This window comes from Lepidochelys kempii, chromosome 7, assembly GCF_965140285.1.
Source record: "Lepidochelys kempii isolate rLepKem1 chromosome 7, rLepKem1.hap1, whole genome shotgun sequence".
Taxonomy (NCBI): Eukaryota; Metazoa; Chordata; order Testudines; family Cheloniidae; genus Lepidochelys; species Lepidochelys kempii.
The window spans coordinates 84,291,398-84,352,345 of NC_136386.1; the positions used below are offsets into that span (position 1 = coordinate 84,291,398).

At 43.0% G+C, this 60,948-nt stretch overlaps 2 protein-coding genes across 4 annotated transcripts; one reads left to right on the top strand and one right to left on the bottom strand.

The window, feature by feature from the left end:
• The first annotated feature begins 6,950 nt into the window (after positions 1-6,950).
• On the top strand, positions 6,951-13,500 carry PCBD1 (pterin-4 alpha-carbinolamine dehydratase 1). Its single transcript, XM_073354925.2, has 4 exons — positions 6,951-7,028; positions 11,622-11,753; positions 12,235-12,315; positions 12,836-13,500. Exons 1-4 carry the CDS (start codon positions 7,026-7,028, stop codon positions 12,932-12,934), a joined length of 315 nt encoding a protein of 104 aa, XP_073211026.1. The 5' UTR covers positions 6,951-7,025; the 3' UTR covers positions 12,935-13,500.
• A 1,684-nt stretch (positions 13,501-15,184) lies between these two features.
• SGPL1 (sphingosine-1-phosphate lyase 1) lies at positions 15,185-60,551 on the bottom strand. 3 transcript variants are annotated; one of them, XM_073353573.2, is made up of 14 exons: positions 60,384-60,551; positions 45,099-45,264; positions 41,555-41,622; positions 39,487-39,634; positions 36,566-36,645; positions 34,769-34,897; positions 27,852-27,940; positions 25,882-25,987; positions 24,818-24,916; positions 23,526-23,675; positions 21,974-22,212; positions 20,503-20,649; positions 18,595-18,715; positions 15,185-18,442 (listed from the first exon to the last, which is right to left on the bottom strand). In XM_073353573.2, the coding sequence occupies exons 1-14, from the start codon at positions 60,384-60,386 to the stop codon at positions 18,302-18,304; spliced, it is 1,686 nt and encodes a 561-aa protein (XP_073209674.1). In that variant the 5' UTR covers positions 60,387-60,551; the 3' UTR covers positions 15,185-18,301. The 3 variants fall into 3 exon arrangements, with proteins under 3 accessions (XP_073209674.1, XP_073209675.1, XP_073209677.1); XM_073353574.2 differs by lacking the exon at positions 60,384-60,551 and adding an exon at positions 60,297-60,378; XM_073353576.2 differs by lacking the exon at positions 60,384-60,551 and adding an exon at positions 60,134-60,196.
• Positions 60,552-60,948: the final 397 nt, after the last annotated feature.

Sequence of the window (60,948 nt, forward strand, 5' to 3'; positions counted from 1 at the left end):
CTGTGTCCAGTTCTGGTGTTCGCAATTTGAGAAGGATGTTGATAAATTGGAGAGGGTTCCGATTCAAGCCCCCAGAAAGATTAAAGAACTGGAAAATATGCCTTATAGTGGTAGACTCCAGGAGCTCAATTTTTTTAGCTTACAAAGAGAAGGTTAAGAGATGACTTGCTCACAGTCTAAAAATACCTATATGGGGACCAGACATTTTGACAGAGGGCTAGCAGACAAAGGTACAATGAGATCCACTAGCTGAAAGTCAAAGCTAGACAAATTCAGAATAGAAATAAGGTACACTTTTTTTGGGGGGGGTAAACAATTAGGGTAATTAACCATTAGAACAACTTCCCAGGGATTGTAGTGGATTCTCCATCACTGGTACTTTTTAAATTAAGACTGACTTTTTCAAAAAGATGTGCTCTGGTTCAAACTAGAATTAATGTAGGGAAATCCTATGGCCTGTGTTATACAGGAGGTTAGACTAGATGATCACAAAGGACCCTTCTGGCTTTAAAATCTATAACAAATCCTCTACTGTGCCTAAGCAGTCATTCACATTGTGGTTTTATATACATACTGCTCCCCTTGAGACATGCTTATCTTCCATGTATCTACCGCTGGTTAAGGGTTAAATTATAACAAAGCGGTGACAAAGAGAAAATGGCATTAGAAGGGAACCATATGCAACTGAAAGCACTAGACACAACAATGAATTGCTTTGTTCATATTGCACCACTTTGGAATATCTGCTCAGCCCACAAAAACCTCACCTTAATGAGCTGAGATGGATGTGAATTGGGTTTCCCTGTTTCTGAATAGCTCCCACAAGGTAAGCAGGGTCATCCGTAGTCAGTGCTGGCCAAGAAACCCTCAAGGAAAGCCTAGAGTAGTGCAGGAAACAGTAATTTGATTAAGTAAATTTCTTTGTCCCCCCCATCTGAATCAATGGGGTCAGTAGAGTGCTATTGTAGTAGAAATGCTGTCATCTGGATGAGATGTCGCACAGGACATATCCACACTGTAATGTAAACCTGAGCTCAGGCTCAAGACCAACCCCCATTCCATCTACACACACTTCTGTCTGGCTTGGGCCTGCAAGCCTTCTTGGCCTGTGCTGCAGGGGGTAGGGGTTGAAGCCAAGTCTTGCAGGACTCAGGCCCAAACGTCATCATTTTGCATTGTGGACTCAGCTCGGGCCAGGGCCCCCTAGGCTTGAGTCCTGAGAGTCCATCAACACTGTCCCACAATCCCATGGGATGGTGTCCTTTCTATCCCAAGACTGGCCAACTGACTCCCAAGAAAAGGAAGTAGCCACCCGATTCAAGTGCAGCTGCTCTGCCTTTAACTCTTCCATTTTATTCTGACCCCTGAGCTACAAGCAGTGTGAACCTTCTCCTGTGTTTGTAAATTTCATGATCCACATTTGTAATTAATATAGGAGGGATTTCCGGTTTATGACCCACTGCAAAATTTATTACAACCCACAGATAGCAGTGTGAATCTGCTAATATCAGATTGCACTCCAGTGTCTCAGCATCACCTCACCACCCCCAGGAATTCAAAATGGAGACCAGGAAGCACAAACAACAGTGAAACAAACATTAAAAAAAAAAAACACAACAACCTTGCTCAATCTTACAAAGATGTACCAAGGTGTTAAAAGTAAGACCCTTATATTGCCTCCTCTTTTAGTACACTATGCAGTACAAATCGACAAATTAATGAGCCTCCTCTAAACAGTACATTGTTCAAGAGGGGTGGGGGAGGGTTGGAAAGAAGGAAGAAGGTTAAATGTAGTCCAGGGTGACTAAATCAGTGTCTGAAGAATGGCTGGAGAGTTGTATGTAGTCCAGAAATGTGCTGGGGGTGGGGGATGACTGTGTGTTCCTTGAGAGTCTGTATTACCATGTGTTTGTTTGTAGATGCATTCTACATAGATGCATTCAGAGCAGTCTGGGTCAGGAGCTGTAGGGAGACTAATCCACGTGGACACTAACTCAGCATCCCATTGATTTCCCCATAAATTTTTTCCCACTCCCAGGTGCTAGCAGCCACAAACTTTTCACATAGAAAAACTCCAGCTAGATAGTTACACTTCAGGTAAGGGTGTATTTTCCAAGCCCATCTCATAGACTCAGACTTTAAGGACAGAAGGGACCATCATGATCATCTAGTCTGACCTCCTGCACACTGCAGGCCACAGAACTTCACCCACCCACTCCTGTAATAGACCCACAACCTCTGGCTGACTTACAGAAGTCTTCAAATCATGATTTAAAAACTTCAAGTTACACAGAATCTACCATTTACATTAGTTTAAACCTGCATGTGGTCTGTGCCTCATGCTGCAGACAAAGACTAAAAACCTCTATGGGGCACCAGCCCGCTCCACTCACGGTAAGTTTGAAAACCTCTGTGGCACATGTGGGTGGTTTGCCACTGGAAGCCTGGAGTAAAATGTGCCATAACAATTTTAAGGTTCCTGAATGGCCATGTCCTCCAGAAGGTGGAATGCCTGAAAATATGGACAGGTTTCAGAGTAGCAGCCGTGTTAGTCTGTATTCGCAAAAAGAAAAGGAGTACTTGTGGCACCTTCGAGACAAACAAATAAATTTGAGCATAAGCTTTCATGAGCTACAGCTCACAAGTACTCCTTTTCTTTTTGAAAATATGGAGAAGGCTTTGGTAATAAGTTCGCCCCTGCCAAGAGATTCCCTCCCCCACAGCAAAGCTCTGCAATTTTAAAACAAAAAGCAACAATAAATTTTAAACTTAATATTTTTTGAGCATTCTTTTCACCGTGATTAACTCTGGTTCATCCACAGAGCAGCTGGGAACTGAAGCATCCTCTCAGAATACACTGAAGCTCAGTTTTATGGTATAATATTTTGGCCCTGAGATTCCCCAAGGCACTTTTGTCTGCAGATGCACAGACCTGTTTTGAAGTAATTGAGACACTAATGCACCGTTGGACGTCTGCATTTAGGCCCTTTGACCTCAGCAGCATCGGCACACTCCAGCAGTTCCATTCAGAACTGTTATGAACCGGTCCAAGTAGAATTGTTTCCATGCTGAATTTCGGAAGGACATTCTGGACAGGGCCAACGAGCAGCTGCAATACCAGAGGGAGAAGGATTCACGGCATGTGGAAAGGCACAAAACAGGCTGCAGAGGAAGAAGATGGAATTGCAGCACACGAGGGGAGGCTTGTAGTGCAATTTCTGGAGCAGGAACATCAGGTGAGAGAGGAAGATAAAGTGCAGCAGAAAGACCTGTTTGAGAAGCTGCTTCTGGTGCCAGCGTTCTGGCTCCTACTGCTCCCACACCGTGGCCTGACTCCCAACCACGGCACCATGGGCTGCAGCCCAGGAACACACTGAACAATACCATGGTTGGGTGCCCTAAGCAACGGAGACTTAGCAGCTGGACAGGACAAATATACCCCATACCTCAAGCCCAGGGCAGGCCCTCACGCCTGTGGAGTGGCACTATTCACAACCAACTTGCAAGGAAGAAAAAGGAGAACAGGGGCACGCAAACATTAGGGGGATGTATTCGTGGGCACTTTTCAATGTTTGATTTATGCACTTTGTTTTATTAATGGTTTTGATGTTGGTTTCTTACAGATGTTTTGGTGTGGGAATGGTAGCTGGCCTACCTGGCAATGGTTTAATATTGGGGGTTTTGTTTGTAATACATCCATGTTCACAAATAAAGACTTATTTTATAAAGGATGTTTGTTTATCATCACATCACAATGTGTATTTCAAATAATAAAGAAACATATGGTAAGGGACAACTGGAAAGAAATAGCCAAACAAGTTCTGAGTACTTTTATCTACAATCAATAGTGTAAATCCACAGTTTTTGCCACATGTCCTCCTCCCCACTGCATAAGTGATCATGTTATCCATAACTAGAATGGATGGCAATGTTATCCATAACTACAATGGATGCCAAGACACATACACTCAGGTTTATAAGTAGTCATGTCATCCATAGGTATAATGCATGGCAATCAACTCTCCCCACCTATTTTATTGCATGATGTGGCCCCATTTACTGTAAACATTGCAGTAACAATCATGAACATAGTATTCTCCCTCTACTATTGGCCCATGCAACTCCATAGTGTGGGAGTACAGAGCATCCCCAATTTATGTTGCTCTGGTGCATCCTGTCCCAGCTATGATAGGTAGGGTGACCAGATGTCCCATTTTTAAAGGGAAAGTCCCATTTTTGGGGACTTATTCTTATACAGGTGCCTATTGCCCCCCACCCCCATCCCATTTTTTCACAGGTGCTATCTGGTCACCCTAATGATAGGTGTGCTTTCTGGCTGAGCATACTGGTTCAGCAATCCTTTGCTGTCATAGCTCCATTCAGGGGCAAATTGCTCACTTTTGGATTCACAAAGACTGCAAAGAGCACAGCAAGCCACAATAATACAGACGGCATTGATGACACCAATCTAAATGAGTCCATAAACAGCGCCATTTTGAACCTACAGAGAGTGTAATTGCACCTCTGAGATCAGGATATGGTTTCATAAGCCAACGTGAAAGGAGGTACATGGGTCCCTCAGAATAGCTATGGGGACAGTAACTCTGTTTATGACAAGGTCCTATGGTGGGAAGTGTCCCCGCCTATGAATGTAGACTCCCAATCATCAGAAAGTCCCTAGCATCATGAAATTTTCCAGTGCAGCCCACATGGGTGTCCATAAATGAGCCTGTGTATAACAATGGAGTCGTGGCATGTGTGGTTTATGTACTTGTGCTCTGGTGCAGTTTGGAAACCCCATTCTCTCAAAACCAGCAGTTACTTCAAGGATATTGTTTGTGCCCACCATCTTTGGTGGAATCACACCCCTGATTGCCTGAGAAACCTCCCCCACAGCTGACTTTCCAATGCCAAACTTGTTAGCAAGATGCCATTCACAGTCCAGGGAAGACAACTTCTAGACAACGATAGCACCCCACTTCTGGACCGATACGGCTGCCCTCATGTGTGTCCTGATGCTGGAAAGTCAGGGCAAGCTGGTCAGAAAGGTCCAGGAATGTGGCTTTCTTCATGTAAAAGTTTTGGAGCCACTGCTGGTCGCCCCAGGTCCACATGATGATGTGATCCCACCAGTCTGTGCGTATGGCTCTGCTACAGAAGCACCAGTCTACATCGGGGGCATCAGCAGTTATACCAAGAGTTACAAACAGCATCAGCCAGTCAGAGTCTTCTATGCTTGTATTATCCTCCTCCTCTGTCAGGTACCTTTGGTAGATCAGAGAAGGCCACTGGAACATCCACCAGCATCTCATGGATGATCTGTCCATTTCCTGAAACAGAAGTGGAAAGGCCAAGCAAGAGAAGGTCTCCAAGTTGTGACTTCTCCACATTACTGGCTCTGGTAGCCACAAACATGCAGACTCAAGAGGGTTCAGCAGGATGTCTTGGCAGCTTGCAACAATTTCCTGTAACATCCGGGATGGAGAGTCAAGTTTTCCTACACTGAACCACGAGCCAAAGACTACTGCGGCCAGAGCTGGAGAAGATGCTAGGAAGCCTGGGATATGGTAATTTGACTTGGATCTGCATGGGGATGCTGGAGCCCAGGTTTGGGAGGCCAAGTCCAGAAACTGTAAACCTTTGGTCACCAATGAATGTAGATGCTCCAGCCCTGGGCTTACAAACTCAGAGTCTGCAGACTTGAGTCTCACTAACCCTGACATACCCACAGATGCCCCAAATGATCTTTGTCAGAAGTTCCTTTGCATTTTTCACAAGAGTCAGATTTTAGCGTTGGTCAAATCTAAGTGTGAACAATTCCATTTTGTTTCAATAAATTCTATCTACCATATAATAGGATATTGTATTCTTTACTTCCTGCCTACATCATCATATAACATTACTTTGTCCAGTATAATGCTGCAAATGTTAGACACTGGAAATGCCTGCATTTCAGGAGTGGGTGATGTAATGATTAACTCAAGCTCTGCTTTTTCCAACACACACAGTTTACTTGGCGGGTAGGGAAGTGTTTTAAGTTGTCCAAGCACGTTGTTTTAGAGAAACTGCGCAGTAAGTATACACAGAGCTGTATGTAATACTCCAAGACTTATTTTTATTTGCATTTCATTAGAGCCTCAGTGGCTTCAGCAACATTGAGTTAGAATAACTTTCCAAATGAACAGCCCATGAGACTTTTGTGTGTGGATCTGCCGAAACAAGAGCATTTGAGGTTGCCATGAAGGATCTGGTCAGATCACTAGTTGGATGAAGCTGAGTGCATATAATTTCAGTCTCTGTTGGTGATGAAAGTGAATGCCTTATGGATATGTGCCATTGACCCTGCAGACTCTTCCCTTAACTTATTTGCGTGTTTTTAAAGAGGTTGGATAGGCTGGCCCCTATTGCCATCTGACCTGTCCCCCCTGAAGTTTTCATTTGTGCTAATTTTCAGAAACTGCATTATGCAATCCCAGGAGGGAAGGGTAAATAAGATGTTATCACACCATCTCGTGATTAGTCATACCACCTTCTTATGTAATCAAATGTATCCCCGCCAGCAACTGTACATGTAAGCTTTCTGTTTTAATCATTATCCTGTTCTTGCTTCAGCAAGGCGCCTGTGACAGCAGAAACAGTTAGTCTCTGTCTGAGAAAGGAAAGGTGGACACAGACCATTGATGCTTCTACATAAAATGGATGAAAACACAGGGCAATTTTAGCATACCTCAATAGACAGCCAATAGGTCCTGCTGTGTCCATGATAGAGTGCAGCAGAAAACAGGCAATCTTTGCCCTTTGATTCTGCTATTGATAAATCATTAGGACCTGGGCAGCAGTTGCAGCTGTTTGTAGTGGGTGGATTTAAAACACTTGCCACGCCTCCTCTTCCCCCTCCCCATCTGCAAGAAGAGCTCAGACAAACTGTGCCTCTGCCTGTTGCTCATCTGGTCTTTCATATATACACACACATGCATTTGCTGCATCTGAATACCAGTTACTGAGTCCACAGGCAATCTACAGCCATGGTAAGTCACGGCTTTGAAGGCCAGACTTTGCTTTGCAAGTAACAGCTATGCTATTTGGAAAGGCAGAAAGGTTTAAGCCGGCTGCTCTATTGTACAAGAGGAGGGAGAAAAGAACAAAGCTTTATTCTTCGGTAATGACTAACCCTGGCAAACCTATAGGCAGCTACTCCAGTACTAAGTGGGTTTTCACCAATGGGAATCTCTCTGGGGGGTGTTGCTGGGCTTCCCTTTCTGCAAAGGGAGTTACAAATATGACTAGTCCCCGTTAACACTCCATCAAAGATGCAACATCCACTGCAATCACTTTCTCTTGTGAACCACATTAGTACAGATTTATAGCACCGCTTACTGAACTTATATACAGTCCCACTGACTCTTGCATAGAAAACCTTTGTATTTTTTTTCCAGCTGCATAGGGCCAGGGCTCTGGTACAGCTAAAGCAGGGATGCTGCAGGTTGGACTTGTATCTTATTAACAGAGCTCCATGGGATCCCAGCCTTAGAATAACAGAAATTGCAGACCAGGGCCAAGGGGAACGGGAGGAGCACTACAAGAGCAGAGGATGCTACATGTCAGGTTTGAGATGCACTGCTTTGGTCACGTTGGTCATTTGCAGCCCTGCTCGCAAAATATCTATCTCTAATCAGTAATAGTGGCTTCTCACTTTCATAAGCAACAAGCAAACAAGCAAAAGGGAATTGCTGGATTTGTGTACAGCGATTTTGGTACTTTTTTTTTTTTTTTTTTTTAAGGTTCACGTGAAATTACAAAGACAAATCAAGTTGGTTTCTGTGCACCATTGTGTGGCAAGTCTGCTGTTTCGGACAAGAACAAACAACAAGATGGCTGCTGGAAAAATCCAGCAAAACATTTTAAGATTTATTAAATTAGTTGTAATGGGAAACATGTTTTAACCAGTGAGAGCATGTGGAAGGCATTAGCTGGCAGTACTGACAAAGAAGCAGCCTTGTAGGGCCAGACTTCAGGACAGAAAACTAGGACACTTTTAATACCGTCCAAGGGGGAGAGGAGGCTGTATAGGAGCATTTGGGTTTAGAGAACTCAGGCAGCTTTGGTAACTAGGAGGAGGGCAAGTTTGTGTACTTGTCATGAGGGGAGGCAGCAAGAGGATTCAGAAGCTAAAGATTATTGAGACCAATACAAGGCTATGCCTTATCCTATAGCAAGTTCAAGCCTTGATGAGGGAGACTAGCTTTACTGTTTTGCCTCTTTGCCCAAACTGTCATGGCCCCTCACCCTGGCTTTGAGTTACTCGGACATGCGATTGTGTCTGAGGTACTCCCACTAGTGAAGCTAGGATTTAGAAAATCCCATAGCTTCATTACACCCTTAATTCAATAGGAAAGTAAAGCTCAGTGCAAAAGCAGCTGGATCTAGAGTCACAGGTGAAGGGGGGAGGGAATACTCATTAAGAACTGGAATAGGAACACGGTTGATTTCAGTATAGTGGGCAAGGACATACCTGCAGAACTGAGGACCTGTCATCCTACAGCCACCACAGTGCAGTTTATGGTGATCCAGTGTCTGTTACAACAGCTGCTGTTTTGTAAGAGACCGTTGCAAATGGGGGGTGGGGGGAAGCATGGGTGAGGAGACCATAAGGGTCATGTTCCCATAATAAAGGGGAAAGTACACCTGTACCCTGCTTAGTCAGCACTAGCTTATCTTGCTTTCATCACAGTCCCTCCCCACTGTAATTCTTGCCTAGAAGCCTGACACACCTCCATAGTGACAGAGTGGCTCGACTATTATTAACCTGTTCGCATCTGTTCAGGCATTCAGGTGGGTCTAGCTAGTTTATAGCAAACAAAGAGGAAAGCAATAACCCAATCAGAGCCACACTCTGGCCAGACTGTTCTTCCTCAGATATTGCAGGTCAGACTGGAGGAATCGTACTTGAACTCCTAGAGGTTAGTACTCCAGGCTGTCATGCAGTTTTCTGGCTGCCCGGTAATCATTTCAAAAAGTGTTGAAATAAGCGAAGTGATTCTCCCCCTGCCTCACTCACAAACATACAGCATATGGGGTACGTTAACAGCTTTTCCCTTCTAGCTAGTGTCTGTGCAGCACAGGAGAAAGTGTCTGGTTCTGATGGCGTTCTCGTAAGTCAGCTTCCACCCTGCTTTATCCTGGTTGCTAAGATACCTAGAATAAGCTTATCTAGGATCACACAAAGGGCATTGACTGAGGTTTTACCGTGCTGATCAGTGTTTACACTGCATCTTCAATAAAAAAAAAAAAAAAAATCTGACTCAGATCACACAACAAAGCAGCCAGATGGGGTATAGGGCTGAAGTCGGCAACAGGGATACCATTAAAAAGTAATGCTTCTGTGAGCAGGGAGGGTGCTTATAATTAGCTTGTTGGTAGACAGGTACAATGAATGCTTTCACAAAATACATTTTGAATGAATCGTACACCTTAAAGGATACCTGACATTGTTCTGTATCTCAAGAGAAGTTACAAAATAAATTCAGTAGCATCACATTTAACGTAGTGTTTCATCTTGCATTTTCTCTGATACAGTTTATCCACAGCCCAGCCACTGGTTTGAACTTAAGTTTGGGTGTCACTATAGGGCACATACCTGTACCTCATCATTACTGGTTAGTAGGTAGATTTATCATAAATCCGATCTAGCAGAGGAGTATAGTGTGCCTTTGCCTACATGTGTAGTTATAGTCCAGTGTGCTTAAACATCGGCATTCAAAGAGTATCGATACTGAATGGCTTGTGGAGCACAAAAAACCCCCAAACACACACACAAGAAGAGAAACCCACAACACTAGAGAAATAGTATCTGCTCAGTCACCAGCCTTTTGGGCTCTGCATCCTCAGACTACCTGAATCAGAGAAAACCAGGGTTCTATTTCTTTGTGCAGATGATTCATAAAATAAGTACAAGTGTAACTGACCAAAGACTAAGATGACAGAGGGGAGTTTAGTTTGAATAATATGCTCAAAAGTAGCACACACAACATGCTCCATTTTAAGCAGCTATCAAACGTTTGAGATTCTCCCAAGGCATCCTGGCTATTCACCATTTAAGATTCCACATCTTACATAAATACGTGTATGCAATTCCAAAAAATGCATCAAACTTCAGCCCCAGTGAAGCTAGGATTTTTAAAAGGCCCATTATAAAACAGAGCATCATCTAATCTGCAAGGATTTGGGTTGCTGAAATAAAGCATAATCCTCTACCTATGACTGTTGGCTCTGACACCAGCTCACATATTGCACCTTCCCTCTTCAATAAGCCCAGGATAGGTGCTATTGGCCAACCCCCATTTATGCTCACATTAAACTGGAGCATGCCCCAATTTATCTGGGCTGAATTACTCCACCCAAGCGCGTATTATTTGAAAAAAAAAAAAAACACAACAGCAACAGCTCTAGCCAACAATAATGAAAGACAATGCAAAATAACCACTCTTCCCTTCCAATTGTTGGTCACAAATAGCCTCCCTTTATTTAGTGGTTAGATGGAAGAGGCATTCTGAAATTTCTGCTGTAATGTACGAGCATAATATGGAAAAGTTTAAGCACTGGTTTAATCTGACCAATCACAAAATATTCCTCCCAGGATCCAAAGTCATCCAGGGAGAGCAGAGTGGAGAAAGCAATTGCTTAAACATTAACAGAGCAATAAATCTGTTACGATGAAATGGTTTTTCCATTCATGCAACTTTCCCTATACCCTCCTGGAAGGAAAATACTGCAGTTTGGGTAGGCTAGCATATTGCAGCCAGCTTTCAAAGTAAATAAATCTTGGTTAATTTGAGGATTCCCTCCCCTAACTTTGAAAGGGGCATTCCATACCAAAGCTGCAGTCTGGATAGATCCTTTTGTGAAGAGTGCTGGACTGCCTTTTCTTCCCTTCTGAAAACTGTTCAGTTACACAGAACTCAAATATCTATCCCTCTGGATAATTTAGTTCTAGCATTAGTTGAAGTTTAAAGTATACTTGTTTGGGAGCCTCTCAGTAGTGCATAACAGAGATGGTTCACATCATACAGCCATCACTCATTTTAGCCCAGTTTGTAGTACAGGGGTTCCCAAACTTGTTCCGCCGCTTGTGCAGGGAAAGCGACTGGCAGGCCGGGCCGGTTTGTTTACCTGCTGTGTCCGCAGGTTCAGCCGATCGCGGCTCCTAGTGGCCGCAGTTCGCAGCTCCAGGCCAGTGGGAGCTGCTGGAAGCAGCGGCCATAAACAAACCGGCCCAGCCCGCCCGGGGCTTTCCCCGCACAAATGGCGGAACAAGTTTGGGAACCACTCTTGTAGTGCATGGTGAAGGCAGGCTTAGCCCTGAAATGACAGGAGTGCTGCAGGTCGTGACCAATATGCATTGATAACTTAAGCCTCTTAGGCTATTTTACAGTTTCTAGGTGGGTGCTGCAGCTCATGACAGAAGTAAGGAAAGCCTCATTGCATGTATACTTTATCTGTGCCTCACTGATTTGAGCACCTACTTTATTTACTCTAGGAAAGGAAGTCTTACCTCTGCTCAAGCAAATGTCAATAGCTGGTGTCTTCTTGGTCCATTCTTCTACTTTTTATTTCTCTCCTAGGCAGGAAAAGCCCACAGGTTGAGCACTGATGAGAGGGAGCAACTGTTGCCAAACCTGAAAGCTGTAGGGTGGAATGAGGTGGAAGGGAGAGATGCCATCTTCAAAGAGTTCCATTTCAAGGACTTCAGTCGGGTACAGAAACTGACACCTACGTCCATACTGCAAGTGGTCTGCATTTCAGTTTAGGGATCCCACCCCGAAAGTTAATGCTTATTTTATTTAAACTGTTTCCCTCTGTTCATAGATGTTTAAACCAGAAAGGACCATTCTCATCTGTTCTGAACACTTGCATAAGACAGGCCATAGAATCTAACCCAGTAATTCCTGCATCCAGTTCATAAGCTTCTGGCTGAGCTACAGCATCGATTATTGAAGACATCCAACTACTCAACCAGTCAGCCAGTGTTTTTCGCAGAACTTTTCCCACACAAACAGGTGGACATCGTGGAAATCTTAGGCAAAGGCAATGTAGCGTTAGGGAAGTTTTGTGTTTACCTGGATTCCCAAAAAGGAAAGGAAGTTAATTCCATCAAGGACATGCCAACCATAAATAAGTGTGAGCCACCACTAGAGTTGGCTTACAACTAACTTATCTTTTGTTCCTTCTGGGCAGGCCTTTGGGTTCATGACCAGAGTAGCTTTGCAAGCAGAAAAACTGGACCACCACCCTGAATGGTTCAACGTTTACAGCAAGGTAAAGGATAGCAGTGAGCGATTAGATCTCTTAACATGGAAGGTGTTCCAGGTTTAGCAACGGATAAACAGTATAACGTTTTCTGTTTGTAGGGCACTTAGGACAATGGGATGCTGGGGGGCTATGACTCAGGCCCCTAGTGCTATGATAATACAAATAAATAACACTTAGCAGTTCCTTCTGTTAAGAGGGAGGAGGTTGTTTACATGTAGTGCAAAAATATCTTGCCTCACTATGTCAGACCATTGTATAAATCGTGCCTAGCCTCAGTAATAGTATTGTAGCATCACAATGAAGCTCTAGTAGTTCATCCAACTCACAAAAGTTGGAGTGCCATGAAATTTGCACCCATCTCTTGTTTCTGCGGTCCCACTATTAGAGATTTTATGGGTACTGCTGGGGAAAAAGTAATGAAAGTACTTAACACTGCTTCAGACAGACAACCATTTACAATGTTGTAACAAGTTTAGAATATGACTGCTCTTTCCACCAACTGCAAGTTTTTTTTGTTTTGTTTTAGGTTCACATTATCCTGAGCACACACGAATGTGCAGGCTTATCCGAGCGGGATATCAATTTGGCCAGTTTCATAGAGCAAGTTGCAGCTTCTCTGTCTTGAACGAGGCTGGGCATACATAAGCCTGAATTGGCTGAGCAGCTACCGTCTCCTCTCTCATTCTTAAAACTGTAGTTAGAACCATTTGCCGGTTCCACGCAGTTCCTGATCCAAGCAGAAGACAATGCTATGCTCAGCTCAGCTCCTCTTCCACCACAGCTCAAAGTTTCAGAGGGAATAAGCTGCCCTAGCGTAAAAATACTTCCTACTTCTCAGTTACCAGGAGGAAAGTTGCCTTCTTTTTTAGTCCAGTGAGTACCAGTGTAAGATTGCTTGACCTCTGGCACTTTTGGCATATCTGGCCTTTAGTGGAAGAAAGTAATATTATACAGTGCAAGCAGTTTGAGTTTATTGTTACCCAGTCAGTTGTGTGCTTGCTTCTTAATTTACAATTATACTGTTTTGTCTACAGTGAAGCCTATGTCCCCTGGTCTCTTCTGTTAGCAGACCAGTATCTGTGATGTGCAGTTTGGTTACATTTGTAAGCTTTGTTCAAATAGTATTATAGCAGGTATGTGGGGTTACCTGTGTTGCAACTGGCCATATTACAGAGATGGGAGCCAGGAACGTCAGCTGAAAATATCTAAGTGTTTGCAATAAAAGTTCTTATAACATACCAGTTGTCAGTTTGAAGGGACCATTCACTGCATAGTTTTGACTGAAGAAACTAAGTTGAAAAAACTAAGCAAGTTATTCATATTTACTCTCTCCTCCCATTCCCCATATAATTCACTCCACACGTCTCCAGGTCATTGCATGGGGAAGCCTTCCTGAGGCATAAATAACTTCTGGAGCAGTTGCATGTGCCTCAAAGTGAAGTGGTCAAAAAACTACAAAAAACAGGCTCCAGAGGGGGACATCCATGAAATGGAGCTGGTAAAGCTAGTAGTAATAAATATCTAACAATTCTAAGTAGGGAAAGGTAGCTTTGGCTCACAGGGTTTGAAGAGTCAGTATTCAAGATTGTACTGTAGGTGGGGTAGGACTTTGAAAAACAGGAGAACATGTAAAAGAGCATAGTGCAGACTTAAGTATAAAGGCACTCTGCCTTTAAGCCAAAGTGGGATGAAAGCAGTTGGACTCTACGGGTATGTCTACACAGCAATTAAATCCCATGGCTGGCCCAGCTCAGCTGACTCAGGCTGGTGAGGCTCAGGCTGCAGGGCTGCAAAACTGCTGTGTAGACATTTGTGTTCAGGTGCTGCTGCCCGAGCTCTGGGACCCTGTGAGTGGGGGAGAGTCTTTTATTCCAGCATAGACTTCCCCTAAAACAGAGATGGGCAAACTACGGCTCACGGGACTGTCCTGCCTGGCCCCTGAGCTCCTGGCCTGGGAGCTAGCCCCCGGCCCCCACCCCACTGTCCCTCCCTCCCCCGCAGTCTTGCCACCGCATGGGCAGCGCGGCTTACGCCCGTCCACCTCTCATGCTTTCCAGTAAGCCTGTCCTGCTGCTCTGAGTGGCATGGTAAGGGGGCAGGGAGAAGGGAGGGTTGGATAAGGGGGCAGACGTGGTCAGGAGACAGGGAGTGGAGGGGGTGGGGGTCAGGTCCCAGGGGAGGGCAGTTAGGAACAGGTGTCTGGGGAGTGTGGTCAGGGGACAAGGAGTGGGGGTGGTTGGATGGGTCGGGAGTTCTGAGGTGGGCAGTCACGGGGTGGGAAGTGGGATGGGGCAGACGCCAGGCTGTTTGTGGAGGCGCAGCCTGCCCTATCTGGCCCTCCATACCGTTTTGCAACCCCACTGGTGACCCTTGGGCCAAAAAGTTTGCCCACCTCTGCCCTAAAAGGTATTTTGGCACTGTAGTACTGTCACCTCTCATGGATGCAATAATATGGGTATTTGATGTTGCCAAACCACAAGACCAAAATTCTAAGAGGAGCTCTACAAGTGGCTGACTCAGGTCTAACCCTTATATTTGTCTAACGCCAGAATTCACTATAGAAAATCCATCGCTCCTTCATATAGCCTTCCTTTAATATCCTTAAACACCACACGTGAAGAGCAGTCAGAGTCAATGCCCTTATCTGGGCAGCAGGAAGAAAAGCAGTTGCAAAGCTGTAATTCACCATTAATGAACAGGAAACCACACCGAATGCACAAGCCAGGGAGCAGTGGCCTAGGCTATGTATCAGCGCTGGAAAAAAAAAAAAAAAAAAGACACCACCTCCCTGCAAAATCATGGCGGGATCACCAAGGATTCAGGCTAGTGGTTTAGAAAACCCTTCTTCAATAAGAACGGATACAGTGGACCTGGATAATTAAGTGAACCATTTTAATACAAAAAGGGCTCTCCACTACAGCATTTTACGATCTCTTCAATAATTTCAGCCTACAAAGTTTTAACCAGTAATAAGCGAGAGTGAATGTTACAGAATATTACCATCGGAGCAAATCCTGCCCTGGAAGCCCCTTAAAAACAATGGGTGCATATTTAATGTGCGTCATATTCTCATTGTATGTATTTTAATCTTTTTGAAAGCAACAAGAAAGCACAAATGGAATCAATGGCTCAGCAGTATCGACTGCACCCTGACACTTTACATAGGATATAGTGTTCCATTTGGCAAATAAAGTTCAAACATCTGCAAGCAGCTACCTTCCTTTGAGCCCTTCACAGGCACAGTAATTCCTCTCCACCCTGAAACATTGCCAGTGTTTATATACCTTGTTTGAAAAACTCTCTTACAGGAAGATAGAATTTGATATTTTGGGAACCTCCTGCCCCTAGAAAGTACCATCAAGTTTCAGATTACAATCCACACTGTAGAGTTTAAAAGCCAGTAAATAATGTATTATTGTCGCCATTTTTCTAAAAACAGTATGCATGATAAAGCAGATACAGATTCTATATTAAATGACAAAGGCAAATAAAGACTGCATAATAGTAAAATACAGTGTACAGAACAGATTACATTTACAGTATAGATCAAATGTACATAAAACATAATCAAAGAGTCACAACCATTAACAGTACATGAAGCCCAGAATGGAGTACACAGAGACAAATACCTCTTCAAGTACATCAAAAAAAACAAACATGTGAATTGAAACACTGATTTGTTAGCCCCATGTAATTCCTGGGGAAGAAGATGAGGAGGGTTTTTTAGAACGGTTTTTCCCTTTTTTTAGGTCTGGGTTGGAAGTCAACTATCAAAATAGCTGGGTATTTATATAGAAGATCCCTTTCCAAAGCACAGTATACTGTGAGAGATGTAGTGATCCTCATATGGCAGGATGCTAATTATTAGGTCCAATACATGTTGACCAAGTCAGCAAGACACAAATTAAGTATCTGGCAATTTGAATTCAATGTTTCAAGAAGAGGGCTGAAAAGAATTCTCGGAGTAAGTAGACATGTGCCCGCCTTATCTTACTGAAGTCTATAAAATGGCTAAGCTGTATTGACTCAGAGTACAGAATACTAGATATATTTTAAAAAGAATATCCTTGTCCACAGACTTTGAACCCAGCACTAAGGTTGCTTTAGCAATGGCTCATAATTCACTCTCACTTTGCATAGCTACTGTGCAAATGTGCGTTTCAGACATGTTGGGTCACTCAGAAGCAGTTTGGATGCAAGCAAATACAGTACTGTGGCTGAGGGGGAGCCCACCTTTAAGATTTACAGCACTCCCCCCCCAGAAAGCACTGCATAATGCAACGACCTCCTGTGAGAGTTGTTTGCATTTGAAGTGTCTAGTAGTATGCAGAAATGGATCAAAAAAACGAGTATTGGAAAATGCACTCCACCCTAATTATAAAGCTCTACCGGGCTAACCACACCAATGATTAGCATCAAAAGCTTTTCTAGTTTGTTTAGGGGGCTGCAACCATTTTACAAGGCTACTCAATGCAGTCTGCATAAAGGACAAAGTGATGCAAAAAAGTAGGGAAGGTGGGGATAATTCTTGATAGAGACCCCCTCCTTAGAACCCAAGGCCTTCATACTTTCAATATTAATTAGATCCCACCTTAACACTTCACGCTCAGCACTATATCAACACCTTTGTAACACTGAAAACAGTTGGCCCAATAAGACTATTACATTGAGGGTGGAGTGTACTGTACCTGAGTCCAATTTGCTACAGATTATTTTCAATATAGTACCATAAGGAGATGACCATGGTAACATCACAGTCAGCAGCTGATCCATCATACTCTTCCTGAAGTCTCAGGAAAAGCTGGAGCAGTGTTAAGGCACACTGGTGAATGCCCTTTGAAAATGTGCCTTAAAAGAGTCAGTGCAAAGAGCAGACAGAAACCACTACTTTCTTTTACAAAACTCACCACTTCATATTAAAAGATGGTGTAAAAAAAAGTTAACTTTGGTGCCATGTTTGCACATAAATCCCCAGCCATTACAAAGAGCAAGGCTCAACTGACTTCACTGCAGCATTTTAGGATAGTGCAAAACCTTCAAGTTACATACAATAAAATAATCATTTTGCTCTCCTCTGGAGTTGTGCAAGATACAACAGCATGATGGGTGGTAATGTAAAAGTTCTAGAACAAGAGGCAGGAAAGCAATGATACTGTATTAAGAGTGGTTCTTGAGGAGTACCTTCAGACTCTTTCCCCTATCCTACCCATTTGGTTTAAAATTAATTTTCTACTTCTACTGCAATTTATACAAGACTCAGGAAGAGTTGCTTACATTAAGGAAGTCATCCAAAGAAATTACTATCTATAAATTGACAACTGTGTCTAACTGGATCTCCATATGTAAAGAATTCAAAGACTGGATTGGGGAATCAATAAAGAAAAGACGATCATGTTCAGAGTTAGCAAGATATAAACCCCCATCACGCAATTTGTTAAACACGGTTTCCTACAGTAGGTAGCAGTACAGTTGGAAGAATCACTGAATACTTGTGTTCAATTCACTTTCTACCTCCAACTTCTGGGGAGGTTGCTTCAGTGTCTCTATGTTTCAGACAATTACAGAAAACCCAAATCCTAGTGGGGCATTCACTAAGTAAAAGATCCACAGCTTTTCTTCCAGGAAAAGAAACGGTACAGAATAAACAAAAACAGAATACCTGAGGAGTTAGGGGGTTGTGGAATGGACATTCAACTGCCATAATAATGCCATTCCATCCAAGACTTTTAAGACTAGTCTTGGTAGCTAACCAAGGTGATACAATAGAAAAATTAAAACTAAACCAACTATTGAGAAGTGACAAAGACAGTGGAAATTACTCAAAAGTTGATTTCAGAAAGTAGAGGGATGAGACAAAGAGAAAGGGGAGGAAAGTTCTGTAGATAAAGCTGCTGCCTGATCTGATCAAAGACAGTAGCTTAGTATGATCATCTTCCTCCAGGAATTCAGAATACCACCTCAGAGCTGGCTGGCAAAGTACCAGTTACTGCATTCAGGAGTGTCCAGGAGAACCGTTCATGTGTTTGTCACTAGAAGGGACGTCTGTGCTATAGAGGCAGTCCAAGTATGCATGAGAAATCTCTGATACCATCTTCCTGTCCGGGATGGACTGCGCCATTCCATAGATGGCACCCTATGGTTTAAAAAAATAATAATAATAACAACAACCACCAAACAACAACAACACAGGAAAACTCTATCCCAAAAGGGATGTGTGAATTTAGAGATCATTTCATTTCAATCATTTCAATCCAACTTCACCCTTGTTGTACACTGTCTCCTTACCATGCCAGTGGTCTTGGCTTTAGGGTCCTTCATGATCTCTAAGACACAGTCTTGGACATCCTCCAAGAATTGTTCTGCAATGCCAGGTTTTGTGTGCAACAGCGTAATGCAGAGATGGATGCTACAAGCAAAGGGGAGAGGAAAGATAAGCCATTTCACAATGGAATGGGCAGAAAACTATTCCCTACATTTTCAGAGTAACTACGAGGGTTTAAGTCATGCCGCTCCCCTTGACTGATGAGGCCCCTTTGAAAGCTTAAGGTATAACCTGTTAGGCCTGCCAGCACCCGCACTTAGGTATTCTAAAGAACAAAATCGGGTTTACTGATTTTCAGAAAGGAAAAGCAGGTCACTCACTGCTATTGCCCCCTTCAAATACAATAAATCCAGGGAGAACACACATTAAACAGGGTTTCCCAAACTTTTGAAAGCTGAGCCCTTCGTTACAGAAATGGCAGTCACACCTCCCTCTGCAACCTCACCACATGTTGAAGACCACGCATCTTAACAGATAACTACTCCATCCCACCTTTCCCCAGCTAATCTTTCATCCTTTTCCTCAACACACACACTTTAGGAAATGCTTGTGTGGATCTTCATAATATCCTTCCCTTCACTTTGTTACATGCTTTGAAATATTTTAAAATGTCAACTATTATTAGTATCTGAGCTAGCACCCATTCAAATTAATGGGGCCGCTCACACCTCAGAACTACTGTTTCAGCTTCTCTACATACTCACCTCTACCATAGCTTCATGTTTTGAAGGGTTTCTTTGCAATCACAGTGAATTTTTTTTTTTTAATTGCAAACTGAGAATCTGGAGAACAAGGAAGCTCTGTCCTTGCCTCCCCCTCAGTTACTGCTTCACATCCTCAAGGGGCATGAGTCCCACCCTTTGGGAAATACTCACCAAGTTCTAGCAGATTGTTGTACGTGGTCAACTTTTAACACAAGCTCCCTCAAAGGCTCTGTAATTAGTGGGCATTTTCACAAGGAAGTGTGTACTTACCTTGTGTTAGCCAACACGTTAACTAACATGAGATACAATACTAGTAAGGACAAGGCAGTCTGTAGTCTTCCACACATTAGCAGGTTGAGGTAGAGACTATGAGTGGGAAGCCCAGCATTTGCCTTGACCTAACTCATGTTCAAGCTATGAACTGCCTTGTCTTCTTAGGATTTTAATGTCCATACTTTGATGAGCAGTGAGGACAAGGCCTAAATGTAAGTTGTTAGCAGATGTGCATAACCAACTCTTGACAAAGCAAGGGGGGCCACTTCATACAAAGAACATTAAACAAAATGGTTGCTTTTTGTTGGGCTATGCAGACAGCGCAAACGGGAACATTTACATATTGTAGAAACCCCACAAAATTTTACAACTTTCTAGGCTTCCAGAAAACTCTTAGGACCTAGCATAATTTAGGCTCCCCTACAACTTTGCACCTCAGTGGGTTTTTTTCTCAGTGTTGTGCAGTTTGTTTGGTTGTGCTTGTTTTTTTATGAACACATTTTAGAAGTCTGCTTTCAGAGACACTTGGCTAAGGACTGCAGACAACTACAAACTCCTGAAAACCAAAGATCTATCTCAACAGATAGTCAACATGGTGCAGAGACACATACATGTGACTGGGTTTCAGGAACTCTGAAATTCTAATCCAGACTGCCATTGACTAACTGTGTGGCCTTGGGTAGCCACATAACCTCTCTGACTTGATTCCTCTCCATGTGAGGGTGCTACTTAACTACCTCCTGCACAGGGATGTTGGGAGAACTGGCTGTAAGAAGTGCTGTAAAGTTGCTCTTCCTGGATCTAAAGGCATTTCTTGACCACAGTTGTATTTGTCCCATCTTCTAGGCTACAATTGGCCTAAATTAACAGTTCCCATTTTGGCAGTCAACTCACCTTGACGGGAACTGCAGGACATTTAAGTTCCATCCTCTAGTGCTTAACAAATTTGACAACCGATAGATGTCAAAAACATCTGATCCGACAGAGATGACAGACACCTCAGGTTTCCCAAAGATTTGGATGTTGTCAATTTTCCGCAACCTTGAAATAGTTAAAAGTGATTTATTTTCTCAATCGTAATAGAAGATAGCTATTTTGTGGGCCTTCTCAGACCCAGAGGGAGGGAATTCCATAGCACTGGAGCCAGAGAGTGAAAGACAGACTGCATCCATGGCATCAAAATCCCTCGGCGATGAGTAACGGTTCAGGGAGTCAGTATGTATCTAGGACACAGCCGGTTAGCCTAAACTTTACCTTGTGTGGGCATGGATTGATTTAGTGATTTACATTATCATGTGCTGCTAATAAATCCATTAGAATAGAACCAAGATTATCCAAACCCCACCTTATTCAAAACAATCATGTCTCCCAAGAGTCTCAAGTACATAAGGATGACGACTCACTATCTCCCTGCCACTTCTTGTGGGGGAAATGAACTTGTGTATTTACGATGTTTACTGAAGGGCAGGCATTTCCCCCCCCTCAAGCTTTCTTATCAGGGGAGCCAATTCACTATGGAAGTTACATGTTAGGGTGAGTCAGGAACAACTTGGTCACCACTAGAGGCCCAGGGGATGCTTTATTGGTACAAGACATTAATTTCTAGAAAATTTAAACCTTTCATTTAAAAAAAGTTTAGCTCAAATGCTTAACAGCAACCTGATGAACAAAGGTGCCATGTTACTTTCCTGTTGTAAGTCTACAGACAGCTTTAATGCCTGTTCTCGTTGTTCATCACTCTGCCAAAATCATCAGAACAAATCCTATGGGAGCAGCAACACTGTCCAGAATCACACTGCTGCAGCTGCTAACCACTCAGGAAAGCTATGAGACCAACGACCAAGAGCGCTCAAACAAATAGAGGCTGTGAAGAGAGTGGGAAAGCAAAGAGCACTAGCCCTTTGAGGCCACAAAGCACCAAGGTTGGTCTTGGAGAGAACAGTTGCTCCTTCTTTCAGTCAGTGGAGTGGAAAGTTTCACATTTCATAACCCATTAGCTAGTGGCTGATACAAAAGACGACACCCCCCAAAGCAAGGTTCAGGGACAACAGTTTGGGATGGGAAGAGGGGAAAAGGTGTAGGAATTTCTACCAAACTGTAAGTTGCAGGGAAGGGTTGGGTTTGAACCACGGCATTATTGCTAACTTTGCTGTCAGAGATCCAGTCCCCTCCTCACCCTCATCCTTTGCACGAACTTATGGCTAGTCTGCATTTGAATAAGCCCACAGCATATTGAGTAACACTGGACTTTGGGCTCTAGCTTCCTCAGTCTGAAGGGTAAGAGCTAAGGTTTTGGGAGCGGTTCTATGTTCAAGCTCCAGAAAGGGTCAAGAGGGATGACAAAAATAAAGCCAAAAAAACATACCCTGATTCAATGAACCGTGTAGTACTAATGACCTTCTTAGTAGCCTCAACATAACCGTCTTCTCCCATGTACATCATGGTTGCCCAGCAAGCTGCAATGATGCCACCAGGCCTGGAGCCAGCAATGGTTGGGGAGGCATAAATGCCCCCTTGCCAGTCAGGTGCAACAAAGAACTGATAGTGCCTGTATTTCTTGTCACTGTACAATACCACTGAAGAGCCTTTCGGGGCATAGCCGTACTGCAAGACACACACACAACGACAGGTAATGGGTATGTTTGAGCACGTACACAGGTAAAAGACTACAGATAAATTCAAGCTCACATTAGATAAGCACTGCTGGCATCCACATTCCCACCCTCTCTCATGTTTTGAGGTATAGAAATAGTCCATTTTAACACCTCCCCTTCCCCTGCCTTTCCTGGATATCAGCGCTACTTTATGGTACAGTGGTGGCACCAGAAAAAATCTGACAAACTCTGGCAGAGATCCAATCACTCGGTCTGCCTGGGGAGTAATGCCAAAGCATAGCAGGAAGGAATCAACTTATTCTCTGAACCACGATGTTGTACACCGCCCTTATTTAGTACACAGCTATAGTATTACATAGTCATAAAATTGTCCATTCTCATCCTACCTGTTGAACTCACAAGATATGAAAAGAAAAATATATACTAATTATCAGTACTAGATATATGTTTTTTAGACAAAGAAGAGTGCAAATCCAACTTCAACACAAAGTACACTGAATGATGAAATACTGCATCAAGCAGTATGGTGTCCCTAGCCTCTGTTTGCCAGAGGCTGGGATTGGGTGACAGGGCATGAATCACCTGATGATAACCTGTCTCTTCGTTCCCTTTAGGGCACCTGCCATTGGCCACTGTCGATAGACAGGATACTTGGCTTGACGGACCTTTGGTCTGACCCAGTATGGCCGTTCTTATGTTCTAAATGGACTGCCCTTTATTTTCACTGATGGTTTCTTTGTGTGTTAAAGAACAGGGCTGAAAAGGGGGCTAAACAATACTTACTGTACCCATCATGAAGCACATCTTTTCTGAACTGCAGCAGTGAATCTGAGATGTTCTTACCTGCTTTGGAACTTGGGTCCATAAGAAAAAGGGGACATTTAAATACATACTGTTGCAATACAGTACGACTGGACCATACCCAAGCAGAAAAATGTTACTCCAGACTCCTAAGATCAACCCCTAATGCCAGCAAGAATATAGAGCACTAAGGTGCTCATTCATGTGCATTGGTTCCCTAGCAGTTCCCACAGCCACATGCAATTTTATTCCTGTTGTACTTCTGCCACATCCTCCTCTTAGCTCAATTCTAGTGGAATGCAATAGAAGTAACACAAAGTGCTTTAGGAATGCTACAGACAGGGTTGACATTAGAACTCTTGCTTGAATGTCCATTATGGCAGGCCTGGCTACTCCACTTTTAAACAGTAACCGTCTCTTATAACTGCCTAGAGAAAGTGGATCTGGTGCAAGCAGTACCATTTAATTAGATGGATGCCCCCAACCATTTCCCCTTCTCACCTTGTGGGTGTCTGCAGAAATGCTAGTCACGCCTTCCACACGGAAGTCAAATGGACGCTGTAGTGGAAACCCTGCCTTCTCCATGAAAGCAATGAGGAAGCCACCCAGACAGGCATCCACATGGAAGGGGATTCTATACTTCAGTGCCAGCTGAACACAGACAAGAGGTTCTAGTTACTCACTCAAGCAAAACCAAAGAGGTGAATTTAATAGAGTTCTTGGGACAGCGGAGTTAATTTTGCATTTCACATTTGAGACAGTGTTCGGAATCTCCAGAAGGGTTCAGAAAGCATCAATTCTCAAGCAGTGGAGTACTTGGTGGGGTGGGGACGGGGGGAGGGAGAGGGTGCAGAAGATCTGGCTGATCATATGATGTTGTTCCTTCTTGCTTCTAGATTTAAAAAATCCATTATGAGAGACTGCTAAAAATGTATTACGTGTCCTTTTATTGACACAGAATGTAACGTGACTTGAAATGGGAGGAGGTGTCCATGATACACTATTAAGGCGTCTTCCACATTAAGAAAAAAAAAGGTAGAGTTCCCCTGATTTGTAACATAAAAAATGAAGTGAAATATAAATAAAAAATATATCTCATTATTCTCTCCTCCCACCACTCCAGCTATGAGCCCACTTAAAGGTATTTCTAAACCCTTTGATTTTCCCCAAGTAGCTTTCTAACCATATTTGTTTAAATGAAACTGTTTCTCCTCTACCTCCCCACCCCAGCTCATCCTCCTGCTGCTCTCCCCAGACTTGGTCCTGCAGTGAAGAAGTCAAACAATTATGAAATAGCCTATGACAAAGCATCTTCAGCACCAGAAGAAGGAAGATACAAAAGTGTATTCCACTTTTGAAGGCAGAAGCATGCATTTAAAATTTGCCATTTTGCAAGAATCCTCATCAGCATGACATATCACTGTATGAAACAGCTCAAATTTTAAAGAACACCGAATAGCCAGTTTTATAACAATGTCCAGTTGTCATTTCAAATACTTAAATCCTGCACTCTTGGGCAAGTTTTAAATGCCTAAATAATAAATTATACCAAAACTTAACAATCCTATACTCCCCACCCCTTCCCAGCCTCATCACTGTTCATTAGCAGCTGATCTGCTTGAAAACAGTTGCTATATTTCCCACTAGCTTGTTCCTCCTTCTACCAGATTCATTCAGCAGTGTCACAATTCTGTATTTACATTCTTTTCTACAAAGAAAACACTTGCCCAGGATAGTCAAGTCTTATTTAACCCCTCTTCCCTTCCAACCTCATATTTCAAGGGGCACTCTACCTTTGCCACCTCCTCAATTGGGTCCATAACTCCATGGGGGAACTGGGGAGCGGAACAGACCAGCATTGCAGTATTCTTCGAAATAGCCCTTCTCATTGCCTGAAGATTTAAAGAGAGAAGATAATCACATGCCATTGTCCACCCTGCCAAAAAATGAAGCTACTAGATTTAAGATAAACCAAAACACAAGAGCCTATGAGCAGTGTATATAGGAGGACCTTTGTGCACAGGCTGTAGATGGGTGTTCATTTCTGCTTTCTGTAAAAACTTTAAATTACTGTAACTAACTACAGTAGTCTGTATCCTGTCACTTCAATTTCATAGCAGTTGTAATGAAGTAACACACTCAGCGCTTCCATTAAAGACATAAGAGACCAATTAAGTCAATTAACCCAGCCCCTGCAAGTTCAAGATTTTATCCCAGGTTTTTTAATATTTTGTCTGAAACCCAATTGAAAGTGCTTTTGCAATGCCTAGACACAAGGATACATTCAATTCTAAATTAGTGTGCTAGGTCAAAGGAAAGGTTTAAATCTAAATTGTTTACAGCAGTGTTTCCCAAACTTGGGACACCGCTTGTTCAGGGAAAGCCCCTGGCGGGCTGGGCCCGTTTGTTTACCTCCCACATCCGCAGGTTTGGCAGATCGCGGCTCCTACTGACCGCGGTTCACGGCTGCAGGCCAATGGGGGCTGCGGGAAGCGGCAGCCGGTACGTCCCTCAGCCCGCGCCGCTTCCCAGCAAACAGCAAACCGCGGCCAGTGGGAGCCGCGATCGGCTGAACCTGTGGACGCGGCAGGTAAACAAACCGGCTGGGCCCGCCAGGGGCTTTCCCTGCACAAGCGGCGTCCCAAGTTTGGGAAACACTGGTTTACAGCATGGCCCAGTGTAGAATGCAACAACAATTATTTTTGCTGCAGTTTTATTTGTTGTTTCTGATAAGCACTGTTCATCACCACCATCTCTACCTATCAACCCATCCCTAATAGGCAGAAGACTGCTATTTCAGGAACATTATTGAAAGTTTTCCACAGAAGAGGTGTCTAGGGCTGTCTAAGAGCAATACCTGAACATCCACTTGCATGGTCTTGGTCAACGGTATGTGCACAATCTTCAGTCCAAAATAATGAGCTGCTTTATCGAATGCTGCATGAACACTTACTGGAACCAGTCTGAAAAGAAGGAAAGGCAATACTTCAACCAAGGTATGTTTAGGTTGAATTTGAATACCTGTCCAGGTATAAGCCAAAATTCATACAGCAGGCATTTTTATACCTGACCCCTTGCAGGCAGGATAGTCAGCCTATTGGCATGATTTAAAAAAACCAGGAAATGTGGGCCAAAGATTATTTTGGGCACACAGGCCCTGTGCTTTTCTGAACTAAAATACACAATGTTCCACCATTCACTTCAAACTTTAAAGGGATAGTTAGAGGAAACTGCTTCAAAAAGGACTCTCTCTCTCTTCATGGACTTATATGAAGTAAATACACAACTCATAATTCTCCAGTTCTTTAAAATAAAGTTCTCACATCTCTTCCAAAATGAAGTCCTGCTTATAAGAAGTGTTGAAAATTGTGCAATGTCACTGAGGTTTGCTCTGCAGGAGCACATCAAAATACAAATGTGGGGATGCAAGTACACTAAAGGAAAGTAACATGCAATCTATAGAAATTGGTGTGGATTCTGACTAAACTCTCATACATTTGGTCACAGTTTGCAGGGTCAGCAATCTGGGTGCTCTTCCCCTCCCAGAAGGCCTGGGCCACCCGCTGCCGCAGGAAGGTGCCCAGGTCCTGGCCCTACTTGGTCTCCTCCACTAGCCACTCCTCACAGAGCTTCAGAACCCGCTGGTATGGGGCCAGGACCTGGGCACCTTCCTGTGGCGGCGGGTGGCCCAGGCCTTCCGGGAGGGGGAGAGCACCCAGATTGTTGACCCTGCAAACTGTGACCAAATGCAATCTATAGTAAGTCCAATAGATGGCAGTGACTGAAGGCTCAAAAAGATTAACCAAAAATGGATTAACTTGGATTCATGATACTTCGCAGTTGGTTAGCGGTCTGAAACAATGTCAGGAAGAGAGCTCCTTCCTTCAGGATTACAAATTTGGAAGACGACAAAAGAACACTGTTCTTATCTCTATTGTAATATTTCCTCCATAAGCAATTTACCAAAGGAACGCTTACTGTTGCTTCATAAGCTTTAAAAGATTATGCACTGTATGAAGAAGAAATCACTGGGGCTTGATGATGTAGTGCTCAATACAATAGCCTTTCAAATTCAAGCTCAAAATCATATGCAAGAAGTATTTTGGTAGTCTTAGTCTAGCCCCTCTATTTGAGCAAATCAAAACTCCAACACACTTTAAAGTGGTGACAAACTCTGCTCCAGGGAGGTCCAAAGCTGAAACGGTCTGGGTTTTGTAGGTGAGTAACGCCAACAGACCCTGGTTGTCCGCGGGCGGGATCAAACCAGGGACCTCTGGAGCTTAGTGCATGAGCCTCTACCGCATGAGCTAAAAGCGAACTGGCTCTTAGTTAAGGCTGTAGAGCAGACTCATTTATCTCTCTCTTTAAGTGGTCTTGGTGCCACTAGACAGAACATCACACCCATAAGGTGTGTGGGTTACATGAGCATTTAGGTACTGACAAAGCTTTTGGGGGTTGGAAGTGTAGATGCTTCTCACCTATCTCTAATTTTAGATTCAAGTGTACCTATGCCCTGAACATATACACTCAAATTAGGAGTGATGAATCACAAGCAATGCTGTTCGTGTTAACGTCAACATCATCTCATACTGTTGAAAGCTTGCTGTTCTATTTTGCATTATTTCTTTCAGTTTGGGTTTTTGTCCTAGGTTTGGCCCTCAAAGTTGACAGATGAATGGGGGGAGTGGGGGTGGATTAAGAGAAATGAGAGAAAAAAGTGCAGCATACCACCTGCCCCAAGCCAGGGCTGTGAGCAATCATTTTTCAGGAACAATAAAATCAGACCAATCTTTGAAAGAAAAAACAAGCCATGGAGGTACTACATACATTTCTGGGTGCTTGATTCCTCTCTCATAGGCTAGATCCCTGTAGGCTTTACAGGCCATTAAAATGCTCTCAGTCCCACCAGAGGTCATCTATTGTGAATAGAAGAAACAAATGAAACACTAAGTGCATTTGCAGAAATGGGGGTAGGAGGGGAAAGGAGGAGTTGAGAGGTTATGAACATGCTGATGCTCTGAGTGAGGTTTCAGGCCAGAGCATCATAAGAAAGGCTCAGTTCTACAAGTGAACTAGAAACCAAAGAAAAAAGATTACAGTAGCTTGGGGACCATCATAACACAAAATGTGTATCTAAAAACACAAGTGATCTTCATTCGGAAGACAGGTAGCAGAATAGTTGCTCATTCACAAATTGTTAGAGTTGGTTTTACCACAAATGAAACTACAAAGGGCAATAGAGCACCTGAATGGTGCTTTTTCGATCACAATACAGAAAAATAAAATTAAAAAAAAAATCTACAGACTTCTGATCTTCATATCACCGCACACCAGTGCCACAAAGAGCTTTAACTGAAGCACTCTAAAAAGGAGAAAGAGCTAATCGTATGGGAAAACTGTTTAATACAGACCAGTAATCGTTGTGTAACTACAGCTACCTATATAGTTGATTCTGCCTCCGTTAACTTTGGAGCATAGAGGAATAGGTATAAGGGAGAAAAAGCATAGACAAAGCTTTAAAGAGAACGTTCCAGGGTGCTCTTGTGGGAAAAACGGATCATTTAATTTTCATATTAGTCATCTCAGACTATAAGCTGTTATTTGCTGACCACCTGCTGCATATAAAAGTTACTGCCACCCTGGGTCGGGGTGGCCTAAAGGTTCCAATTAACTGAGCTAGATGTTCATAATTAAAGGTGAAGGGGTATCCAATGCCTTTGGAAATCTTTACTTTTTGATCACCAGCCCTGCTTGCTGATCCAAGCAACACTAATGGAAGGTAAATCAGAAAAAAGGTAACAGTCAATGTTTTCATGCCTTAAGATGTATTGCTGGTCTGCTACAAAATCCCAAAAGTAACATCTGCAAAACTAAATGGAAATGCAACAGTGAGTAAATACATACTGATATCAGGAACAAAGGTCACAGAAACAAAAAATCCCCCTGTATTTATTCCTGCTGCTCTCCGTGCCAACCAGCAACAGCTGCTTCAGGCAGTATCCACACCAGGGGTCTGAAAACAAACTGTGCTCTTCATAGTTTGCAAAAGCAGCAACTGAAAGGCTTGAGGTAACAAAGCTACAAACTGGGAGGGGGAAACCACTGTGTTTCTTGTTAACCAAGCAGGTGGTGGCAGGAATATTATAAACATGCTGTTTTATAAGCCACATCAGTCATTCCCAAATTCTTCTGCAAGCTCCCTAATTTTTTTTTTTTGGGGGGGGGGGTAGGGGGGCACGACTGCTGACACATTTGGAGACCTCCCTACTTAAATGTAGTATAATACTAACAAAATTGTTCCTCTTTATTAATTAGTGGTATTTAAATGAACATGACTTATTTATTGAAACAACTATATTCTGCTACTTATTTACCACTATCTTCCATTTATACTATTAGATGCAAGGTGGTTTACCCTATCAGGTCCTTAGGGGGGGCTTCTGCCCACTTAAACAAACAATCCCCTTACCCTTCAAACTGAGCTTACAACCCTAGTCTTCCATATCTGTCCTCTCAGACTTCGCTGAGAACTCCCAAACTTGCTTCCGTCTCTCCTTCACCTTCGGGAGGACACCCCCATAGACAAATTGAGTAGATACTTATTTGCTGTGAAGTTTAGCTTGTTGCACTGGACAGTTGCCTGCATGTACAGTTTGTGCCACATACCAAAGTATATGCCAGGCCGCAGAGTCCCTAAGATTTCTGTCAGCATAGCTATAGTCAGATATGGGTGTTAAAGGTTTCCTATGATTCTAACGGACCAGCAAAAGCCCTAGGGTAGATGCAGATATACCAGTGAGAATGTCCTTTTGCCACTAAAGCTTATTTTGTTTGCCATTAAGGTTTATAAACTACATCAGCAAAAGCACTTTTGCGCTGGTATAAGCTGTGGCTCGATTAGGAGGATTTGCCAGTATATAGCTATACTGGCAGACTGTTTCTCGTGTACACAAGACCTGAATCACGTCATAGGATCTCTCTTCCTCTAGTGTCTGTGGTGAGCTAGACAATTGGCCAATGCAAGGTGATTCAGCACCAGCTCACAGCCTTCTTAGATATTTCTCTCTGCTCCCTTCAAAGGAAAGTCTTCTACAGTAACAGAAGTTGTCCAGTATGAAAGGATTAAAATCAGACACTGCTTTTGTGTTTTTCCTACCTGAGTACTCTAGTTTCAGAAGTCAGTGCAGAAAAGCACACGCAAAAATCAAGAACAGGAGTGTGTTTTGGGAAATGGAGGATAAGAAAGAATAGAATCCCTCCACCCTTTCTAAAATGTGTCATTTGTTCCCTTGCTTTTGAAGTTCTGAGGCAATGGGTAAGTACCTCTTTATACATGTGAAGTTAGCGTTTAAAAGTGAAACTGTGATGTTTAACCAGAGAGTTAGACTCTATCCTTGTCCCATTTTCAAGGGAAGGAAAGCTTATGGGTCCTTACAAGTTACCATGAACCACCACCCTAAAACATATCCCTCTTCATTTATCTCTGCATTAAAAAGAAACCGGCCATCTGACCCCTATTTTAAGGCCTTTCACAGAATTGTGGGTTCCAGAGTTTAACTGTTGATCAGGAAATAAAACTTTTGGAAATGGGAGACAAAGCTGGCAAAAAATCCTCAAGACTTTCCAGGTTGTACTAGCCCTATGAACGATATCAACAAATTGTAGTTTGTTGCTGGGGAAGCATGTACACCAAGGTCCAGTGCAGCTATTCCATGTGGGCAGCATCACACAAGGCTGCTAAAAGCCAACCTCCTGTCAATCCCACTACTTACACCTCACAAGGTGATCCAGCCTCATCCTTGGTAGATCAAACCTCACAGATTTGCAGATGGGCAAGCCTTAGATAAGTCCACAAGAACAGTGCTCACTTTACACTTTTAAAAGCCAATTTTCAACAGGAAGCTAACTACCTGACAAAAGTTCAAAGCACTGGAATTTGGAGAGAATGGCAGAAGGAACAAACATGCCAAGTTTTAGAGAAGATACAGGGGTGACTCATTTTCCTTCCTCTTTCTGCCTCATGTATACACTTTAAGCAAATAACTTAAGACACAGGCAAAGCTTTAAAAAGAGAAAAACAACACCAGGACTTTATGGTAGCAAAAACACATGCACACAGAAGTCAGCAAAAGAGCTCTAAGTTGACTGCTGGTCTCCAGCTGAGGACAGGGCGGGCGTGAGGGAGACAGGAACGGAGACAGTTTTGTTTTGTTTTTTTTAAAGTGGTCAATTCTCCTCAATGACACGGCACTCAAACCAAGTGTTAGCAAAATCCATGACATTTTAAAGACTAACAGGAGGGGAAAAAAAAAAAAAAAAAAAAAAGGAAATTCATTAACAGAGGTTACATGGAAAAAACCCCTCTTCACTGGAATTACAGGGGAAATCCATACACATGCTCAAAAGGACCTCTACAAAAAGAGAAAGCTTGCCATTGAGAATCCAACCCCGCATCATAGGAGAAAGAAATCCCCAGACTATGAAGTGAACATTAAATGATTCAGAACTGATTGTAAGCCTCCATCTGGAGTCTTCTTGTTAATTTTAGGGTGCAGTGCCGCAAAAAAAGAACTGATTAAGAAAAAACTGGAAACATTTTCCTGTTGGAAAAGACTAGCTTGAAATATTTCCAGAAAGATGAGCATCATCTTAAAAAGTAATTCAGGGGAAAAAAGGTGAGTTGAAAACTCCTACAAGGGATTAGCAATAGTAGTATTTAAAACATAAGGGGAACAGTTTTAGGAACGTGTCCAGAATGAAGAAAACTCCTATAAATAATGAAAGTTGTGCGTCTACTTTAACATTCACTACACTGATAATTTATTCTATTTTGTTTTTATACTCATCCAATGCATCAGCATCATTCAAAGTAATGCAAGCAGTCATACATGATTAGAACTGGATTTCTCTCAGGAGTTCTTATTTCTTAGAGTAACAAGGAAACAGATTTGACCTCAATGGAAAGCAGTTACAGAAACAGTTTCCTATATTTTCAAAGGCACCCTGGCCACTGAATTTTTACTATGTTTATCCAACATCCTCCACCTGCTTTAATAGACCACTGAGGGGGCATCACTGAATTTGTATTAGCAGTCCCAATTCCCTGCTTCAGATTAGTAACAACTGTGGTCACCTCCTCCAGAATGGAAGAAACCAGACAGTAATATCTCCAGACATGGCCAGACTATATGTCTCAGAAACAGCAGTTATGGCCAACAATTTCAGGAGCAAATGTATATTTTAAACTACAAGACTGTAGGTGGAATAAAGGTAAATCAGACTTTATACATTAAAAAAGGACAACAACTTTCAGACTGCTCAAGTTTGTTTAAAAAAAACAGAAGTAGATTCAAGCACTACATCTGTCCATGGTCTGCCTCATTTTGTTGCCTCACACCCCGCCTCAAATGTGTGTCTTTTAAAGTTTGAAAGAGCCACACAGAGGGAAAGCAGACTGCCCCATACAAGCTCAACAGTGTCAAATACATGAAGAAACAAAGTGAAAGCACAGATAAAAATGCTTTTTCTCTGGCCCTTCAGAGACCATGATCGTAGGTGTGAAATTTGAACCACAGAAGGTTGGGGGGAAACATGCAAGTCTGAAAAGTCTCAGAAGAAATATTCCGTTAACTGTTTGGCACAACTCTCTGGAATGACTGAGCCATCAGAAACTTTGATGAAATATTTTAGGTACAAAACCTTACCTAGACGTTACTGTTTTGAAATCATGGCCCACTTCTGACCCTTTTGAGCAGTGAGTGTGACAGACTGTCCCAAACAACAACATCTGGCCTCCACATCACTTCTCCAGGGCCTTCCTTTAGCTCTGAGACACTTCCCCAGGACTGTGAGGATCCAAGAAGTCCCTTGGTCACAAACTGCTAGTTCCATTTTTGAAATCTGGTGTTTCAAAGCATCTATCTTGTACACTGTGAGAATTCAATACCTGCAAGACTAGTTTCAGGAAGTTAATTACAGGGTTAGGTCAATTTTAGTAGTTTCTGGATAGCCACTTTAACTCTCCCACTGGCCTTGCGTATTGGGTAACTGTTCAACAAGGTAGTAGGCAACTTCCACACCAAGTTTTTACACTTCCTGCTGAGATTCAAGCAGAAGCCTAAGCGAAGCAGTCAGGGACTAATGCCTTATACCGCAATTTGCAGAGCTTCAGGGCATGCTGCAAGGCCCGTTTAACTACTCAGGCTTTAGGGAAGGGGGAAGGACGAGTGCTGGTATTTTTGTTAGGGGGCATTTGGAGGGTTTAATGTCATTTTTATAATTTTCTAGTTATGAAGAGAAGCAGCTGGCGAATCTTTTATTTATCTTATATGTGGCTTGTATTTACATTTAGGTAATAGCACTTAGACCAAAAGCTAGACACTTTTTAAAGCTATCATGAACAATAAAAAAAATTTAAAAAACCAACCATTTTAAGTGTTGAAAGTTTGTGAGTGAAGTTCTCCAAACGTGAGAAAAGTGCTGCAAAATTCTGCTAAGTACATGGACAACTATTAGAGACCAATTAACACCACAATTGTAGAGAGAGATCTCTGTGATCCAAGCTACCTTCCTCAGATAATTTAGTCAATGTTCTATGCAACTGCAAGTCAGTATGAATAAGAGGTGGGGTTAAGTAAGTGTCTGAGACACAGAATTTTTTTTTTTTTTTAAACCTTCAACTGGCCATACAGTACACCAGCACATGGGTTGCAGAGTCACCAGCAGCAATTGCATGGCAGGTGCTGACAACTTAATTCATAATTTGCCACCAATACCTTGCCCATGATATATTTAGTTCTCTACAACTTACAAACACAGCCTACTTCTTTCTTGTACTGCAGTAGCGCCAAGAGACATCAATTACTGACTGGATGCCACTGTGCTCGGCACTGCACAAACACAACTACAAAACAAAATTAAAAAAAAAAAAATAGTCCCTGCCCTGAGAAATTTACAATCTAACTTTGAGACACGAAAATAAGTGCTGTCTTTTTATGGGAAGGATGCATTTGTTAGTACAACAAAAAGTGTGACTGTTTAGAAAGTATGAAATGAGGGAAATGGACTAAAACTCGTTTTGCAAGTAACTAATTCAGTCAATGCTTTCAAATTGTTAATTTCAGTGCCTGTGAGCTTTAAAACCATGCAAGCTAACTTGTTCAGACAGCTTACAAGTTGGACAAGGACAATATGTACCACACCCTGTTGATCAAAGCCATTTAATACCCTCAACTGCTTCTTCGTGGTCTCCAAGCCAACCAGCCGGAATTGTTTGCAGTCCTAGTTTTGGCATGCTGATGGATTTCTAGATTAGAGCAAAATTAAAGAAAAAAGGCTACCTGCTCTCAAACACCCCACCCCAAGCCAGTTACATTTTAGAGTTGGTTATGTCCTTCCCCATCTAAGGCCTGGTCTACGCTTACAATATTTTGCCAGTATAGCCTTGTCAGAAGACACATGCCTATTAAGACATAGCTATGTGGCTATGCCAGAGTAATTTCTTTCTTTCAGGGAACTGGTATAAAACTATATTGATAAAACAATTCTGCTGGTATAAACTGAGTCTCCATTAGGAGGCTTTACTAGTGTAGCTATGCAAGCAAATTCTTTCTAGTGTAGAAAAAGCCTAACGCGACATACAGGAATAATCTTAGCACAGCTAGTAGAAAAGGAAGTGTGCAGCGTCCAATTAGGAAAGTTCATATGTTTAAGGGGGGCTCTGATTTAGCTTCTAGATTACTTACTACTCCACAGGAATTAGGTCCCCCATTGAAGAGTGTGCAGGCCATCCTCACCACCTCCGCTTCCATCTTCCTCAGGCCTGGAAACACATCTGGATGAAGGGGATTACTCCATGCAAACTCCTCATAAACCTATAAATGATATATTGCAGAACAAGATCTAGGTTACTGTTTAACAAGTTCTGCAATGGGAATCAAAGGTGGCAATACAAACCGCCTTAGAAGTGAGCTAATTCAATTAGCTATTTTTAGCCACAGTAGCAAGGAGCAGCAGGTCTTAGGCAGCCCAAAGCAGTGTTTTGCAGCCTTTAGATGTAGTAGTAACTGAAGCTATAGATGTGATGGAGACACTTACGTAGTCTACCCACTGTGGCTAACTCCAGAATTACCCTAGGGCACATCTGGCCTGTGGTACAATTATGCAACAACAACCAAGACGTGAGGAATGGCCTATTTTAGTAACAAATGTTGTTTAAATAAGTTATAAGGTGCAAACACACCTGTTCTCATTTTACCTCTATTAAAAGAAAACAAATGGCTGCTTTACAAGATCAACTTTTACAAGTACCAGCTTTTATTCTTAAAAAAAAAAAAAAAGCAACTAAAACTCTCGTTAGTACAAGAAGCAGCTGATATGTTTCTTTGAATAATTAACTTTAGAACAAGATCTATAACAGTAACAGACAAGTTTGTGGCCAGAGGAGAATTCTGGAATAACTACAGGCAGATAGTTCAGCTGGGAAAACAAACTCTTTGAAGCAGTAAGACTGTCCACCTGATATGCATCAAAATTGTTCTCAAAAGCTACCATTTCACACCAAAGTATTTTGCAACCATGGCTTTACATGACAAGCAAAAGCTAGTGTGGGCCTGATTCTGTTCTCCACTCGCCAGAACCAGAAGCAATTCTACTGAAGTCAGTGACAGCGTAATCAGCAAAAATACAGAACAAGTGTCCACATATCTAGAACCAAAGAATTTAGCAAGATTTCCCGAAGAAAAGCTGTGATGGGGTTTATACACTCAAGCACCTGAAAGCAAGGAAAATTAACAGGCAATAGGAATCAAACACCGAGTTAAGTACCCAAATGGAGCTCATTACAATTACTATAAAAGATACCCCCAGAAGACAGGGCTGACTAAGGGAAAGACGTTCTTTCTTCCTGGGGGAAGAATTTCTGATCTAGGCAACTAAACAGGTCTTTGGGCTGTTTAGAATTCTTTCAACCTTCCCAAGGAGAGAAGTTTCTGGCTATGACACAACAGGGACTTGGCTGAAGCAAGCCAGCCTTCCGATTCTACCACCGTCTGAATATTGGCTGCACTATACAGTTTGTTACAAGTTTTCATTTGCCTTGGCTGCAGGGCCCAGCTTAACAGGCTGTCCCAGCCAGAACTTCCACAGAAGCCTAATCCTGGAATAGGTAGCTGCAGGCAAGATTCAAGGTGTAGTCAGTCAATGTCAGTTTATCCATTCCCTCGTAACTTGTTACTTGCTTCATCATTCCAAATGTTTTACCCATTCTGTCTTGAATATCTACAGTGACGGTGCTTTGACAGCCATAGCCTTTGGTCATCTATTCCATGGCACAAATGTTTTGCTAGGACTCTCCCTCCTTCAGCCATATCTATCTCAATTTTTTCCCTTGGCTTCAGACCAATGTTTTTTGTTCTACCATCTTCCAAGACAAGATAAATAGGAATTATAAATAGGGAATTAAGGTGTTTATGGATATTCATCCCACAAAAAGGTATTTGTGTGACTCACACATAAATTATACCTCTTGAACACTTATTTACCTTCACTAGCAAGTGAGTGAGTTTCTCTTCCCCGCTGTATACTGTCCCAGAGACTTTCCCATCCTCCCAATGTACTTTACCTGAAAAATAAAAAGCATAAACAGCATACGTTTGCATAAGCAAACATCCTAATATGAAAGCTACCCAAAAGTGCCAAAAACAGCATCTATCCTAGTAGCAATGCATACCACAAGTGTGATCCTCTCAGTTACTGATTAGCACTAACAATTCCCTCCATACTACCATTAAAATAGCTCAGAATAACATGAGGAAACTCTACTTTTTAAAATCATGGCAAAGAAAGTAACTTAACTGGAGTGCCTGACTGACTAGCAGCTGCTAAGAATTGGCAAGTCCTATGTAGGTTTGTCCAAATTTTGCAGATGTTTAAGTCAAGTTTTTTTTTTCCTCCTGTTGATTGTCTACAACTGGCTCATAATATAAAAGAGCTTTGAAAAAAAGAGCTGTGGTTAGTATGTTACTTCCAGACTATACTTGGATGGAAGTATTCAGAATGTAAAATGCTAAACCCTTCCTATAGCATATTTCCTATTTCCCTAGTATTAGCACGAAACATTTAGCACTATTAGATTAGCACAAAACAAATTTCATAGTAATAAATTAGAAGCCATAAGTGTTCCATCACTTTTTACTGAATCCAATGGCTATAAAAGATGCAATAGTTGAGCAATGTGTAACTACAAGAGAATATATGTAAACAACTTTGCAATAATTCCCATTCAAGTTCCAAAAACCTGTCCACACTGCTGGATTCTATTTGCTGAAGGTGATAACTATACAAACAGAACATTCAACCATGTTACAAGATATTTGAAAAACAATTCAAACCAATCTGTACTGGCAAAATATGCAATGCAAACTCCAGTTCCTGTTTTCACCTAAAAGTACATGCAAATTACTGCAACTTCAGAACATAGCAGGTATGTCTGGCAGAGCAAGGGCTGCGCCCTTACCAATAAGCACCTCCACACGTTGTCCATCATCCAAGTGTTTTACCTGGGTAACCTTTTAGCTCTAAAATAAAGCTGTACCATAAATGCACCATTTCAGGGAACATTTTCAATAGGATTCAGTTCACCGCTTTACCCAATACCATCTTCCTCCTTTTAAAACCCTTAAAAAAAAAAAAAACTTCCTCTTCCACTTGGAAGGGGAAACTTTCATAACTCAGGGAGTGTCAACTTCACCTGCATACATATAACTCAGGTCCCAAATAGCTGTTGGAGAACGTAGAAGTGAACGATAAGGGTAAAAACAGACTGGGAGGAGGGTGGGGCACCTTTGAGGGAGTCAGAGGAAAAAAGCATTTTGAAAATAGATAGAAAATTGAGGGCATAGAAAACAGACATGGAAAAAGAGGACACAGCAAGCTCTAGAAGAAGTGTGGAGAATAGGAAAATTGTAAGATTGGTTTTACTGAAATTTTCCTACATACAATATTGTTTATTTCAGGTTTAGCGGTGTCAAACTGTTTCATGAAGAAAGTCCCGAAGCCAGGAAAGGTACAATATTAGCTAGCCCTCCCAATCAGACTCTTTAGGAAGTTGTAAATTCCCCTAAGTTTTCTGATTAGAACGTGGCAGGTACATTAACTGGAGTAGAGATTTCTTACGACAGAAGCGACTCAACAGTGAAGTTTCAGGTGCTGTCTACGTGGAACCAAGCCAAGGAAACACTATGGCATAAAACAAACTACAAGTCACAGTGACGGAGAGAAGTGAAAAATTCTATGTAAGCAATGTTTTGTACTTTGCTTTACAAAACAAAAAACCATGCTTCTGGCAAGAGCCTAGCATTGGGTTGCTCTGAAGCATGTTCAAACCTGACTCCAAAATATTTTCCTAGTTACGAGTGCCAGTCAAGAAGAAATTGTCCTGCTTTTCTGGGCCAAAGATTTAGTGTCAGGACACTGCACCAGTTTAAAGAGAGAGACCTCACTCTTTCAATAAGGGCAGTTACAGTGTCCCGTTCTCCCCCACACCAACCCCCCATCACTGATTTATTTCCGTGGGGTTGCCCATTAGAGCTGAACTGCTGCAGCCGATTTATTTCCCTTAGGATTGGAGGTGGAGGAGAAGGGAGGAAAGTGCATTGATGTATCTGTTTTGGAAAAAAGATCCCAAGAAGAGTAATGGTCAAATTGGCCCATCCCCACCTCAGACAACCAGGAGACTATCCTTTCCTCCTTACTGTGACAGACTGGTCAGTGAAACAGAATAAAAACTTTCCGATTTCCTTTGTAACCATTACCCTCAAACCCAGATTGTCTGCATTATATTTCACTACCATGATGGAACAGAATTACTTTTACATTACCTTCAGCATTAGAACACCGGGCACACGAGTTTTTTTTTATGGGATGCCTGAGTATTAGTTAATAATTGTAGTTAATTAGAAACATGAAGATTGGTATTAGTCATTTACAGGACAGCATCAACCAACATTTGACGAACACCAAGAAAAATATTTAAGCTGAAACTATTTGTAGCAGTCACCAGGGTCCATTTTACCTTTATAGGTGCGTAAACATATAGCATAATTCTAATATTAGGCCTACGAAGTAGACCTGCATACACAGGTGCCAACTCAGTGGATGCTCAGGGGCTGGAGCACTCCTGGACAGAACAGTGGGTGCTCAGCCCCCACAATCAGCTCCTCCCCCTCCCTCCCAGTGCCTCCCACGGATCAGCTGTTCAACAGCAGGCAGGAGGTGCTGGGGAGGAGGGAAGGGAAAGAGGAGGAGCAAGGGATCGGGAAAATCGGGAAGAGGCGGGGGGGTGCTTGTGGGAAGGGATGGAGTAGGGGCATGGCCGGGGGGGGGGGGTCAAGCACCCCCCAGGAATTCAGAAAGGCAGCGTCTCTGCCTGCATATATACACCAGTATATGCTCACTGTCATACCCATAGAGCTGTACTCCTTCATCTTCTCTAGTAGTACAGGTTGGCTCATGCCTTGAGCTGGCAATGCTTTGATATAACCCTTTCCATCATTCAGGAAGTGCAAACCAGAGGCTACATCATCCAAGGCCTTGTTAAACTGCTTCTGTATCTAAAAAGAAAATTAAATACCTTCAACAACAGGGTGCATACATTTTATTGTACCCAGAACATTCAGTGCTACTGACTGGAACAATAAGCTCAACACTGAACTGTGTTAACCTCTTAAACGGATACTGTCAAATATTGTGCATGTTAATTTCATCCTTTAATGCCTATTTAGGGTCTTGAAAATAATTTTGTTTGTCAAATGTAGCAAAGCAAGATATTGGGCTTCCCTCCACCTCAGCCTTTTTATGGTGTTGAAGCCCATGATAATATAAACAGCTGATTTTATACCAGTTACAGTTTCAAGATGGATTACTTTAGGACCATCTCACTTCAGAAATCAGATATACGTTTAGAAACTCTAAAAAAAAAAAAAAATCTATATTGCACAACATAACACAATGAAAGAACATACAGATAAGACTGAGACACTAACTTCTCCCCCAGTCTACAGTTTGAAGGCCCAGACTTGCCCTCACAGCAGCACAGATCTCTCTCCCAGAAGCATTATCTAATATAGCTGTTGAGATATCAACAGTAACAGAGACTTTTGAACATTGGAATGCCTGGACATCAAGGTCTCTTGTAAGCAACATGATAGGTTTATGTGTCAGACTCTACTGATCAGTGGACGTGCTTGGCAAATGAAACACTAACACATTTCTTTGCAATAGGCCAACAACTCACTAGCACTATCCTGAAAGTTTGGGTCATATACAAATAAGGAACAGTTGTAGGGAGCCCAGAACTACTTTGTGTCTCCTTTGCCAGTAAGCAAGGGACAGATATAAATGGAATATAATATGGAGTTATGAATTCATCTGACCCAGCTCATTGGCTACGACAACCAGGTACAATGATGGCAGAATGTGTTGGTCAGGACTTCAGCATAAGCACATCAACCCCTTTAAAAAGGGAGATACTTGTAGCTTATAAGAGCTGGATAAAAGTTTTTAAAACTAGTTCCATGCATCAGTAATAATGCCAAGGGAAGATCTGGAAGAGAAAACATTCTTTATCATGCTAAGCCAGTGGTTTTCAATCTGTGGTCCCCAGTCCCTTGGGGGTTCGCAGACTATGTTTAAGATTTCCAAAGGGGTCTGCACCTCCATTCAAAAAAAATTTGTAGGGGTCTGCAAATGAAAAAAAAAAAAGGTTGAAAACCATAGTGCTAAACCATACATCTGTTACATCAAAAGACAAACTTAAGACAAACCTAGCCCCTGAATCCTTTGTTTTATTTAGTCTTTCTATTGTGACCGATGTCCTCAGGGCAGGGACTGTACCTTGTATGCCACCAAATGCAGTATTGTCATTTACTAAATGCATTTTAAAAGTTATACCTTTCTTGATGCTAAGAATTCAAGACAATTGCTGAATCTTGTAGTAAATAGGTTTCAATAAAAGAAACTCCATTGTATTTCTTGTTGTAATGATTACATAGCATCTGCTCTCTTAAGAGTAGAGTCCAAGCCATTCCTAACACAGATAGGAGTTCTAAGCCAATCAAAGACAAGGAAAATAACCTCTTCCTCTTGCATAACACAAGGTTCAGTTATCACATTCGTTCAGTTAACTACATAGTGATGACACAAACAGAATGATAAATTAGGTAGAGAAATAACCCAGAGTAAACTCTGTGGCCTTCATCCACCAGCTGAGGCTATTTTCAGAAAGTCTGATAATATACAGAAAGGAGTTGGGGAAACTCAGCCACTTGGTATTACTGGTAATGAAAATGTCGTCTCCCTTTTCTGAAGCCAATACTGCTACAGAAAGATTACCTGGACCGTCAGCTCTTTGGGGCAGGGACTTCATGTTTGTCCAGCGCCTCGCACAAAGGTCTCCTGGGCGTTATTGCAATACAAATAGGACAGAAAGACAGAGCTGGCTGAATGTTGAGGAAAGCTCGTCAGATACTTACTATGGCGCCAAGAAAAGGCAGTTTTCTTAGAGTTTTAAAGAACCATTTTTTACTTCGTGATGTTAAACCTGAGATAAACAAGAAACAAAAATCAAAATTGAGCAACCTGCTCTGAGCTAATAAACCAAAAAAAACTCCTCAAGTTTAGTACTGCTGATATATGGCAGGAATTCTTGGCTAAATGAAACAATGAAGAAGGGATTGAGGTGCAGAGATGTAATACACTGGAGAAGGAAATTCAAATCTGACTCGGATTACATGCAAAGGTGATTTAAGAGCCTTGTTTAGTCATTAGTAGGCATTTGTCTAACTCACCATATACATATATTCTCACATTATTTGGCATTCTGGACAGGAAAGCTGTAACAGGAATACCAGAGGTGAAATTCTGGCTCTATTAAAATCAATGGCAGTTTCTCTCTTGACTTCAGTGGAGTCATAATTTCACCTCAGGTGTCCAGCATGTTTTAGGTGAGACAGGAGGAGAACAAACATGAATAGCACCGGCCTGCATCACCTGTCTGTAGAGTTCTAAATACTGTGGGGGACCTCACTTCTATGAGGAGGACCACTATTCAGTAGAGAAAGAAGCAGATGCTTATTGAGAGCATTTTTCCATCTCATTGCAGAATATCACTGGCCAGTGATTGCACTCTGCAACAAAAAGAAGAGATTGTGTTGTCAAATGGTCAGAGCAAGTGGCCAGGTACCAGGAGAATACTGGACACGTGTTCTGGCTAAACTACTGTCTCCTTTTTGGTGTGGGCAGTCACCTGATTTGTGCCACACATATCCAATTTTCCATCCGGGTTATGTAGAAATCTCATTGAAATCCAGATTCTGTTTCTGACCTTTGCTGGAGAAGCAATGATAGGGTTAGCTATTCTCAATACCATCTTTGGAAGACAATCTCTTGACAGCTATTGGGATTTAATCCAGCAGAGGGATGCCATGGATCCTTTAGCCACAGAAAAGTGATTTAAGGTTAGATCAGATCAGAGGAATTAAAGACATTGTACTTTATACACACTTTTAGGTAAACATTGGCAGCTACAGGTAACACTTTCATGAAGAAACATCTGAAACTATCTTAAAATCTCACTCTAAAGACCTCACAATCTTTATCTTTGATAGTAATATGACTTCTTTGCTTTGCTTCTTTTTTCATCTTGAGACACCAACAGGAGAATACAAACTCAGCTAACTTTAGCACTAATGTTCTGCAGTAAATACTTAATAGCTTAGATTTTGGAAAGAATTTGTATTACACACTTCGTTGATAATCTGCTTTTTGTTTGTTGTTTTTTCCTAGGTGTGCAAGTTTCTTCAAATTTTTACTATATACTTACATAAAATTCAAGATGTTTAATCTAAGATTTCCCAATACTATGCTAGTATTTAAAAAACAATTAAAAATAAACTCAGGTACTAGTACTGTGTGAGCTTAAAACTCAGAGCCAAGAAATCTTCTGTTTATTCTTGCTAAAAAGAGTGCTTTTAGCAATTCAAATGTACTTTTCCCTCCCCTGGGAAACTGTGGGAAAGCACAAAATTAAACATCAAATTAATATGCTGTTACTCCTAACAACAGCCACTAGAAATTACTACATACATCCTATGGGACTCACAAGGAACTACAGCCTCCTCTCTCGGATAGGTCCAGTGATTTTTAGTACCATCTTGCCACAATAAAGAAGAATGCACAGCAATAGACCAAGAGATCCAATTTAATTTTTTACACTTCAAAACAAGGAAAAAGGCTCAGAACAGATGAAAACATGTGGGTATGTACCTTAAATAACGGACTCTCAGACAGTAAATGTGTATGATTAACAGAAAGGAAAGGAAGCCCCCTTCTTCCGCCCAATGTGTGTTCCGGACAATCCTCCAGTCCTGGTGTTTTGCTATTGTGTCATGATTCCCCATAATGAACCTCACCAGAGCACAGAACTCAAAGGTGACTGTTTCTGACTTTTGATCAACAGGAATGACCAGCAAATGAGTGTTTAACCAAAAGTCCAATGGGAGGGGAAGAGCAGAGCAACTTTTCTGCATCACACAGGCACACTCTAGACTGTCTTCCACCACTCCCTAATATGGAATGGTTTAGCTACTGAAACGTCGCCACGTCTTGTCCTTAATAGGATAACCAGAGATTTTACTGGTACATTCCGGGTTACGGCAGAAGCCTGTTTAGAATGTTGTGATGCATGGCCAGAAAGGGTTAAACATCCTGCAGGATGAAGGACTTAAATTCAACCCTTAAAGACATATGGGGAGATAATGTTTGTGTTTTAGTGTATTTATATAAATATGGGTAGTGGTCAACAATGTAGACAGGGACTGTTGATTATGCTGTATTCTGATAATTCAGAGATCAAAAGAACATCCTAACATTTAAATTAATTGTAAACATGGGATATCACTGTATTCATCTCTTTGTAATGTATAGCAAATCATCTGTCAATGGTGGAGAAACCAGACATTGTCGTATGCTAATCTGTGAGAATAATTAACAACTATGCTTAGGAAATGAGGCCCTATTGTTCCCCAAGGGACTCCAACTCTGTAAAAGAAAGCCTGAAATTGTACAAAAGATCCTTGGGTCCCAATCCTTTTTATCTCAGATCTGCTTAAGCTTCATCAGAGGAAGTTTGCTTTTCAAGATTGAGGTCCCAGTTCAGCTGGAAACACCCTGAATATAATATTGGACAGCAGGCAGTCAGTCCGTGACTTGATGTTCAACTTACGATAAACAGCACTTACGACGTTTCTGAATTGACACCCTGATTTGACTTTGGACAATTGGTTTTGACTTTACAACGCTCGGTCCCGCAGTGGAGTGCGTTGTGGTTCTGAGTTATGACATTTTGACTTACAACGCAATTTTGAGGAACCATTTGTGTCGTAAGTCCGAGGACTGCCTGTATAACCTATGGACTAAATTCTAAAAGAACTCTTTGAAACTACAAAGCTCACCATCTCTGCTATGTATCCGAACCTCAAGAACTGAACTCTTGTCTGTATGTATATTGATCTTTTAACCATACTCACTCTCCTTCCCTTTTTAATAAATTTTAGTTTAGTTAATAATAATTGGCTGTAAGCACGTATTTGGGTAAGATCTGGAATATTCATTAACCTGGGAGGCAATGTGTCTGATCCTTTGGGACTGGTAGAACCTTTTCTTTTATACGATGAAATAAGATTTTCTGAAAATCTTCATTAGATTTTACTTGGGTACCTAGATGGAGGCCTGAGGCCGAGTCACTTTAAGGGAACCGTGTTAGTTTCTGGGCAACCAGTGAGGTAGTAAAGAAGCTGTTTTGTGCTGGCTTGGTAAATCTAAGTATTGAAATATCCACCAGCTTTGGGATTGTCTGCCCCATTCTTTGCAGTACATCCTAATTGAGTGACCTCAGCTGGCCCCCACTGAGATCCCAGTCACAAATGTATAAACAGAAAAATATTTACATGAGAAATAACCCTGCCCCCACAGCACATTAGGAAACTCAACTCCAGAGAGACAAGCCAAGGTACTCACTCTCTGGTTGGAAGAGGATACTGTGCAGCCACACCACCACCAGAGTAGAAGCAAATGTCGAGCCAATCAGTTGCCAGGGTTCAATCCCAGCACACTGTCCATTCACAAAGCTCCTTGCTTTTTCTAAATACATGAGGATGATTTCCTTATAGGGAACAAAGGTGTCCTGGGAAAAAACAAAAAACACACATATTACAGAAGGTAAACCCGCCCCACACCTTTTCAAATCACTATGAATAAGGGCATTGAAGAAGAGTTATTCCTAAAATAGATATTGAACTGCCTCCCAGGTAGGTAGAGCTCCTACTAAAAAGGAAGGTATTCAGTATTTACAGTGTTGTCAACGGTCAGAATTTCATCATGAGTCTCTTGATAATTGTTTTCCTTAAAGCCCCAGCTCCTGGAATCAAGGGGTTACATGATGATTTCAGCCTTCATTCTTAAAGTAGTAAGTTTCTAGCCCTGCAGCTTTGTACTGCCAATGTGAGGGCTGGTCTACACTACATCGTTAGATTGACATTCCCCATATTGGGTCGAATTTATAACGTGCTTGTCTACACTACACTGCCCTTCCTGATGACCCTACAGGGCTTTTAAAATTGACGGCTGTACTCCACCTCAACGAGGCAGGTGGAGACCAGGATGGGGAGGGACTGGATATGGAGTAAGTAATTCAAGCATTATTCATTAATTCTGAGCTTCTTGGATGGTAAAGCGTTGAGCATTTTTAACATGTCAACTGATAATATATTGGGCTTCCCTGCCCAAAAGTAATCAGCAAATTAGAATGCATCACTAATTTTAGAGTTTAATAGGATAAGACCAAAACCCGGTATAAAAAAAAAGAAAGGAGTCCACACTAATTCATTCCAATTGGCACAAGATTGTAAATTGGTGTAGCAATGCTGTTTTCAACTTTAACATAGTTCTACACCATTTTCCTAACAGCTATTTAGCTAGCTTTGCTTGAGCCACACAGCCCATTTAACTCTTTGCACTCTGCAACACTCGGTGAGTCCCACACTTTTCTCACTTTCCTCTGAGCAGAGCACGCAAGGAGGCAGGTTTGCACAAGTCCTGGACAATGATTCTGGGCGTCTTCCATTCTGTCTTTTATGCAGTAACTAAGGTTAAGATTGCGTCATGGTTATTTTTAGTAAAAGTCACAGACAGGTCGCAGGCAATAGACAAAAATTCACTGGAACCCCATACCTGCCTGTGACTTTACTAAAAATAACCGGGGGGGGGGGGGAGGGGAGGAGGAGCAGAAGGAATGACTTCTGGAGTCCCACTGCCGTAGGGTGGGGCCACAACCCTCGCTCAGCAGCCTCAGCCACAGGGGGAGAGGGAGAGCATGCACTGGCACCCACGGGGCAGGAGCACATGGCCCCGACCCCAGCCCCAGAGGGGAAAGGAGGTGCACAGCTCCAGCCTCAAGTCCAGTTGCTGACAGCCAAAGAAGTCATAAAGGTCTGGTAAAGTAACAGAATCCATGACTGCCATGACCTCCATGACTAAACTGTATCCTTAGCAATAAGTCAAGTTCTACTTTTACTGAGGGTCAAAGTTCAGATACAACTGTACCATTTGCTATTTTTAGGACATTGGCACAGAGATGCACTGATTAAATCCTGCAATCCACAGTCCTCTGCCTGAATACAAGAGATAACAATCCCCTCCCTTGTAATCTTGTTCACAGACAGGTTGCATTTAGTTTCTTGCTGCTTCTTCCTCCAGCAACACTGGAGCTACTGACCATCTGTGCTTAAAGGGAATATATTTCTAGCTTTACAGAAGTCAGCCGACCCTCTTCAGTGCTCCTCTTCCATCAACCATTCTCCAGGCTGGATAAGCTCAGTGGCCTGGACAGAATTTTAATCAACCTTTATATAACTACAGAACTTTGTGGAAAAAAACAAAAACCTGTTCTAACTGGATGTGCGCGTTGTGGGAGCAACACAAGAGGCCCTATATTTGAGGGTGTGAGTCAGTCAACTTCTGTGATGATTTTATGCCTTAAGAACTCCAAGTCACACAAAACTCATGAGCACACGGATAAGTTCTTATGTTTCTAATTGACTAAAACAGTCCCCTAAAGGAGAAATTCACCATGAGATCATTTATTCCCTGCCTTCCAGAAAGAAGGATCCAAATATTTGATAAAGCATTCAATTGTTTACATCATTAGTACTTGCAATATTCACATTTTTTTCCCCAATGTAAATGCATTCAGAAGCCTGCGCCATTGAAGCGCTTTTATCAATAAAGCTTGGGAAGACATCCTGATGACCCCACTTTTAAGTCCATTAGTTGGTTGGGTTGGTTCCAGATGTAGCAGTCATGCCATCACAAACATATTAACGTTAACAACTGTTACCATCTTCCACCTCAAAAGGAATTACATTCAGACAGCACAGTAAAAATCCATCAAAAGGAAAATCATACATCTGAGCTAAAGCTAACCAGACTGGACATCTTAGTTGTGCCAGAAAAGTATTTTCCTGGCAATTAAGTTTAAAACTTCAGTAGGTCCCTGCGCACCAGATTAACAGACTGCGCAAGTGATCATGTGGAGAACCTTGCTCTGTGCTGCAACAGTGAACAACTAAAATGTAGGTCTCCATGGGTATCCAAATGACAGCATTTACTGACATTAAATTCACTTATAGGAAGAGCTAAAAATAAGGTCTCTTAAGGAAACAGGATTCCCCCAGTAGGGTCACATAAAATTGTTTGAGGACTAAGACTAGCTGTTTAAGGAAGTATAGGGTTATTTTAAGTACCAAGAGAAAATCTGTGCTCATTACATCATTAAATGTTTAGAACCATTTCTAGAGTCCAAATTGTATCTTTTACAGATACCCGCATCCCAAAGTACGTGACAGCAAAAGGAGATACAATTAGAATGACAATTTCAGCATTCAGGAAGGACATTTTCTGGCTTGGCATACACAGAATACTTAAATCATCTCATTTTAGCACCCATTTATAATTCCTACAATCTCCTCAAAATATTGAATAATATTTCTTCAAAACATTGAAAAAACAGGAACTGAATACTATTTTCTGATGTTTCAATAGACATTATGGCTAACACAAATGTTACTTAGCTTGCATTCATTTTTATCTAATGAATGTTGTATGAAGCAGTGTTTGTTGAACATTGCGCCCTAACTTGATTACACCTGTGTAATACCTAGGACTTTGGTGTGATACTATCTTTCAGTTCAATGTCACTGGGCTCCTCAGGGTTAAATTAAAGACAGCAAGAGTAGAAATAAATAGTTTTGGTCATGACAGTTTTTTAAACTGTGTTTACAAACTAGCCTGTTTTGAACTATGATGTATTCTTCACACTTGACAGGCATGAAAATGCTACTCACCTGTCAACTTGTAAACTCCAATTTAAATGCTCTGAGTATGGAGAGTGAGTTTGTGTGTGTATGGGGGTGGGGGGGGGATGTGAGAAAACCTGGATTTGTGCAGGAAATAGCCCAACTTGATTATCATGCACATTGTGTAAAGAGTTGTCACTTTGGATGGGCTATCACCAGCAGGAGAGTGAATCTGTGTGGGGGGGTGGAGGGTGAGAAAACCTGGATTTGTGCTGGAAATGGCCCACCTGATGATCACTTTAGATAAGCTATTACCAGCAGGACAGTGGGGTGGGAGGAGGCATTGTTTCATATTCTCTGTGCATATATAAAGTCTGCTGCAGTTTCCACGGTATGCATCCGATGAAGTGAGCTGTAGCTCACGTAAGCTCATGTTCAAATAAATTGGTTAGTCTCTAAGGTGCCACAAGTACTCCTTTTCTTTTTGCAAATACAGACTAACACGGCTGTTACTCTGAAAGTTTTCAAGTAGGAAAGCCTTGTTTACACATCTGCTGCTGCTAATGGGTGTAGCAGCAAACAGAGCTGGATCAATGTTGAAGACAGTGTAGTTATTTCACAAACTGTGGCTAAATGATATTCACTTATTTTTCAAGCTTAGATATTATCTGATCAGACATTTCTTATGTTTAAATATTAAGATTTAAGTTGATCATGTTCCTCTTATTTTCTCACTTTAACAAACCTTGATATTTGGACAGACATTGCATCTGGATGTGACTACTCAGAGTAAGAATTTAAAAGATATACTGGCCTAGATATTAACCCTATTAGCTAGGTCACCTCTATTTAGAGCTAAAAAATAAGCCCATGTCTGCATTACAAGTTTTTGTCAGCACACCTGTGTTGGTCAGGGGTGATATTTGCAACTGACCAGCTGTGCCAGCAAAAGCCCGTAGAGTTTAGCCACAGCTTATACCAGCAAAACTGCAGTTTTGCCAGTATGGTTGATTTTACCCTGGGGAGGCCTGGAATAAGCTATGCTGGCAAAAGACAGAAGCAGCATCCATAGTAGGAATGCTTTGCCAGTACAGTATATCAGGGAAGTAATATTATTCTAATTCTGGGGCTACATGCTATAGGTAAAACTGGTGTGTCAGGCCCCAGCTCCCCAGGAATGAAGCAACTCTGATAGGAAACGCATGCACACTTCATGCTTGTGTGCCACCTAACTCTGAACAGTGTGCCATATGACTGGAGAATAGCTAACATTGTGCCTATATTTAAGATATTTAGAACACATTATGAAGGAAAGAATAATCAAATTCATAGAAGTAAATGGTAAAGGGGGATGCAATGCAACATGGGTTGCCAAAGGTAGATCAGGCCAGACTAACCTGATTTCTTTCTTCGAGAAAATAACTGATTTTTTAAAGATAACGAAAATGCAATAGATTAATATCCTTGAACTTTAGTAAAGCATTTGACATGGTGCCACATGGGAAGTTAACAGTTAAATTAGAGAAGATGGGGATCAGTACAAGATGTGTAAGGGGAGAAGACAACAGGTTGTGCTGAAAGGAGAATTATCAGTCTGGAGGGAGGTTACCAGTGGAGTTCTTCAAAGAGGTGTCTTGGGACCAATCTTATTCAATATTTTTATTAGTGACTTTGGTACAAAAAGTAGGTGTGCGCTAATAAAGTTTGCTGATTGTACTAAGCTGGGAGGCATCATCAATACAAAGAGATTGGAACATCATACAGAAAGAGGTGGATGACATTGAAGACTAGGGTGACAGACGTGGGATGAAATTCAATAGTACAAACTGCAAGAACATGCACTTTGGATCTAATAAAAATCTTTGCTACCACCTTGGGGCTAATCAATTGGAAGCAACAGAGGAGGAGAGAGACCTGGTTGTGGGGGGTCGATCAGGATTACTATGAGCCACTAACATGATGCAGCTGGGAAAAAGGAAAATGCGATCCTTGGATGTGACAGGCATGGCATTTCCAATAAAGACAGAGACGTATTAATGGCATTATACAAGGCACTGGTAAGATCTGTTGGAATGCTGTGTACAAGAAACATGAATTTAAACAAACAGATGCAGAGAACAACTGCTAGGATGATCAGGAGAATGGAAGGGCTTGGCTTGTTTAGTCTTGCAGTAAGAAGGCTGAGGGGGGATAGGATTGCTCTTTATAAATACATCGGGGGTAAATACCAGGGAGGATGAAGAGCTCTTTACATTAATGGAGAATGCTGGCCCAAGAACAAATGGATATAAACTGGCTATGAATATATTCAGTCTGGAAATTAGAAGGAATTTTCCCCCAGGTCAAACTGACAGTGGCCTTGGGAAATATTTCACCTTCCTCTGCAGCATGCTGGTGCTGGTCACTTGTCAGAATTATCTGGGTATATCCCACAATGGCAGGGAAACAAGCAGAAACGAGTGCTCCTCAGTCACGCCTGTTCTCTGCCTGTGGTACGTAATAGTCTATAGTCGAACAGTCCTGTGGGCTTGGTTGTTTGGTTTAGCACAGGGGTGTCTAGCCCATCAGACCTTTTAATCTGGCCCTCAAGCTCCTGCCGGGCAGTGAGGTTGGGAGCTTTCTGCACAGCTCCCAGAAGCAGTGGCATGTCCCCACTCCAGCTCTTATGTGTAGGGGCAGCCAAGGGGTGCTGCATGCTGCCCCCTGCAACTCCCATTAGCTGGGAACCATGGCCAATGGGAGCTCCAGGGGCGGCACCTGCAGATGGGGCAGGGTGCATAGCCGTCTGGCCGGCGCCATGCCTCCACGTAGGAGCTGTAGGGGGAACATACTGCTGCTTCCGGGAGCTGCTTGAGATAAGTGCCATCCGGATCCTGCACCCCTGAGCCCCCATGCTAACCCCCTACCCCAGCCCTGATCCCCCAGGTCCCAGCTGGAGCACCTTCCTGCACCCCAAATCCCTCATCCCCAGCCCCACCTTAGAGCCTGCTCGCCTAGCCAGAGCTCTCATCTTCCCCCCGCACCCCAACCCCTAATTTTGAGAGCATTCATGGCCCACCATACAATTTCTATACCCAGATGTGGCCCTCGTGCCAAAAGTTTGCCCATCCCTGGTTTAGCGTGTGGGTGCTGGGTCGTATTGGTGGCCTGTGATATACAGGAGTTCAGCCTAGGTCATTTGTTGGTCTCTTCTGGCCTTAGATTTTATAACCGACACTTATTCAGTTACATGAACATTAAATTTATTCCAAAAACTACTACACTGAAATGAATATAAAAAGCTACCATTTAGAAAGAAAACTTCTCTGCCAGATAAATTCTATGCTAGACTAAAGGTACAGAAACTGAAAGAACACCCATACGTACCAACCGCCCCAGCAAATCAGGATGACTGGCTATGCAAAGGCCTAGTACAGGTCAAGCACAAAAATAAATTGAGGCAGAATAAACAGAGCAGTAACTAAAAATAAAACAGAAGAATTCTAAGTTCCACCTTACAAAGGAAAAACAAAACCATTAAAAGCAAGACAGGGGCCCACTTTAAGCAAGTCTTAAAGAATGTGTAATTATATGAAGTGCCCAAGGGAATCCAAGAGCAAGACAAAGATAAGTAAAGGCTAAGATATCACAAGCAAACCAAAGATTTTTATCAAAAAGTCAAACCCCAGAAACCTTACAGTTGTCCCCACTAGAAAGCTGACTAGATATTGACTGCCTTAGATAAACAAGAATTACACTCCAATTGCAAAGCGACAGCATTTACTCTGAATTGTAGGCAAATTGCTGTGTATAAGCTAATTTGTTAAAATAAACTGTATTTACAAAAAACACGCATTTCTCAGAGGTAAAGTTTTCAAGAGCACATAAGGGACAGAGCCCAAGTTACTTCTGAAAATGGGACTCAGGGCAGGTCTACACTGCAACCAGGATCCACACTCAGAGATCAATCCACTGGCAGTCAATTTAGCGGGTCTAGTGAAGACCTGCCAAATTGATAGCAGATCACTCTCCAGTCGACCCCTTTACTCTACCTCCGACGAGAAGAGTAAGGTAAGTCGACGGGAGAGTTTCTCATGTAGACCTCGTGGTAACTTGACCTAAGGTACACCAACTCCGGCTACGTTATTCACATAGCTGGAGTTGTATAGTGTAGGTCGACTTACCACGGTAGTGTAAACAAGCCCCAGCTTCATGTCGATAGGCAATGATTTTGTAGGTGGCACATCCTCTCTCAGACTCGGTAACATTTTTTAAAGCTCCTAATTCACTTTTGCAAAAGTGACATAGGAGCCAAAGTCACTTAGGCAGTTCTGAAAATTTTACCCCAAGAATTTCTTAAGAAGAAATTGATGGGTTTCTAGGTAACCTCATATTGGTAAGAGCTGCCAACTCTCTTGATTGATTTAAGGGCTACCTCGAGATTCCCAAAGTGAACCCATTCTCCCAGTTCACAGAAGAGCAGAGACCTGAAAACTCTCTGGATACAGAACACCAGTGTGTTCAGTTTTGTTTTCTATGACTTATCTGCAGAAATCCATTGACTGATTTGGTTTGCACGGTGTGTGTTGTGATCATAATGTACTTTCTCATGGCTCTCTAGAGCACAAACTCTTTACCATTTATACAGCACCATGCAAAGGTATCAGCAGCATTAAATACTGAAATTTAGTAGTAGACAACTGTAAAGCAGACTAGAAAATGGTAATTGTGCTTTTTTGATGAATTCTAGCACAGGGCCTGGCACAGTTAACCAATACAGTAGAACCTCAAAGTTACAAACACCTCGGGAATGGAGGTTGTTTGTAACTCTGAACAAAACATTATGGTTGTTCCTTCAAAAAATTTACACAGTTGAATGTTGATGTAATACAGCTTTGAAACTGTACTATGCAGAAAAATGCTGCTTCCCCTTTATTTTTTCAGTAGTTTGCCTTTAACAAAGAACTGTATTTGCCGGGGGGGGTGCAGTCTCTTCTGCTGCCGGATTATGTACTTCCGGTTCCAAATGAGGTGTGTGGTTGACTGGTCAGTTTGTAACTCTGGTATTCATAACTGAGGTAATACTGTACAGTTACGGAAAACCATTAGTATAATCGCTAAATGAATGAAACTATTACACATTAAGGATCCACCTTCTCTGTGACAATCAAAACACCTTCCCTTCTAAATACTGATGCTGTCAGAACAACAAGAGGTTTTGAAATATACCTCATTGCAGGTCATATGCCCTTACTGACATTTTGCATACATGGATCATTCTTGGTCAGCTTGAAGGGACACAGTCTCAAAATTCAAAACTTCCAAGTTATATTTGCATGCACATTTTATGAAATAAGAATTTCATTGCTCTTTTACAAAAAAACAAACAAAAAACCAAGCCACTACAAAAAAAATCATGCCAGCTGCCAACAGGCCAGACCATATGCTGTTCTCAAAAAAACACCCAATTTTGAGAAGCCTCAATTTCAGTTTCCCCACTCCACAAATTTCATTAGAAAACTGAAGAAAGCATAAACATGTTGCTCATAGTTCTTTGAAAGAGCCCATTTGATAGGAAGACCAATAGAGCATTTAGTCTATAGAAAGACCAGCCAGGGAATTAAATACCCTAGAACAAAGAACCAGCAACTTTAAAAAAAAAAAAAAAAGTGTTTCTTTACTCTCTTAAGAGAAGGGGGAAAAATTAAAATAGTTCGAGTATGCTATTATTTACAAAGAGATGGAGAAACACAGATAAGAATTCAGAGAGATTATGTTGTATAAGTTTCTAAATTACGTTTCCTAAATTAGTCTTACTTCCAAAACAGGATCTGCAGTAAGAGGAAAAGGAAGATGTCTATGCTGGTTTCATTAGGTTCTGCAGCACTTCAACAATTTAAAAAGGATTTTTCTAAGGAACAAAATAATCCTGTGAGAATCACTGCTTTCACCCTGTAATGGCTGAAATAACCAAGGCCTTGTCTACACAGAGTTGCCAACAAAATTTATGTCAATCAAAAAGTGCCATAATTACATCGTTAATGCATGTTCACACTATGCCCCGTCTGTGGGCAGAGCACATCCACACTTGGTGCTCTCGCGTGGGCGGTGAGAGCAGCGCTCTGTGGGTAGCTATCCCATGGTGCTACTCGCCATCTTCTGCAGCTCAGACTTGTGAGAAGGCGGAGTAAACCGCAGCACATCATGGGTGCGGGCTCAATAACTCATGAAGCATTATTTTCTGTCCCAGCTTTCCACAGATTTCCAACTGCTTTTCGCAGCATTTTCCAACGGCCCGTTTGCTGTGCACCTGCCACCTCTGTGTGAAAGGATGGATCCCGCAATGCTGTCTACTGTTGTGGTAAGCGTTAACGCATCATGCATCGTCATGCAGTATATCATGAGCTCCCAATATGAACAGGGATCAGAGTTGCCGGACACCGAGTACCATGGAAAGAAACACCAGATTACTTTTGGCATTCGTGGAGCACCTGCACATGGTGGACCATCGCTTTTGGGCTCGGGAAACAAGCATAGGGTGGTGGGATTGCATTATTATGCGGGTCTGGGATGATGAGCAATGGCTACAGAACTTTAAGATGAGGAAAGCCACCACCCTGCAACTGCGTGCAGAGCTCACCCCAGCCCTGTGGTGCAAGGACACCAAAATGAAAGCAGCCATCTCGGTGGAGAAGCACGTGGCGATTGCAGTGTGGAAGCTAGCGACTCCAGATTGCTACCCGTCAGTCGCAAATCAGTTTGAAGTTGGGAAGTCGACTGTTGGGGCTGCATTAGTGCAAGCGTGCAAAACCATTAATCACATACTGCTACAAAGGACCATGACTCTCAGCAACGTGCGCGAAATAGTGGATGACTTTGCAGAAATGGGATTCCCTAACTGCAGCAGGGCGACAGATGGAACGCACATTTCAGTTCTGGCTCTGGACCATCTTGAGATGGAGTACATCAATAGAAAGGGTACTTCTCCATGGTATTGTAGGTGCTTGTTGATCCACCGGGGCATTTCACTAGGGTGGTCCGGGAAGGTGCATGACACACACATTTTTCAGGAACACTGGCCTGTACAGAAAATCATAGGAATGGACTTTCTTTCCGAATCAGAAGAGTCTAGTGAGGGATGTTGAAATGCCCATAGTGATCCTGGGAGACCCAGCATACCCTTTACTCCTATGGCTCATGAAGCCTTACACAGGAAACCTGGACAGCAGCAAGGAGCGCTTCAACAATAGGCTGAGTGGGTGCAGAATGACCATGGAATGTGCGTTTGGCAGCTTAAAAGCGCACTGGCACTGCCTTTATGGCAAGTTAGATCTAAATGAGGAAGACATTCCCATGGTCATAGTAGCCTGCTGCTTGCTCCATAATCTTTTGAGGCTAAGAGTGAAAATTTTCCCCAGGAGTGGAGTGCTGAGACAGATCCCCTGACTGCTGATTTTGAGCAGCCTATACCATGGCTATTAGAGAGGCGCAACGGGGGGGCCCACTTTGAATCAGCGAGGCTTTGAGGCAACATTTCGATAATGAGCACCAGTAATATGACAAATCTTCCATGCTGCACTAATTTCACTTATCTTATTTTGCCTAAAGCTTGTGATGATTCCTGAGTGGGATTTGTAATCAGAAAATGATTAAACTGCATGTATGTTTTACTACCAGCAGCAATCACTATGTGTAGTACACACATAAAGATTGGTCATCTTTCAGAGAGTGTGTTTTTATTAAACACCAATTAACACACACAAAAACCTTGGTGGGAAGAGAGGTAACAGTGCAGTGCACTGGAGGCTCTCAGAGCCGTGCATAAGTCCAACTATCATCTTGGAAGCTGCCTGAAGGGGTGGAGTGAACGGGATACCAAGAAGTTCTGGAAAGTTGCAAGGAATGTGTGGGAGGAGCTTGGGGAGGGAATACAAAACAATTTTCTATCACGTGCAGGGGGGCAGCAGCGAGCATGCATCTGTTCTGACTGTAGCACAGGGGTGGGCAATCTTTTTGGCCCAAGGGTCATATTGGGGTTGCAAAACTGTATGGAGGGCCAGGTAGGAAAGGCTGTGCCTCCCCAAACAGCCTGGCCCCTGGCCCCTATCCATCCCCTCCTACTTCCCACCCCGTCTGCCCCCCTCAGAACTCCCAACCCATCCAACTCCCCCGCTCCTTATCCCCTAACCACCCCCTCCCGGGACCCCCCACCTCTAACTGCCCCACAGGACTCCACCCTGTACTCCCTGTCCCCTATCCATACCCCTGCCCCCAACAGGCCCCCGGGGACTCCCATGCCTATCCAACCCCCCTGCTCCCCACTCCCTATCCACAACCCTGCCCCTTGACATGCCCCCCAGGACCTCACACTTATCTAACCCCCCCACCCCGTTCCCCATCCCCTGACCCCTATCCACACCCTTGCCCTCTGACAGGCCCCCGGGACTCCCACGCTTATCCAACCTTCCCCCCCCCCCCCCCCCAGTCCCCTGACCGCTCTCCCCAGAACCTCTGCCACATCCAACCACTCCCTGCTTCCCATCCCCTGACTGCCCCCTGGGACCCGCTGCTCCTTCTCCAGCCCCCCAACCCCGGCCCCCTTACCATGCCGCTCAGAGCGGCATATCTGGCCACCATGGGCCCCAGCCGGAGCCAGACACACAGCTGCACTACCCTGCAGGAGCATGCAGCCCCGCCGCCCAGAGCGCTGCCCTCAAGGCGGCATGGCTGCAGGGGAAGGGGGCCAGCAGGGGAGGAGCTGGGGTCTAGCCTCCCCGGCAGGGAGCTGACAAGATGGGCAGGACAGTCCCACAAGCTGCATGTGGCCTGTGGGCTGTAGTTTGCCTACCTCTGCTGTAGCATGATTATGGACTTCAACATCTCTGTTTGCTCCTCCTCCACATTTATTATTTGCTCATAGGCATTACGAATGAGCTCCTTACTGTCCTTTCTGTCCCGCTTTTTCAAGAGCAAGTTAAGATAAGGTACTCTCAATGCACTCTTAGAGGAAGGGACGTAGACCAAACAGACTTCGATCATGCAGTATGGCTTCTAGAACACCGGGCCAGTCTAGATGCGAAGTGTTTATGTAGTTCAAAAAATAAAAAAAAAAAATTAGCATGACAGTTAAATTCTGAGGAAGAGAGTTCAGTTCTGAGGAAGAGAGTCAGACATGTATGCCAATCTGCAAGCAATACGCTACACCTAGCAATTTTTCAAGAGATCCTGATTCAAACGCAGCCTAACTGGTGCAGTTACTTGCTCCAACACTTTTGGCAAAAGAAAAAAATAGGTTCTGTTTTTGTCAAGTGATCTCTTGCACATGCCAGATTTCTGTGTCAGCCCTGGCTATTGCAAAGTTTCCTCAATATAATGTGGTATTGCTCATATCCTATAAATGGATATATAGGCACTACCAGACATTACTTCACTGAAATTCTAACAGTAAACAGAAACCACAAGTCACGCTCTCCTGCTAGGCAGCTCATACCATCAGATCACAAGAGGAGGCAAGGGAGAGAGAAGAGAATAAGTAGGACCATATCAGCCACTATAAGATCTTTTGTTCTACCTTCTGTAATACTCTATATTTGACTTTGAAAGGGCCCATGGCTAAAAAAATAAGAGCATGGTAACCTGGTTTAAGATGACGTTTGGTCATGCATCTTGTATTTAAATGCATACCCAGGACACTGCTATTGCAAAATACTCTGGTATACATACAGTACAATCAGAACACTAGCACTGAGGGAACAGCTACGTGCAATGCATTTTTGACAGTTGATTGGATTTTCAAACACTCCTAAATGACATGTACTCCTAAAACATTTAAGTGTTTGAAAATCCCACACTGTCTCTCAGACGTCCCTTTTCCACAATCCTTAAACCTTCTCTGAAAGGTAAGTAGTTTGTGTAGCAAGTGCCTTCGCACGCATACATCTGAGCTCTTTGCTTTCTGCCTATAGTTCCCCATCCCCAGTCTACCCAAGGGAATCACTGTACTAAACTCTTCCTAGAATATTGTAAAACTTGCATTTAAGGATGCTGCCCAGCAACTGAGGGGAGGTAAAACCAGCTATCCTACTCATAATGTTAAACAAGTCTGCCAGTCACTATAGTTACCTTATATACAGAAAAGGAGATCAGAGTCATAAAAGAGTATGTGAAAATAAGCTGAACTACAACAGAGTAACAATCAAGAAATAATAGCTTTCTTTGGAAAGACTGAATTTTGAGTTTTAGGACACAGTTCCTGGCGATCAGGTTTATAAAACAACCTGCTTGCTTGTTCTTCAGCCCCAATCCCCAAACTCTAGCCCTGCTTGTAATCTCCTCTGGATATCATCTTATCTGATCCTCCCTAGGCCACCACACAAAACTCCTTTTGTTTGTTGCTATAGGAAAAGCATTTTTATAGCAGCAGAGCACAGCCCCAAGAGAGCAGTCAGATTGATAGAGCCTACAATAAGGGAACATTACATAATTACACCTTTTAAATAATTAAGTTCACAACACACATAACAAGCCATAGAAATGAGCAACGCATGACAGACAAATGACAGCTTACTATCCCACAACACTTCATATTCTAGTTTTATTTATTAAGAGGGTGCAGATGTGCCTGAAATAAAGAGGAACCAATCTTCAAAGAGATCAGTTTCACTGATATATACTGGTGTGGGGGACAGAAGAGGAACAATGGATGAAAAAGATCAGTTTTCTTTGTGTTAATTGTCTAGACAGGCAAACACACTTAAGGGGGAAACATCGTGGAAGCAAATCCCTTGGAGAGCGAGGAAGATGACAGGGGACCCAGCCCAATTAACTTGAACACAGGATGTATTCTCTCTGATAGGTGCTCTTGCCTTACTGACCTCACCCACCACTAGAAGTGCTTTGGAGGTAGTAGTTTCACAAGTATGGACTTAATTATTCACACATTTAACAAGCCCCAGAAGTTTCAATAACTTCCCATTTCTGGATCTAAGAACATAAGAATGGCCATACTGGGTCAGACCAAAGGTCCATGTAGCCCAGTTTCCTGTCTGACAGCGACCAATGACTGGTTCCCCAGAAGGAATGAACAGAACAGGTAATTGTCAAGTGATCCATCCCATGGCCCATTCCCCACTTCTGGCAAATGGAGGCTAGCGACACCATCCCTGCCCATCCTGGCTAATAGCCATGTATGGACCTACTGTCCATGTATTTATCTAGTTCTTTTTTTGAACCCTGTTATAGTCTTGGCCTTCTCAATATTCTCTGCGAAAGAGTCCCACAGGTTGTCTGTGCCTTGTGTGAAATATACAAGAATGGTCGATTGTAAATCCTCCTCAGAACGTCCTAAATCACCCTGTAGCAGCCGGACAGGACTGCCTTTGTCCAATATAAATAAGGAGGAGTCTGTATTACTCTTCTAAGGCCACAACTACACACAAAGTTGCACTGGTTTAACAAGAGCTGTGAATTTCTACTCATTCAACTTCATGGGCAGACACTTATAGCGGCTTCAGCCCAGTTTATTTCAGGTGTAAGCTACACCAATACATCCGGTTTTAAAACAACCTAAGAGCGTGCTATAGACACAGAAACTCGCGCCGATTTCACGAAAGCCGGATTTCCACTAAACCAGTACAACCTCTATGTCCGGACAAGATCTCGGCTGGTACAACCTCACTGCATAGCCTCCTAGTGTGCCCGAGCAACGAAAGACGCCCCCACCTTTCAGAAGCCAGGCTAACCCCACGGTCGTCACCAGCTCCCCCCGAGAGCCCCCTCTCCCGGGGGCGCGGCTCACACCGCCGCAAGAGACACACGGACCCTTCCGACCCGCCGGGCCGGGGCTGCCCCCGAAACCCCCTCTAAAGCCCAGCTGGACACGGACCAGGTGACAGCCCGAGCGGCCGCGGCCCCCGGCCGGCTCACGCCGATCCTCGCCGCCAGCTACCAGGGGGAAAGGGCCGGCGCTCACCATCGTCGCCGCTGCTCCGCGCAGGGACCCCTCGGAACGGGACGGGATTCGCCTCCTCCCCGGGCCCGCCCCACGCTCAGCCCACCAGGGCGCTGCGCTGCGGCTTGGCGGCGGCGGCGGCGGCTGCTGGCCCTGGCGCGCAGGCCGGGCTGAGATTGGAAGCAGCGCCGCTCACTGCGCCTGCGCTGCCGGCCCGAAAATGGCCCCATTCGCCCGGCCCCCGCTGCCTTATCACTCAGAGAACAGGGCCCCGCCCGCCACCAGGGAGGCGGCCGCAGCGCCCCCTGCTGGGGCAGAGTTGATCCGACGACACCCAGGCCGCGCTGCGGGGCTCCCCCCTTAGCCCCTCCCCCCAAGACAGGCCAGAGCCCACAGCTCCTCAGCCTGGCTTTCCTTTGAGGGGATGGTGGGTTGGCGTCACTTTTCCCCTGCAACCAGCCCCAGTGCTGCTTTATGCAGCGCCCAAGGGTTCTTGCTGTACAAGGGCTCCTCCCCTAGCACAGCAGGCCGGGGGCTACCCTTTCTTCCTGCAGCCAGTGCGGAGAAGATGTGCCGGGGACTGGAG

Bases quoted from the DNA above. Each gene is read 5' to 3' on its own strand.
- PCBD1 (XM_073354925.2), top strand. The intron at 11,754-12,234 runs GTACAGAAACTG...CCTTCTGGGCAG, and splicing joins ATTTCAAGGACTTCAGTCGG to GCCTTTGGGTTCATGACCAG. The intron at 12,316-12,835 runs GTAAAGGATAGC...GTTTTGTTTTAG, and splicing joins GGTTCAACGTTTACAGCAAG to GTTCACATTATCCTGAGCAC.
- SGPL1 (XM_073353573.2), bottom strand. The intron at 41,623-45,098 runs GTGAGTACCTTG...TGTTTATCTCAG, and splicing joins TATCCTCTTCCAACCAGAGA to GTTTAACATCACGAAGTAAA. The intron at 25,988-27,851 runs GTATGTAGTACC...CCTTCTTTTCAG, and splicing joins GGAATCAAGCACCCAGAAAT to ACTGGTTCCAGTAAGTGTTC.